Here is a 70,819-nt window from a genome sequence, read left to right on the forward strand (position 1 = left end):
TCTGACTATAGAACACAAGCAATGGAGACTTTGTACCAGTTCAGATCTATATCAGGACCTACATCCCTCCCTGCCCACGGCACCCCACAGACACTTCGCACACAGTCAGACCCACACCCATAGATCACACACACATTCATCTCATAATGCATCACACAGACACACAATCGACAACCCATGCATGACACTACTCACATCACACTACACACGCACAGCTAGCTACACCCGTACATCCACTTGCACAGATACGCATGCATTCCTATCAGCTCACACTGCAATTCACATCAAACACACTCACAACACAATCACATACACTAGCCTCAGGCCCCTACTCACATGGCTGAATGCACACACGCACAAAGGCACAAACATGTATAACGCCAACAGACCCCAGTCCACGGGCAGGATCGAACCAGGGACCTCTGGAGCTTAGTGCATGAGCCTCTACAGCAGGGGTGGGCAAACTTTTTGGCCTGAGAACCACATCGGGGTGGGAAAATTGCATGCAGGGTCATGAACATAGGGCTGGGGCAGGGGGTTGGGATGCAGGAGGGGTGCAGGGTGCAACAGGAGGCTCAGGGCAGGGTGTTGGGGTGCAGGACAGCTGCAGGGTGTACAAAGAAGCCCAGGGTAGGGGGTTGGGGTGCAGGCAGGGGGCTGGGGTGCAGGCAGGGGGCTCAGGGCAGGGAGTTGGGGTGTAAGGTGCAGGAGGGGTTCGGGCTCCGGCCCAGCACCGCTTACCTAGATAATCTCCGGGGCGTCAGCGGCATGCACCAGGACCCTGGCCCTGGCCCTGCTGGTTCCCCATTCCCGGCCAATGGGAACTTCGGAGGAGGTACCCACAGGCAAGATCAGCATGCGGAGCCCTCTGCCCCCGCTCCCCCAGGGGCCGCAGGGACATGGTGCCGGCCACTTCCCAGAGCGGCGCTGGGCTCGTGGCACCATGGGGGTGGCAGTCCTGTGGGCCAGATCCAAAGCCCTGAGGGGCTGGATCCAGCCCGTGGGACATAGTTTGCCCACTCCTGCTCTACAGCATGAGCTAAAAGCCAACTGGCTGGGGTTGGGGCAGAAAAAGCCAAAAGCCAACTGACTGTTAGCTCAGGCTGGAGAGCAGACTCATTTAACTCTCTCTCTCTAAGTGGTCTCAGTGCCACTAGATGGGACAGAGCACCACACCCAGAAAGTGTGTGGGTTACACATGTGCACACACATAGAGCAGGCCCAGCTGGATCACACACACACACACACACGTTCAAGGGCTCAGGAACCACAACTGGGGTCAGATTTCCAAGCCTGCTCAGTTCCCAACAGCCCTGCTGGGGTCATGGCCAGACGGGCTGAAATTTTTGGAAACACAGGCTCATGCTGTCCGGCCACAACCCACAACATTCAATCCACCCACATCCCCTTGTTGAGTCAACACCCCAACTGCCTGTGCCAATGGTGGTTAACCACCATCTGTGTACCTCTACCCCATCCCCAGTGCTGCCCTTGGGGGAGCCGTTCTGTCCTGGGGAGACCAGCCAGGGAAGAGGGGGCTGCAGCAAGAGAGACCTGGGCTCTCCTACTCTCAGTCAGTGGTGAAGGGGGTTAAGGAGCATCAAAGGGTTGAGGCAACGGGAACATGGAAATGACGGTCAGTCCAGTGAGTCAGCCCGTCCATGCCTCTGCTGCCTGAGATAACAATGTAAATATAGAAACTGAATGGAGAGGGCAGGGAGGGGAGCAGAAGGTCTCAGGAGATTTCAAAGCCAGGAAAATTGGGAGGTCTCTGGGGGCATTGGGAGCCCTCTCATGGGGAAATAGAAGATGTGGGGCAATTGGGAGGCCTCTGGGAGGGAGGGGAAGATCCTGGGGAGGGATCAAGGCGGGGAAGCCCTTGCCGGGGGGGATGCAATCTCTCTGGGAGTGGGGAGGGTTTGACACAGAATGGTATCAGGGGATGCTCACTCTTCACTAGGCTCTCCCCTGCCCCCCTGGCTCCCCCAGGCGCTTTGAGTGAATAATCTGTAAAAGCCCTCCTGATTTTCCAACTATGTCCACAGAGTGGGATTCCAAAGCATTTGGCAGAATTCCCCCTGTTCCCCAGCACCTGGAACAGTGCAGCTCGCCCTGTTCTGCTGCGACATGCCCTCGGGAGCACTAGGTCCAGTGTCTGCTCACACTGACACAGCACGCTCAGCAACGCAGCTGGAATCGCAGTCACTGTCCCAACCTGAAACAGACACCTGCTGCCCCTGGAGCCAGAGCCCTTCATGGGGCCCCAATTCTTCACCGCTTTCCTTGGGGAGTTACCTGTGTCCTGAGCCCAGCTGTCAAGGCTGATTCCCCACTCTGGCACCTTGAGTGCAAAAGGTGGGGCCCGTATGGATTCTAAAAATTAATACTGGCCACTCCAGGCTGGTATTAAACTTCCAAGGTTGCAGTTTTTCTCTGACCTTGGATGGGTAGATGCTGCCACCACCCAAGTGCAAAAAATGTCCCCCTGCTTTTGAGAACCCAGGAAGAACACTTGGGAATTCCTTCCTGTGGGGTACCCTCAAGCCCTTTCATCCCCCCTCCAGGGAAGAGCTGAGAAAGAAAACAAAGGAAATCAGCTGTTGCCACCAGCTAACTAAACATGTGTACAAACCTCTTAGGACACACAAAAAAACCCCAATCCTGTTCTTAAAAAAGGTAAATTTTATTAAAAACAAAAAAGAAAATACATCTGGAATTTAGGCTTTTGCTAGATTTTAAAAACCCACTTACAAAAATTAAACATCAAGAATAACCTTCTTGAGGTCCAGCTTAATGGTTACAAGCAAAACAAAAGCATTTGGGGGTTAGCACAGAGGAGTCCACAAGCCAATAAGAAATAAAATAAATAAGCCTAATCGCATCTTCCTAGACATTCCTTGATTTACTTACATATCTGTGGGTTCCAAATAAGTAGTCTCTAGGTATGATCTGAGGGCTTTCATACCTGGCTTAAAGCTTCCTACTAAGCAGAGTTCAGCCCATTCCTGCTCTGTTTCTCCTCTCTCCGGAGATCAACAACAGACAAAGGGGAAGTTTTTTCCCAATTTTAAAAAGTTCTAGCCCTCCCATTGGCTCTTTTGGTCAGGTGCCAACTCCCTTCTTTTTACCTATGGGCTTTTTTTAACCCTTTACAGGTAAAGCAAGTAGAGAACAGCTACTAACAGGGATTTTATAGCTAACTGGCTGGCTGGGTGTCCATAAAAGGGAACTGCCCCCACCCCCTTCATTTATCACACCAGCGAATCGGGTAAGGGGAACAGTGGGAACAAAAGAGAAAAATGGGAGGAGAAGCGACAGTGAGCTAAAAGAGAGAGGGGAGAAGGGGGCACCCCTTAAAGCGAGCACTGTCCTGGGGGCATGCCTGGGATAAAACACACACAGTCCCCTGCAAGTAACAGAACCTGGGACCTTTTCCCCAGCATCGCAGTAACTGTGATGATCTCCCTTGCCCCACAGCCAAAATCAAGGGATGAGTGGTTGGTAAATTGCAGCTCCCCCTTGCAAACCAGTCAGGGTGTGGGGTTTGTTGACTAAAACCACCAAGGCCACATTGCTTAATATTTGGGATGTGAGCTCTCACTTCTGATTGCAAATCCTTTGGGGGCAGGGCCTGTTTCTGTGTTGTGTCTGTACAGCACCTGGCACAATGGGGCCCTGGGCCATGACTGGGCCTTAAAGGTGAAGTGGGATGATGTTTCATAAAAACTAATAGTTTTAAGAACCCAAATCCTACACGCAATGGTAATAGAGATAATGAATGATAACTGGGGTGCAGCTCATTAGCCAGGGGGTTGGTTGGGGTGCTAGGAGCTTTTGGCAGCTCTGATTTTCTCTCTGGAGTTAGGGCTGTGAAAGGGGGTCCATGTAGAACCCCACCCTGCAATCCACTCAAACAGCAGCAGGGCTTCCCTTTGGGGACTCGGGGAGCAGGATGTAACCTTGGAGCTCAGAGCCATGCTCTAACCACTAGGCCACACGCCAGGACATGTCTGGGCTCGTGTGTGACTAAACTGTTGTCCTGATAAGAGCGGGAACACACCCTAAAGGGCAGGCTGGGGCTGGAGCGAGATGGAAACGTTCCCTTTGGAACTGACGAACAAACAGTGGCATCTGCCCCCTGCTTGCTGCCAAGGACATTTCGGCCCAAGAGGCCCGGGGGAGGATGGTTCATGATGGGCTGTTTGTGCTCTCACACCGCCTCTTGAGGCAGCAGGGCCAGCAGCTTCCCTTCAAAGGTAGTGGGAAGGAAAGGCCTGTCTCAGGTGATCAGCAATGGGCTGCAGAGTCCTTTGCTGCAGGTTACAAGTTCAAGCCCAGCCCTGGCTGACACCATCTGCCTGCTGTTGGATGAGAGGAGTTTGGGGGGGAGGGGGAGAGTCTCATGGCAGCCCCTGGTGGAAAGGAATCCATGATGCAGTCAGCCCTTTGTTGTCCAAGAGGCTGAGGACTGAGTGGGGTGGGGAGCTGAGGAAATTCCCCCAGTTGTGGGGGGGATGTTGGCAGGGGACAGTGGGGGGCGGGAGAGAGCTGGGCACTGCACCAATGCTGCACACTATGTGGGATTTCAGTCTCCAGCACTAAATCCCCTTTTACACTAACTAGCACCCAAAGGGACCCCTGTGGCAACCAGAAGAAGGGTACGGCCATGCTCATTATTATTCATATTACCGTAGCGCCCAGGAACCCCCTGCATGGCCTGGCACTCCACTGTGCTAGGCGCTGCACATTGTTGATTGGGCATATTACAGTAGTACCCAGGAGCCCTCATTGAGCCAGGTGCTGCACAGACACAGACCAGAAAGATGGTCCCATTAGCATCATTAATGCCATTTCAGTAGCACTTTTCCTCCAGGAGGATCCCAGAATCACTTACAGATGCTGATACACCAGCCACCTCTGTGCTAAAGCACAGCCACTGCCAGCAGCACTACGCAGCCTTCTAGGACAGGAAGTGCTCCATCTGGCTGAATTTAGGTGACTGGAGGTAATTCCCGGAGCTGGAATTTGGCCAGGATGCTGGGGCTTGAAGATCCCCCAGCCAGAGTACAATGACCAGAGGAGGTGGAACCCTGGCCCCAGGATGACTAGGAGGAATGGGGTGAGATGTGGGGGGTCACTTACTTTGCTGTAAGGACTTTAATCCACGGAGGAAGGTAGCAGCGAAGAGGAAGCAGCAGCCAGCCTGGTCGAAGTGCACCTCCCCGATGATGCTGAAGGAGGCGCCCAAGCAGATGGGCCCCATGGCGACGTACTGCAGCAGGTGGTGGTGCTGGCCCAGCAGCACCTTGGACAGCGTCAGGGTGAAGAGGGGCGTGGTGGTGTACACCATCTGGGCAAAGTCCAGCTGCACGTAGTTGAGGCCCAGGTTCCCGAAGGCCACGCTGGCGCAGAAGGTCAAGCTCAGCAGGTAGACTCTGGCCTTAGTGCTGGTGCCCAGGGCCGCGCCCCCCTCCCCGCGTGCCCGCAGTCTGGCCAGTGGGTAGCCCACCAGCACAGCCGTGAGCATGTGCAGGGATGACAGCAGCACGGGGTACCGGAAATTGTGGATGGCAAAGATCCACTTGTTGAGGCTGGACATGGTGGTGCCAGTGGCCAGCCAGACAAACACGGTGAGCAGGAGTGGCAGAGCATGCACAGGTGGCCCAGGGTCTGGCTTCCAGGGGTGACGTGCCCAGCCTCCATCAGGAGAGTTCAACCCTGCTTCGTCTCTGCGGCAGGAGGACAGACACATTTTGGAGGGCGGCTCAGCTCCTGGCCCAGCATGAGGAGAGGCTGGTCCCTTCCCAACGAGCCTGGGGGCTTGATGCTGGGGGTGCAGAGAAGAGAGGCAAGCTCCTTGGGGTTCTACCCCAGTACCCATGGGTGCAGCAAGATCTTGCCTTTCAGCACTCTCCCACTGTACAGCCCATGATGCTCTACCAAATGCCCCAGCTGGCCGCAGTGAGTGGTAGTTTTGTAGCTACTCCTCCTGTTTCCTGCCTTGGGGTACCAGCCCATTCACTCCCGGTGACTCATCGGTTGGTTGAGTGTCCAGCTCTGCAACCTGAGCATCCCGACGCTGCCCGGAGGATTCCCTGGGGGAGCAGAGCTGGGGTTGGAAGATCGCAGAGAGGCAGAGCTGGAAAAAACCTGATTACTGTTGGAAACAAGCTGCAATGGCAGATCGAGGCTCCACGGTCACGCCCGGCTGCGAGTCATCATCCCTGCCCTGGAGCTGGTTAAGCGAGTAGAGATGCTGCAAGCCCTCTGCAGCAGGAAGCGCCTGCCTTCACTCTCGCCTGCCAGGCTGCGGCTGCAAGGTGCCAAGGCCATGTGCAAACCGATCCCAGCTGGTGCCCAGGAGCAAGCAGAAAGTGTGTGTGGGGGGGGGGGGGGGGAGTTGTGCAATGCTCCTCCCCACCAGGGCCGCGGGGCGGGTTGGGGGGGCTTGCAACAACAACAGTCATCTGTGCGTGCACGCGAGTCGGTAAGGTGAACACGGTCAGACAGCTGGGGCCCTGCCCAGGCCTGCTCAGAGCCAGTCGCCAGCTGCTTCCCACCGCCACAGGGAGGGAGGCGAAGGGGGCACACAGATTGTAACCAAAAAAACAATGTCCTAAACATCAGTGGTCTCCATGGAAACGCAGGAGCTGTTGTGAGTCTGCATCAGGGTCCCAGGCTGAGTCACTGCAGGAAACTGACTCACTGCGCTGGGAGGAGAACCCCGGCTGGCAGCATGAGGGATCGTTAGTCTGAATGCTGGGCCAGGAGCCGGGAACTCCGCATGGAAACAGGCTCAAGGGAAAGCCAGGGGAGCTACCCGGGCAATGAGAAATAGGGGCTGAGAATGGCAGAGCTGGGGGAGAGGGGAATCAGACATTGTCAGAAGCCTTACAGCAGCACAGCCTATTCAGGTAGGGGAAAAGGAACATGCTGGACCAGTGTAAGGCTCCTGGTGTAACTGTGTCCACACTAGCATGCTTGTACTGCTTTCGTTCTACCCCTAGAAAAATCACACCCTATCCAAAATAGCTCTGTGGATACCAGATGTGTGGGGACCAGGCCTTCCCCACCAGGGTCCCAGGCACCAGATCAGAACCACTCCTCAGTTATTCAGTTTCTTTAGGGATGTCTAGTACACTAGGGCCTAGAGGTCCCAGAATAAGCCCCACTGTGCTAGTGCTGTGCAGCCAGAGGGAAGGGGCAGTCCCTGAGGACATCTCCAAGAGCTCCCAATCTCAACAGACAATGGACCCAGGAGGTGGGGGCAGAGCTGGGAATAGAATGCAGGTCTCCTGGCTCCCAGTCCAGTGCACTATCCACTAGGTTTCATTGCTTCATGGAACACAGGGAGTGCCTGACTGGATCAGAGCTAGCACCAGCATCCTGTTGACAGTGGCCAGCATCATGTGCTGCAGAGGAAGGTGTCTGAGCCCCACCGTAGCAGATGGGGGATAATCTGCCAGACTGCCCCCACATTAGGTCTCACCCTGGCGCATGCCCTGAATCAGAAGATTTACTACACCGCCCACAATGTAGCTCAGCAATAATGATGGTAACTCTGGATATTCTTGTTAACCCTATAAATCAGGGATGGGAAACGCAGGGCCACATCCAGCTTGCCAGAACATGTGATTTGATTGGCCTGCCAGAGGAGACAATGCCAGAATGAGGAAGGGGGTGAGCTGAGCAGCTCTTCCAGTGCAGAGCAGAGGATAGCGAAATGGGGTGAGAGGCGGCTCTTCCCACTGCCTGGTGGAGGAGAGGATGTTGCACCCTGGAACCTGCTGGAGCATGGGCAGGACATGGCAGCTCCCTGGTTTCAGCAGGCCCACTCCAGGATGACCCTGGTGGGTTAACAGAGGAAAGCAGGTACTGGGGCAGGGGTGGTGTCTGGGGGTGTAGGCTCATCTCCCTTCTGGGAGATTATGGAGCTGAATGTGGGCAGGCATGGGTGTGAGCCACAGCATGGAATGGAGGTTTCAGGGAAGAACTCGCTGTCCTGGCACATGTTCTTGCAGCACCCCAGGACAGCAAGGGCTGCTTCTTCCTTCACCAAAACAGCCTGCCAGAGGGGTTAGTGGATTTTGTGGCTCTCTACTACCCTAAAGTTGCCCATCCCTGGTAGAAATGCCCAATCCTTTTTCAAAACTTACTAAATTTGTGACCTCACTGATACCATGTGGCAGGGAGTTCCACAATTTAACCACCGATTGTGTGAAAAAAGCATTCCCTTTGAATTTCCTACCTGTGACAGGGTCTTACCTCATCCACTGTTGGACTGACTGCCTCAGTTTCCCCACTCGGGCCAGCTCACTGTCTCACAGTTTGGTGGCCCCCTGGCTCCTGGCCCTTCCATCTCTCTAACTGGAGGTACTGATTCAAGTGCTTCTCAGTGATTCATCCCTCCACCCAAACCACAAAGTCTCAGGTAAACAAAAAGACCAACAAAACAGACATTCAGCAATTGTGTTGGCTCTTCCCTGTTATTGTTATTATGTATTTGTATTGCGGTGGTACCCAGGACCCCTGCTCACAGACCAGGACCCCCTTGTGCTGGGTGCTGTACAGACACAGAGCGAAACGAGGGGCTATGTCCCCAGGAGCTCACAATCACAGTCAATCAGGGCCACCCCATATCCTCCCCCTCCCTGGGCGATAGCTCCTCTTCGAGCCCCCTCCTGGGCACAGTGGCCCATTTGCCCTCATGGCACAAGACAATACAAAGGGGATTTCCTCCCACCCTGGATACAAGTCCCAAGCTTGACCCTTAAGCAAGTGTGCCAGCTCCTGTCCACACCCACTTGCACTGCCCTGTGCAGACTACTTCCTTCTAGCGATACCCTTCCCTAGGGCCTCCAGATCCCCTCAGACACTGCTATGGTCCCTGCCCACCCCACTCATCCCCCAGCTCTTTCCCTCTGAGACGGGGAACTGAGCAGGGGAGCTCCATCAGTCCCACCCCATGCCTCTTTGGAGAGGTCTTCTCCAGGTCCTGGTCTTCCTCTTCTTCACCCCTTCCCTTCCCACTGAGCAGGCTCATTCTTCTAGGAAGCACCTGACCCAACCACTGGCCCAAGCCCAACACCAGGGATGCAGATAACTAGGCTCCCCTTAAAGGGTCAGACCACCCCCTAACACCTCACTGCAGTGTCATTGTTCTGCATAATGAAACAGGAAGAGAAGATCCTGCTCTCCCTGCTCTGTCCTATTTGTTACTGGGGGGACTTACATTCTTCTGGAGGCTTTCACTTGCTTCATAAGAACATAAGAACAGCCATCTAGCCCAGTATCCTGTCTTCCCAAAGTGGCCAATGCCAGGTGCCCCAGAGGGAACGAACAGAACATTCTATCTACCCCTTTCTTAATGATTCCCAGCATTCTGTTTGATTTTTTGACTGCCAGGCCTGATGCTCTTGGTTTGAAATCAGAGTTCCCTCCTCCCAGGCGGGCGACCTGCCCCGGCCGATGAGCTCCACCTGCCCAAGAGAGGTGCAGTGAATTACCCTAAGCACTCTGCAGGACAGTAACAGAATGCAGGTCTCCTGAGTCCCACCCCAGGCCTCGCCACTATGCCACGCCACCTCCCCTCCAATGGAGTCATTTCCAGGGCCAGACTAAAGCAGGATTTGGCTTACAGGGCATTTCAGCATCTGGGGGAGGAAAACGCCTAGAGGAGACCAGCTGGGGGGTTGCATTTGTCCCACTCATGGCTCCTTGAGGTACAAAGAAGCTGTCACAAATCCAAAGCCTGAGGGTCCAGTTTGTGCCCAGCCCTGCAATGGTGCTCTGCTGAGTACTTACAATACAGACCCAGGCAGAACAGGAATCCCAGGCTTTGTCTCTAGCCCATTGCTGACAAACCCACAGACGAAGGGAGCTTTTAATTGGATTCGGAGCAACAAAATCTTCTCCCTCAGAGACAAGACCCCAGCGTGTCCTGCCAGACACCATGCGTTGCCATCTCACACAAGGGGAGCAGTGACTCATTCGCTACAGCCCACCCCATGCAGTCTGTGACCAGAGCCCTGGAAGAGAAGCAGCTGAGTGCTTTGATGGTGCCTCATGTCCAGGGATTAGAGTATCCCAGCAATTCATATGTAAGCCGCAGGGCCAGCAGGACACACTGAACCCAGACCCTGGTGCTCCCACTGGCACCTGACAGAAGGGTCACATAAAAGCGAGGCCTGGACCCAGTTGGTGGTAAAAGGTGGGACCAGCGCCCCAGGCATCAAATCCAGCATTATGATGTCCAAAGTGCTGACTCCCGGCTCCCTGCCAAGGACTCAGTACTGACCAAGATACTGTGCTCCACTCAGGTTTGCTGCCACCGCACCTGGTAGGGCCAAGGTCTGGAAATGTGACAACTGCATGCAAATGAGTCAATGCCCTGGTCTGCATATTGCAGAATATGCATTCTCTTGTTGGCACCCAGCTGCATATCTGTGATACAAAGGCACGATCCTACCTATCAGTGCCATGGAGCAGGTGAGAGTGGGCCGCACCAAGAGAAATGGGGCTAACTCTGTGTGCTAACCGAACAATGCACATGGAGCACGGAGGTCTGGGGAAGAAGACACAGGCAATTTCAAACAACATACCAGGCTGTCGGGAGCATGTGCAGTGGGGAGAGGCATTGGCCCCAGAGCCTGCAGGGATCGGCTTTGCCCTCAGCCCTGGTAACCGCATTCCCCAGGCAAATGCCCAGGGCCAGAGAGTCTCATGGGGACACCGACCACTGCAGCATTCTGTGTCTGTACCTCATCTGTTCTCACTGTTCCCCAGCTGTGAACTGCATCCACAAATTCACTAAGCCAGCTGGCCCTCAGCATGGGGCTCCTGGCCCATTAGCGCTGCTCTGCTGGGTGGCACATGCTGTTCCTCAGTGCCAGGGCTGCCTGGCAAGTGGGGCTTTCCCTAGCCTGCTTTTCCTTGGTGCCCTCTTGTGACCAGCTTTCCCTGCAGTGCCAGGCCCCTGCCCCATTTCCACCGGAGTTCACGACCCTCATGCTGTTGTGTTCATTTTCCTCTGGGCAGAAGATATGGCCCTGGGCATGCACCAGCCTTGGAGGGCAACTTTCCCCTGGCACACTTCTGCGGCCAGTGCAGGGGCCTGTGCGTGGAGTTGTTCAAGGTAACAATAGTCCAGCTCAGCCTGTCAGATAAAATTACTTAGGGAAGCCAGTACAAGCTGAAGACAAATAGACTGATACAAACTGGATTTGTTTAGGTTTAAGAGTTGTGATAAGGGGCTTCAAGGCTGCTGGAAAGGGCATGGGCTGGCATGGCAACAGGCTGAAAGCGCATAGAAACAGGTTACAGTTGAAATCAGTGAAACGTGTTCTGCTTGATTGTTAATGGAGTGAGGTTGCCCCGCCACTTGGACACTGTTTAATTAGCATGGGGCTGCCCCACCCCTTGGACACTGTTTATTTCGAGGGTCAGAGGGATCCCTAAGGGGGACATGAGGACTGAAAGGAGCGAGTTTCACCATCATGGCTGCCTCCCCACCATCCAGGTAGCCATCATGACACTGTTATGTCATCCTGATCCTGAGACACATCCAGGCCACACTGGGCCAGAGAGAGCAAACCAACAGCATCGCGCTTTCTGCTGCCCAAACAGCACCTGAACTGTGAGACGTGGGTTCCCGCTCTCCCCTGCTTCCCTGGGTGTCCTTTTCCTTCCCTACCTCAATGCTTCCCTCTTTTGCCTCTGCCTAATTAGAATCAGGCATAGCCAGCCAAGACAGCATCTTGTGCAACGCTGCTGTGAGCCCAGACCAGAGAGGCAGCTACAGGCAATTCTCTAAACAGCGAGATGCCAGTTCAAATTGCGGGGTCTCAGTGCCGCTGATCAGACCCCATGCTGGACACGTGTGTCTCCAGCAGTGAGAGTTAGCACCAGTGACAGATGCTGCATTTTCTATCTTCACTGTTCTTTTCTGTCCCCTTTTGCACTTGTGTCATTTCGTCTTCAAGGCAACAGGCTCAGATGCCAATAACAACAGCTCCAGTCCATCTTAACTAACTTTCTCTTCTGCCCCAAAGGATAGTTAACACCATCTAGACTGCAAAAACTCACAACAGCTAAAGGGAAAGAGAGTAACAGCTTTGGTTACAATAAAGGCCTTAATACTTTTCATTTCAAATGCTTGAATTAATTTTCCTTCTTTTTCCTGTCTATCTTCCCTTTTATAGAGCTCTTTCATGGTGGCTTTTACAATTGGAATTGCCAGTGATAACTTGTTACCAAACCGTGGACCACAATGAACTCTTTCATGCCGTAACAATGAACAAGAGTTTTTCTAACATCTTGTCCCTTGCTGGGCCTGAGACCTCCTGTTCTCAGCAAAGAGTGGACTGATAGAGGCTAGAAGAGGGATGGCTAGCACAGCGCATAGCCTCCCTCCAGGGGGAACATGGAAGTCTCCTTGGCCAAGGTGAAACACTGTCTGCTGGGACCCATCCCTATGCTAGTCCCACTGAGTAACCCTGGGGGCGGGGGCACGGCTGGCTTATCCTGCAGTCAGCGCCTCCACCCCCAGGGTTACTCAGGGGGACCAATTTCTAATTAACAGCCACTCTCCCTTCATTTAGGATACATTCCCATGGTAGAAGAACAACTAATAGCAATTAACATCATCAAACCATTGACCGTAAGATGGTGTGATGGGGTGTGCTCCCCACACTCACACTGAAACGTAGGCCAGACTGGCCAATTAACCTATTAGGCTGCAAGCTGGCGGATATTTCGGGGGGACAGCAGAGTCCTAATTCAGAGAAGCTTACATGTGAATGAACAGGCATGGCTTCTATAAAACTGGGGAGCTGGTAGCAGAAGGAGGGCTGCTGGGAAGAAAGCTGCAGTTACTCCTTTGGGACAAGGGAAAGAAAGAGCTTGAGTCCCAAGAGGAAGGATTTGCCTAGCAAACCCAAAGGAAAGGGGTTTGGCTAGAAGGGTGGAGGGTGCGAGCCGGGGATAGGCAAGGTGGGAAGTAGTCCAGGGGAGTGTCAGGAAGGTTTGGAGTTGCCCAGCCCTTCGCTGTTGGAGATAGGGCCCTGACTTTGAAGACTGTCCAGAACCATTCATCCCAGTCACCGAGGCGGTGACTCAGCCAGGACAGAGGACTAGGGTGACCAGATGTCCCATTTTTAAAGGGACAGTCCCATTTTTGGAGACTTTTTCTTATATAGGCGCCTATTACCCCTCACCCCCTGTCCCGTTTTTTCACAGTTGCATCTGGTAACCTTACAGAGGACTTAAGGACTGCCTGGGACGCTGTGGAGACTTTGCTAGAACCTCAGAAGGCATGGACAATTGTGACTTAGGCAGAGGACTAAGCCATGAAGACAAGGTGCTGCAGATCCTGAGGAGCAAGAGACAGGCTGCAGAGTGACGAAGCGAGACCACAGGCCAAGGAACTGCAAAAAGAGGGTGTCAGGCTGAAAGATCTAATCCCCAGATTGGCTTTGAGGACACAGGTGCCAACATTCCAAAGTGCTGGAGAGTGCTCGACCCCCGGCTCTGCCGCAGGCCCCGCCCCCACACCACCCCATTCCCCAAGGCCCCACTCCTGCCCCACTTCTTCCTGCCCCTGCTCCACCCCTCCCCCACCTCTTTCCCCCCAGTTCCACCTCCTCCCCCGAGCATGCCGTGTCCTCACTCCTCCGCCCTCCCTCCCAGCCTCCTGCACGCTGCAAAACAGCTGATTGTGGCAGGGAGGGAGGAGGAAGCGCTGATCTGCAGGGCCTGTGAGGAGGCACTGGGGGGAGCTGATAAGGGGGCTGCCAGTGGGTGCTCAGCACCCACCATTTTTTCCACGTGGGTTCTCTAGCCCCAGAGTACGCACAGAGTCAGTGCCTATGCTTGAGGAGGCGCAATGAGCCCTGTGCCAGGTGGACCAGAACAGTTCTGTCCATTGCTCAGCAGGATACAGTGGTGCAGCTTGTTGAATGGGAGAGGTATCATTTTCACATGTCCGTTCCTTTACCAGATACCCGACTGACTGGAGACAAGGGTCACGTCTCGCACTGGGGAAGGGGAGAAAACAGGATAAAACCAGAGTAGAATCCCATGTCCCTAATCCCTTCGACTTGCTCCTCAAACCCTCCCCTTCCTGCTTCCACTTCTCCCTCTGCACAGGATCTCACCAATGTCTCCCAAGAGCAAACAGACAAAATACACTGTGACCTGCTCCCTGCTCTCCTACAATGCTAGTCTCCTTCTCCCCTCTCATGGACTCAGGAGTTCTTTGTCTGCTCTCCTCATCTAACCCCTCCACTTGCCCCATGACCCCATCGCATCCTCTCCCCTGATCTCCCACATGCCCATTCTCATCCTCTGCTTTACTCGTCTCCGTAACCTCTCACTCTCCTCCCTTATGATACAAACATAACATAACGTCTCCAGGTACTGCCCCATCTCCTTTCATCTCTACACTCATTGAACAGGGTCTGCAATCCCTGGAGTTCCTCTCCTCCAATCTCATCCTAGACCCTCCCCCATCTGGCTTCTGCCCCTTGCACTCCACTGAAACTGCTCTCACCGAAGTTTCTAATGACCTTCCTAGCCAAAGCTCCGACTCAGCCCTCCAGCCTCACCCTTCCTGATCTGTCAACCAGCTTTGACACAGTCAGCCATGCTTTTCCTCTTGAAATAGTGTCCTCCCTGGTTCTCCTCCTGCCTCTCTAATCACTCCTGGAGGATCCTCCTCATCTCCTCTCCAGCTTTCTGTGGTGGTTCCACAGACTCTGTGTCACGGAGTCCCGGGGCGGTGCTCTGGAATTGCTCCCTACGAAGCCAGTCAGGACTCTGGGGAAGTCTCCTTTCTGTGAGCAGACTGTCTGCAGGACACACAGCTCACACAACTTCCACCTTCCTGGGTCTGACCTCGGAGCATTCAGCATCCGCTGCCCCTCTGTGCGCTTCCCACAGCGAGCCCGCCCAGGCGGACTCCTGGGGAAGCCAGAGAGTCCTGCACCCCAATTTCACAGTCAGACGTGATTCTCAGCCAGCCAGTAAAACATAAGTTTTATTAGACAACAGGAACACATGGTCTAAAACAGAGCTTGTAGGTGCAGAGAACCAGGACCCCTCAGCTGGGTCCATTTTGGGGGTGCAGTGAGCCAGACAACCACGTCTGCACTTCACTCCATGTCCCCAGCCAGCCCCAAACTGAAACTCTCTCCAGCCCCTCCTCCTCTGGGCTTTGTCCGTTTCCCGGGCCAGGAGGTCATCTGATTCCTTTGTTCTCCAACTCCTTTAGCTCTCACCTTGCAGTGGGGAAGGGCCAGGCCATCAGTTGCCAGGAAACAGGGTGTTGGCCATTCTCTGTGTCCAGACCCCTGCACACACCTGCCCTCTAGGGCTCTGCAACGATCATACACCCTCATCCCACCACCTAGATACTTAAGAACTGCATAGGGGAAACTGAGGCACCCCCACAATATTCAGAGGAAACATTAAGAACAGTACTGCTTCGTCACACTCTGTCCTTGGCCCCCTTCTCCTCCCCCTCTGCACTGTACCTCTGGGTAATCTCATCACAAACACAAATTCAACAACCGTCCCTATGCTGACCACTTGCAGATCTACCTCTGCTCCAGGCTTGTCTTCTTCTGGCCAAACTAATCTCTCAGCCTCTCTGTGACATCTTATGAATATTTAGCTGTCAGCTCAAGCTCAACATGGCTAAAACAGGGCTCTGAATCTCCCCCAAACCCTCCTTGCCACCTTCTTTCTCCACCACTGGGAACAACACCATCATCCTACCTGTCACTCAGGCCCTGGGCCTCATCAACTCCAACCTCTCTCAAGGGCCTCAGATCCCGGGTAAGTCTAAATCTTCCTGATTTTTTTCTGCAGAGCATCTGAGTTACGGCCTGTCAAGGTTCCCTCCTGTCATAACCATATAGCTAAGGGTAGCCTAGAATTCCTCCTTACCTGTAAGGGGTTAAGAAACTCAAATAACCTGGTTGACACCTGACCAAAAGGACCAATGGGGAAAGAAGATATTTTCAAATCTTGGGTGGAGGGGAAGGCTTTGTTTGTGTGTTCTCTTAGGAAGCAGAGAAGCATCAGGTCAGAAAACTCTTTCTCCTATAACCCATCCTAAAAGTCTCTCCTATTACAAAAATTGTAAGGAAAAGCCAGGTAAGGCATGTTAGATTATCTTTTGTTTTGCTTGTGAATTTTTCCTTTGCTGGAGGGAGGTTTATTCTTGTTTTTTGTAACTTTGAAACTAAGCCTAGAGGAAGTTCTGCTGTATTTTTGAATCTTTTGTTACCCTGTAAAGTTATTTTCCATCCTGATTTTACAGAGGTGATTTTTACCTTTTTAAAATAAAATCCTTCTGACTGGTTTCTCTATTGTCCTAAGACCCAGGGGTTTGGGTCTGTGATCACTTGTAACCAATTGGTTAGGATATCATTCTCAAGCCTTTCCAGGAAAGGGGGTGTAAGGGCTTGGGGGGATATTTTGGGGGAATAGGAACTCCAAGTGGTCCTTTCCCTGATTCTTTGTTAAATCACTTGGTGGTGGCAGCGTACCCTCCAAGGGCAAAGAATTTGTGCCTTGGGGAAGTTTTAACCTAAGCTGGTAGAAATAAGCTTAGGGGGTCTTTCATGCGGGTCCCCACATCTGTACCCTAGAGTTCAGAGTGGGGGAGGGAACCCTGACACCTCCCCACTCTGAACTCTAGGGTACACATGTGGGAACCCACATGAAAGACCCCCTAAGCTTATTTCTACCAGCTTAGGTTAAAAACTTCCCCAAGGTACAAATCCTTCCTTGTCCTTGGATGGGTACTGCTGTGACCACCAAGTGAGTTAGACAAAGATTCAGGAAAAGGACCACTTGGAATTCCTGTTTCCCTAAAATATCCCCCCAAGCACCTTCACCCTCTTTCCTGGGGAGGCTTGAGAATAATCTACCAACCAAATAGGTAAACCAGGTGAGCACAGACCAGTCCCTTGGTTTTTAGGACACTAAAAAACAATCAGATTCTTAAAAAACAGAACTTTATTATAAAGACAAAAAATGTCGAAGAAACACCTCTGTAAAATCAGGATGGAAAGTAATTTTACAGGGTAATAAGATTCAAAACACAGAGGATTCCCCTCTAGGCAAAACTTTAAAGTTACAAAAAACAGAGATAAACCTCCCTCTTAGCACAGGGAAAATTCACAAGCTAAAACAAAAGATACTCTAATGCATTTCCTTGCTATTACTTACTATTTCTGTAAGTTAGATGTATTATTCAGTAAGAGCTAGATTACTTGCTTGGTCTCTCTCTTTGTCTCAGAAAGCGCACACACACAGAGACAAAGCAGAAACCTTTCCCCTCTACAGATTTGAAAGTATCTTCTCCCCTTATTGGTCCTTTCGGTCAGGTGCCAACCAGGTTATCTGAGCTTCTTAACCCTTTAGAGGTCAAAGCAAAAATCTTCCCCTTTATATTTATGACATGGCCTTTCTTCTGTAGTGCCACAGCTAAAAGTCTGATCGAGGGCCTCCTCATCCCGAGCCTCAACAACTGTAACGTCCTCCTCTCTGGCACTGCCAAATGCAATCTTGCCCTGCTTATACCCGTTCAGAATGCAGCTGCAAAGATCATTCTTCTACCTTATTGCTTTGATCATGTCGTTCCTTTCTTTGCATCCCTCCATTGGCTCCCCCTTCTCAAATGCATCAAACACAAGCAGCTTGTCTTCTCTTTCAGTGTCCATCCCACCTATCAACTCTCATTTGCTATGGAACTGTCAACACTCCTCTCCAGTCGGTCTGTGATACCAGCCTCCTTTGCCCACATTAAGTTTCTGAACAAGCATCTACAGGCTTTCTCTCAGGCCACTGTTCATGTGTGGGAAGAGGTCCCCATAAACATCCACAAAACTACTCATTGTCTATCCCTTTCTGAGGTGCAATCCAGACCAGCAAGGGGCTGTGTCATCACCTGCCTTGCAACCTTGGGTGCCTCACAGTGCTTTGCTGCTGTAGATCCCAACCTGGGCCGTTCCCAACCAGCCTACCAGCAAGCAGGCCACACCCTCCGTGTCTGTGCGCTAGACAATCCTGATTCATCAGCTCTGAGCCCTGTAGTCTTTCTACAGCCCCACTCTGGCTTCCACCAGCCTTGGCTAGTACTTGCAGGGTGACCCCAACACCCTCCCAGTCCCAATTTTCCCCAAATCATGTGCTCTGAAATGTCCAGCCCTCCCCTGGACAGTTCAGAGAAATAATATGGTTTATGTCTTCCTTTAAGACACAAAACTCATTGCACCTGATTAACTTAATGGGGTAAATACACCCTTCCCTCTAAACACTGCACTGAGTTGGTTTATAGTAAAATAAGTCTGTTGACAACAGGACATAGGGTAAGCAATGCCAAGTAACAGGAATAAAGTTAGGCAGGTTATAAGCAAATACAAGTGAAAACATGCATCTAAAATACTAAAACTTACTCTAGCAAGATACAGACATTGCTCAAGACTGTTTTTCTCACCCATCATTCTTCTTCCCAGCCATGGCTGACATTCTCTCAGTCAGGCCCTTCCACAAACGCACATGGTGCTGGCTTCCCTTGTCTTCCTTGGTGAAAGATCTTTTCCTGAGCAGGTTTCTCACCTATAGTCAGTTCCAGAGACTTCAGCCCCCACCTCTTGGTTGAAGGACCCATCTTCCCCAGCTTGCAAGCGCTCTGCTCCCTTGGCTCTGGTGATACCAAAGGTGGCTTCTTTCCTTGCCTAGATCTTCCAAAGCTCAATGACCTTGGTTCAAGAGGCAGGATGACCTCATGCTGTTCTTCCATTCCTGTGGGCTTCCCATCTCCCAGTGTGATTTCTAGGTAAATGGGGCTTCCATTGTTTTGATTCTATCAGGCTTAATTTATATAGGTGACAGATAAATAGCTCGCCCACCTCCTGTCCGGTATGGAACTGTACCTTCCTTTGTTTGCCCTCATACTTTAAAACAAATAAATGAATATCCATAATTCCTCCTAGTGTTAATACAGACCGTTCACAGTTATATTAATCACCATTATCTCAGAGGCTTTCAGCAAAGACCCCACTCTGTACACTCGTATAATACTGTACAGTCATAGTGTCCAATCAGCTGGTTCAGTTGCTTATCACTTGAGGCTCAGCCCCTCTGTATAGCCCAGTGAACCTTTGCAGTGGATTCTTCTGAAAAGTAAATCCCAGACCAAGCTTCTCTCTTGCCAGATGTAGTGGGCATGCTGTCTTCCTCCTCCCCCCTCAGCTTGTTAGTGTGACTTTGTTTCACCCCTTATTAGCTTGATGAGTCTGTTTACTACTTATATGTAAATTGAGGTAAACATATTTCTTTCTTTAGGCTAAACCTGCTTAACAACTCGCCCTGACCCATCTAGTTCACACACACTTTAGTTATAACTCCAGCATATATTCGTGTCTTAATACCCATCGTGTACGTACACCATGCAAGAATATTAATGATCAGTGAATTATTAGTTTTCAAATGATAACTCACAAGGCATATTTTGTACAAGATTACTAGCATAGTAGTGCAAGCTGTGAAGACGTGTGCTTAGTGTCACACTGTCCTCCCTCCAGTCCTGCCTCAAAACTCTCCTTTGCTGTAATGTGTATACAAATCTGGACACTAGTTAGGCTGCTGGTGTGCAGAGACCATGCCCATCACCACCAGTATTGTCTTTGTTTCTTTGTACTCCCCTGTCTCTCTCCATCTGGTGTCTCTTGTCTTATTTCTAGATTGTAAGCTCTCTGGGGCGGGACAGAGATGGTGTATTTTTGTTCTGCGTCCATATTGCACCTAGCACAATGAACATAAGAACGGCCATACTGTGTCAGACCAATGGTCCAGCTAGCCCAGTATCCTGTCTTCTGACAGTGGCCAATGCCAAGTGCTCCAGAAGGAATGAACAGAACAGGTAATCAAGTGATCCATCCACTGTCACCCATTCCCAGCTTCTGGCAAACAGAATAGGGTCCTGGTCCATGACTGGGGGACCTAGGTACTACAACCATACAAATAATAGGTAAAAATCAAACTCGTGATTAGTCACACAGGAGAACAGAATTGTCCATTGTTTGTTGGAAATGATGCAAACCCCTAGGACAATGCCCAGACACTGAAGGCAGCTCCGTGCTGAGGGCCCAGGCCTGGCTCAGAGACCCGGGTGCTCTGGGTAAGGGCCAAATGACAGACTGGAAGGCCAGGTTTGCAATCAAAGCTTTAATCATTTCAGATCCAAATGTCAGACTGAGGTAGAGTGGCTGCTTGGGGGCACCATCTCCCCTTGGCACAGGGCCTGGGTTCCCACCCACTGCTCTCCAGAAAGCAAAGATATCAGCCACATCCTCTCCTCATAGTAGCAGTTCTGTCGCTTCAGGAATTGGGGTGGGAGCAGGGAGGGGAGCCCTGGCCTGCGAGCTGGGCAGTGACTGCTATACAGAGGGATGCAGTCTAGAGAATCTCCAGGACCCCAGTCATACCAGGGCACTGGTACAGTGTGTGGGGAATGGGGGATGGGGGGGGCAAAGTGTGTCCAGCAGGAGGATGCAGGCACCTCCTCCCACGTACTCATTGGGTGGCAGTTTAGACAGCCACAGCATAGCAAGGGTTAAAGCTGCATTAGAAAATCAGAATTATGATGCGCTGAGTTGTCATATTGGAGGTTTTTCATTCAAACCAAATCTGCTGCTCCCCACCCCCTGGCATGGTGAGTTTCCATCGACTGGATGGTTGTGGGTGATCCACAGCAGAACAGGTTACCAGGGCAGGTGGGAATTTGCCCCTTTTGACAGATAGACACACGCACACACATCCTGCCAGAAGGGCCAGGGACTTGCATTATGGACTTCAGTCTGTGGGGAGGAAGATACCGCTCTGTGGGCACAGGACTCACTGGTTGACAGATGCATGCTGTCCTTGCCAACTGAGACATCCTGCTTCTGGGGCAGAGAGAGATGCACACAGAGAGTTCACCATGGATCGAGGTGGGGCAGGGAGCTGGAAGCAGACAGCAGGCGATCTACCACGGGCTAAACTTCAGGATGATGGACTCTCCATCCTGAGGCTGGTAATCAGAGATACCTACAAAAAAAGATAGCAGAGCACAAGTCAGAAGGAGCAGCCTGGGCACAGATTAAGGAACTCATGCAGCACAGCTGAATTAGGAGCAAGAGGCACTACCCCAGAGACAGTCGCTTCCTCGGGGTTTGGTACCACTCCTCAGGCAGGAGGCACTGAGAATGATTTCCTGGGTGTTGGCTCATGTACTCGGAGGACCTGCCTAAGGTGCTTATCCACCCCATCACTGTAGTGTCTGAAATGTCACAATCTCTAAAGTATTTATGCTCACATCACCCTGCAAGGCAGAGCTGTGCTATTATCCCCATTGTACAGGTGAGGAACTGAGGCACAGAGCAAATGAGTGACCAGCCCAAGAGAACTGAACCCTGGTCTCCTGAGTCCTAGCCTAGTGCTCTAACCATTGAACCATCCTTCTTGATGAGATGGAGCACAGGGTAGTAGCTGAGCCCCAAAGGGGCGACATCATGGAGTCACCATGGAAAAGAGGAGGGCCAACTCTGGGGGCATTGCCTCTACCATGGGAAGCAAGAGTTTGGCTGGCCAGCAGGGGTAAGATGGAAAGAGACTGTGCAGGGGAAACCCGAATAGCTTGGCAGACAGTAGCCCAGGCGTGTCAGTCCGCACAACTTCTGCCACCCAGGAGAGGAAGCTCAAGGAGTTCCACAGGTTGACTGTGCATTGTGTGAAAAAATGCTTCCTTTTGTTTGTTTTAAACCTGCCTATTAATTTCATTTGGTGACCCCAATGCTTGAGTTATGAGAAGGAGTAAATAACACTTCCTTATTTACTTTCTCCACACCAATCATGAATTTATAGACCTCTATCATATCGCCCCCTTAGTCATCTCTTTTCCAAGCTGAAAAATCCCTGTTTTATTAATCTCTTCTCATATAGCAGCCATTCCATACCCTTAATCATTTTTGTTCCCTTTTCTGAACATTTTAAAATATATCTTTTTTGAGATGGGGCAACCACATCTGCACTCAGTATTCAAGATGTGGGCGTACCATGGATTTATATAGAGGCAATATGATATTTTCTATCTTATTATCTATCCCTTTCTTAATGATTCCCAACATTCTGTTGGCTTTTTTGACTACCGCTGCACATTGAGTGAATGTTTTCAGAGAAAAGAAGAAAAGGAGTACTTGTGGCACCTTAGAGACTAACCAATTTATTTGAGCATGAGCTTTCGTGAGCTACAGCTCACTTCATCGGATGCATACCGTGGAAGGGTATGCATCCGATGAAGTGAGCTGTAGCTCACGAAAGCTCATGCTCAAATAAATTGGTTAGTCTCTAAGGTGCCACAAGTCCTCCTTTTCTTTTTGCGAATACAGACTAACACGGCTGTTACTCTGAAACCTGTTTTCAGAGAACTATCCACAATGACTCCAAGATCTCTTTCTTGAGTGGTAACAGCTAATTTAGACCCCATAAGTTTATATGTATAGTTGGGATTATGTTTTCCAATGTGCATTACTTTGCATTTATCAGCATTGAATTTCATCACCTCTTGCATACAGTGATCTTATCCTGCTGTCACTCCTGCTTATCCCTGGGGTGAGAGGGCACCAGGCCCAGTTTCTTTACTTCTTTCTCTGCACTCTGTTGTTGGTCTCATTTAGGTCATGGGCTCAGACATATTAATCAGTCATTTAGTCTTTGATCAGTGGAAGCTTTGGGCTGGTCTTGGCCCTCTTGGCTCCCCAGAGGGGCTGCTATCCATGCCAAAGCGAGAGAAGGGCCCCAGCACCAGGAACCACAAACAAATGTGTCTGCTAATTGGGAATAGAGAAGCCTGTAGCAAGTACAGGCCCAATTCCCCAGGGTCTTTTGGGACAGCACATAGGATCAGTCAATGAGCATCTCCCCAATGCAGCAGAGGTCACCATTTTTTGTTTAAAAAAATATTTCAAAGGAAAAATGGCCTTTTTTCAAAACAAACTTTTTTGTTTATTTTGTTTTTTGGCAAAATGCCCACCCTGAAACCCAGAAACTTGGGGGGGGTTGCTTTTTTATTGGAAAAACTGGAAAATGTCCATGGATTTTTTTTTAACGTTAAAGGTGAGTAATTGCTTATACACACCATTGACCCCACCCTGACTTCTGCAATCAAACAGAGACTCTGCAGGTGCCAGCACATGCTTGTCACTGTGTGTGACCTTCTGAGTGCTAGTTGCACCAAGGCCATCACACTGTGAATGCAAAACAGCCCCAACTCCAGCAGCTGGCAGCATCAGATCATCGCAACCTTACAGCTAGTCATTACCCCCTGACCTTATCATGGCAGTCTGGGAACCTTAAAGGTGTAAAACAGCGGTTCTCAACGTGTGAGTCACAACCCCAAAGTGGGTTGCGATCCCATTTTAATGGGGTTGCCATGGCGGGTGTTAGACTTGCTGGGGCCACAGGCCAAAGCCCAAGCCCAAGCTCAAGTGCCCGGGACCAAAGCCTAAGCATGAGGGCTTCAACCCTTGGTGGTGGGGCTCAGGGTTATAGGCCCCACCCCCTGCCTGAGGCTGAAGCCCTTGGGCTATGGCTTTGGCCCTCCAGCCAGGGGTGGTGGGGCTTGGGGTTTGACTGTGCCCACCTCCCACCCTCCCTGCCCAAGGCAGGCTCAGGCTTCAGTCCCCTCTCTTGGAGTCATGTAGTAATTTTCTGAGGAAGTGAGCTGTAGCTCACGAAAGCTCATGCTCAAATAAATTGGTTAGTCTCTAAGGTGCCACAAGTCCTCCTTTTCTTTTTGCGAATACAGACTAACACGGCTGCTACTCTGAAACCTGTAGTAATTTTTGTTGTCAGAAAGGGGTCGCGATGCAATAATTTTGAGAACCGCTGGTGTGAAACATTTAAACATTTCACTGTGCTAATGACAAATCCCAAACCCGCCGAAGCTGACAGAACCCTTCGGGATGCTGGGTTTATTTTCATAGAAAAACTGTTGTGCAACCTCTTATATCATGTACAACACCAGGAAGTGCGAGTGAAGCCACACAAATTCTCTGGGCTGCGACACAACCTGAACAACACACTTCTGTGGGTCCCGACTCGCCAGGCCCCTGGCTCTGTGTATTCGGAGGGGTGTGACCACACTTAGCCTTACACTTCACACACTCACATTCCCTGTACAGTACCCTCCAGCCTGCTCATATTGCTCCTACCCGGTTCTATTCCCCTTCCAATCGCAACTTGCCCCCCGATCTCTCCCATCACACTACGGATGTGCTGAGCATGGGGGGTGGCGTCCTGGCTAAATTCATTCTGCTTGTTTCCTGAATGGGAAATGTGGACACTGGACGTTTCCCTTGGGATTTCCACAAAGGACCATGCACCAGGCTTAGCCAAATGTGCAGCACTACTGCTCCAGCAAAGACACTGCGAGTGCATTTCCCAGAGTGCCTTAGGGAAGGCCTCTCTTCAGACTGAGGTCTCAGTCAGCAGGCAGGCTTCTCTGGAGCACTTGGCTTCATCTGGGCAGGAGGCAGTGAGCTACTGCTGAGCCCACAGCCATGCTGAAGCTAAAGGCTGGCCAGTCTTGGCAATAGGGTGACTAGACGTCCTGATTTTATCGGGACAGTCCTGATTTTAGGGGACTTGTCCAGCGTCCCGACCTTACATCGATATTGGGATAGCTCCCGGCGCTCGCCCGCCGGCAGGAGCACCACGTGCTGCATGGGCGGGGCTTGCAGGCGCTGGGAGTGGGCAGAAAGCCCTCCGCCCCCACACCCGACCTGACCCGACCCGACCCGCGACCTTAGGAGCCAGAGGGACCTGCCTGCCGGATGCTTCGCGGGATGGGAGCCACCCCAGTTAAGCTCCGCCGGGACTCCCCACCTCACCCCCTGGCAGGTCCCTCTGGCTCTTAGGATGGGGGGGCTCTGCGGGCTGCTCCCGCCTGCAAGCCCCGCTCCGCGGCTCTGGGAGCTCCCATTGGCGCTTTTCCCGGGCAATGGGAGCCACGGAGCTCGCGCTTGTGGCGGGCGCAGCACGTGGTGAGTCTGGAGACCCCCCCTCTCCGCTCTCACCCTAGGAGCCAGAGACCACCAAGCAGGGCTGGTGAGTGCAGCCAGGGAAGGGGGCAGGGTGTGATGGTGAGTGTCTGGGAGGTGTGTGTGGGGGGGATGCTGGGCTGTGAGGGTGTGAAGGGCGCTGGGCAGTGGGGGAGGTTTGTGTATTTTGGGGTGCTAGACAGTGGGGGCCTACTGGTGGGTGCTGGGAAGTGGGGGAGATCTGTGTGTGTCAGGGCACTGGGCAGAGGGGGTCTGTGTGGGGCATTGTGTATTTGTGGTGGTGGGGCTGTGGGGAAGGGCAATGGGAGGGAGGAAGGGATGGAGGGGAAATCTGTGTGCATTGGGAAACTAGCGAGTGGGGGGTTCTGTGTGGGGTGCTGGGCAGCAGTGGTGGGGCCGTGGGCAGGGGAGCACTGGGTGGGGCGTGTGTGCGCACAGCACTCTGCGTTTGTGGTGGAAGGGTTGTAGCTGGGCTCTGGGCATAGTGGATCCAGGGGGACTAGGCAGGGGAGCTGTGTGGCGGAGCGAGGGCCCATCCCCAACAGGAAGGGGCACGCTGGTAGCACAGGGCCAGGCGGACCAGTGTGCCTCTGGCTCTGGTCGGGGCTGTGCACCTGTGTCTGCCTCTTCCCACCCACACCCTCACTCACCCAGTGTGTCCTGATATTTCTCTCTTGCGATCCGGTTACCCTACTAGGCAATGAGGCTAGCTGAGGTCTAGGATTGGCAAGTGGGACCCATGCCAATTAGGACCTTAGTCCCCCAGTTACAGGGACTGTGGGCAGCAGCTGCCTCCCTCTTCCCACTGTAGGGCAGAGGCCTTATACGATGCTTGCTGGGTGGGAGGCTCTGCAGGGCTTGACCCTATGTCTGCGGGATGGCTGATATCTCCATGCCACTACCCAGCGGCTATGATAGAGCCCTCACAGCAGGCTAGACTGACAGCTTCTTTTCTGGCCTTTGATTGGTCCGGGTCCCCCAGATAAGCCCAGGAGGAGTTCCAGGAAGTGTCATGCAACAAGGTGGGCTCCCCTGCCAGCGGTAGTGACAGACCTGCCCCTTGGCTCTGACTCCTGCTCTGGTTTCTGACACCAGCTCTGACCTTTGGTGCTGTTCCTGGATGCTGACCACCCTGCTCCAACCGCTAGGCCTGACTGCCTGAGCCCTAGTCATGACACCAGGGCCCTCAAGGCCACCATGTGCTCCTTTATCTTCTCCTAGGCCCTTCCTGTGCCACCGGCCTAGAGGGATCTGGCCCACCTTGCTGAGATGCAGTCAGCCTATTTAGGTTCCCTTAAGAAGTATTATTGCGTCTCAAGCCACCTGCATAGCTACCTGCCCCTACACACCCAGTCTGCTTCATGTCTGCCCCTGGGATATAAGTCACTGGTGATGTCAGGCACTATATACGGGATGGGTGGGCTTAAGGAGCCCTCTGAAAAGAGCCAATGGTGTGCTCTGTAACTGTCTTCAGTAGTGCAGCCCAGGGGTCACTGAGGGTGGGATCTGTTGATGATGCATGAGCTAGAATGGAATCCACCTCCCTCCCCAGTGCCAGGTGTGCTGCAGTGCTAACAGCAGTAACAAAGCAACCACATGCATCTCTAAAGTGGGCTGATCTGGCTGGGACACCGGGCAGGTCTAGCTTGCAATCCAAGGTGCGACAGCAGCTCAGGCAGACCTATCCTTCCTAGTTTTACCTGCACTAGCATTGCTACAAACAGTGCAGTGTAGATGCGGTGGCATGGGCTTCAGCACAGACTCTCTAAGCCAGCCTGGACCCCTGGGTACCTGCTCACAGTGCTGCTGCCCATGGCACTGCGTCTACACGGCTCTGTGTAGCAACGCTGCCACGGCTATGTCTACCTGAGCTGCAGACAGCACAGATCTACCTGCACACCAGCTAGATTCCCCATTGCCTGGCACCTCATGTAGCCCTATAACAGCTGTGCACAAAGCCAACGAACCAGATGGCTCAACTTGCCTCCAGCAGCAACTGTGCAGAGGGGTAGGTGACAGCACAAGGTGCTGGACAGTGAGATATCAGACCCACAGGTAGCAGCTCTGCCAGGCAAGAGTGTACCACTTTAAAGCCACATTTTAGGCACTTTATCACTGCGATCCCTTTGGCAGCTGCACATAATCCCTCCACAGGATTTATTCACCATCTGGAGATATGGGACTAAATCCAGCCCTGGGGGATGCAGCTCTCACTGAAGTAATGGGAATTGCACCCACTTACACCAGCCTGAATTTGGCCCCTAGGGTTTGGGTGATGCATGGAAAAGCCTTTCTTGAAGCAGGTCTATCCCTGGAAGAATGCTGAGGCCTGGGAAGAGGGGTGGAACCAGGCCAGCAGGTCCATTTCTTACAACACTCTCCCTTTCCATGCCCAAAGCTTTACCCCTCTGCCAGGAATTCATTGCCCTTCATAGCCATGTGAGCAAACAGCCCCTGCCTGTGTTCTTTAGAGCAGCTTTTGGTGCATCGCGGAAGCAGCAGCTAGACAGAATATTCCAGGCGTGCCGGGGGGGGGGGCTGCAAAGGGTACTGAGGGGGCCCCAAGCACACACTGACCACATGAGGTGCCAGGCTGCACTGTTTCCCACATGCTATTTCCCTCACCTTTCTGAAGACTGGTGTCTGGGGCCTGGAGAAGCTGCCAGTATCTCCGCTCTCCATTGCTGGCTTTCACCCCCATCACTGCAGTTAACAATGGCCCATGCAGGGTGTTCTGGGTTTCAAACCTAGAGTTGGAGGGGAAGGAGAAGAGGGGACGTGACCTCCAGGCAGAGCAGAGAACAGGTTGTTTCCACTTTGGTTCCACTCAGGCAGCAGCAGAAGCGTGTCCCCACATCAGGGCCCTTGCTCAAGGACTGATGGGCTAGGAGCACAGTCCTGACCACACATAGCTGCACCTGGAGCCAAACCTCCTGTCACAGGGAAGTGCTGGGTGTAGCCCCCACCTATACTAACTAGCTGCCTTCCCACTGGTGGGATAAAAGACCAACAAGCAGCGCTGCAGACAGGCTCCTGCAGGAGATCCTGGGCCAGAGAATGGAGCTGGAAGGGAACTTGACACACCAGCCAGGGGAGAGACCTGTTGGGGATCCCTGGGGTGCTGGCAGCAGCAGAAGCCTTGGAGGCAGAGGCCTTAGGAGGCATCAGATAGAATCATAGAATCATAAAATATCAGGGTTGGAAGGGACCTCAGGAGGTCATCTACTCCAACCCCCTGCTCAAAGCAGGACCAATCCTCAACTAAATCATCCCTGCCAGGGCTTTGTCAAGCCTGACCTTAAAAACTTCTAAGGGAGGAGATTCCACCACCTCCCTAGGTAACCCATTCCAGTGCTTCACCACCCTCCTAGTGAAAAAGTTTTTCCTAATATCCAACCTAAACCTCCCCCACTGCAACTTGAGACCATTACTGCTTGTTCTGTCATCTGCTACCACTGAGAACAGTCTAGATCCATCCTCTTTGGAACCCCCTCTCAGGTAGTTGAAAGCAGCTATCAAATCCCCCCTCATTCTTCTCTTCCACAGACTAAACAATCCCAGTTCCCTCAGCCTCTCCTCATAAGTCATGTGTTCCAGTTCCCTAATCATTTTTGTTGACCTCCGCTGGACGTTTTCCAATTTTTTCACATCCTTCTTGTAGTGTGGGGCCCAAAACTGGACACAGTACTCCAGATGAGGCCTCACCAATGCCGAATAGAGGGGAACGATCACGTCCCTCGATCTGCTGGCAATGCCCCTACTTATACAGCCCAAAATGCCATTGGCCTTCTTCGCAACAAGGGCACACTGTTGACTCATATCCAGCTTCTCGTCCACTGTAACCCCTAGGTCCTTTTCTGCACAACTGCTGCCTAGCCATTCGGTCCCTAGTCTGTAGAGGTGCATGGGATTCTTCCATCCTAAGTGCAGGACTCTGCACTTGGCCTTGTTGAACCTCATCAGATTTCTTTTGGCCCAATCCTCCAATTTGTCTAGGGCCCTCTGTATCCTATCCCTATCCTCCAGTGTATCTACCTCTCCTCCCAGTTTAGTGTCATCTGCAAACTTGCTGAGGGTGCAATCCACGCCATCCTCCAGATCATTAATTAAGATATTGAATAAAACCGGCCCAAGGACGGACCCTTGGGGCACTCCACTTGATCCTGGCTGCCAGCTAGACATGGAGCCATTGATCACTACCCGTTGAGCCTGACAATCTAGCCAGCTTTCTCTCCACCTTATAGTCTATTTATCCATCCCATACTTCTTTAACTTGCTGGCAAGAATACTGTGGGAGACCGTGTCAAAAGCTTTGCTAAAGTCAAGGAATAACACGTCCACTGCTTTCCCCTCATCCACAGAGCCAGCAATTGGATTAGTCAGGCATAACTTGCCCTTGGTGAATCCATGCTGACTGTTCCTGATCACTTTCCTCTCCTCTAAGTGCTTCAGAATTGATTCCTTGAGGACCTGCTCCATGACTTTTCCAGGGACTGAGGTGAGGCTGACTGGCCTGTAGTTCCCCAGATCCTCCTTCTTCCCTTTTTTAAAGATGGGCACTACATTAGCCTTTTTCCAGTCGTCCGGGACTTCCCCCGCTCACCATGAGTTTTCAAAGATAATGGCCAATGGCTCTGCAATCACATCCGCCAACTCCTTTAGTACCCTTGGATGCAGTGCATCCAGCCCCATGGACTTGTGCACGTCCAGCTTTTCTAAATAATCCTGAACCAGTTCTTTCTCCACAGAGGGCTGGTCAGCTCCTCCCCATGCTGTGCTGCCCAGTGCAGTAATCTGGGAGCTGACCTTGTTTGTGAAGACAGAGGCAAAAAAATCATTGAGTACATTAGCTTTTTCCACATCCTCTGTCACTAGGTTGCCTCCCTCATTCAGTAAAGGGCCCACATTTTCCTTGACTTTCTTCTTGTTCCTAACATACCTGAAGAAACCCTTCTTGTTACTCTTAACATCTCTTGCTAGCTGCAACTCCAAGTGTGATTTGGCCTTCCTGATTTCACTCCTGCATGCCTGAGCAATATTTTTATACTCTTCCCTGGTCATTTGTCCAATCTTCCACTTCTTGTAAGCTTCTTACAAGATGGCAGGGCCTGATTCACCCATCTGGACTGATGTTGCACTGAGTTTATGTGAACAATAAATCCCCCCCTTGGAGAAGGGATTGAAACGCTGACACTGGAGGAAGCTTCCCCAATGTGCTGGCTTGTGAGCTGGGCTGCTGGCTAGCACAAGAGTGGGGAAACTGAGGCAGATGCCAGGTTTGGGGAGACCCTGTTAATCTCCCTTTAGGATCATCCCACTTGTACAGACCTTCCCCACATACCCAGTAGATCCCTGCAGAAACTACAGCCTATTCGAACACAGAGGGGTTGTTTCATAGTGACGGATGTCCCAGAACTGTCATAAGAATCTGACACCTGGTAACTGTCTGGAATCCCTGAGGGAGCCTGGAAAACCCAGACCAGGTCCAGGAGGAGGATGGGACACTCGTGTTGTTACTGAACTAACGGCATGTTGCACCGAAAGGTCTCAGAGCACTTCACGGCAGGTTGGTGGGTGTGATCATCCCCATGTTACGAGGTGGGGCGGGGAGAACTGAGGCACAGAGAGGGGCAGCAACTTATCCAAGGACATGCAGTGAATGAGTGTCAGAGCCAGGAACAGAACCTAGGAGCTCTGCCTTACAGGCCTGGGCCCTGGGCCACTCTTCCTAGCATTAGTCCTGGGGTTGTGCAGGCAGATTCCCTGCTAGCATTGTGGGTGGGCATGCCCTGGACTGCCTCCCCCGCAGTTTAGGAGGCAGCACGCTCCTCTTTCCAGGCCTGCCCTGCAGCCAGGCCTCCCCATCAGTCTGTTCCCAGCACAAGCAGGAAGCTCTCACGTGAACTGCCCAGGGCCCTGCTCTGCAGCAGTTCTCAGCAAGTCCAGGAGGGAGGACTCAAAGGGCATCTGGATGGAGTGGTTGTACAGTGTCTCAGGGCTCGGAGGGTGCTCCACAGCCAGGTGAACGGTGATCATCTTGGTCCCCAGAATTACTGTCCTGGATCCCGGGCACCTGGTGTCTCGCTCCAAAGTGTCTGAGAAAGAGGGAGAGGCTGTCAGAACCACCAATAGTCATGCAGACCCCTGTGGGGAGCCCTAGCATGAAACTTGCTGTCCTAGTCCTCCCTCCTTCTCGGGGCATGTTTGCTGGGCTCCTGGGATTTTTCCACCCTAGCCTTTCCTCAAAGGCCCCCATTGCAGTGACTGTAACTCCAGGCTCCCCCCTTCCCTTCCTCTTTGTGGGATCTGCCACTAGGCATGGGACCCAGGGCCCCCAAACCCTGCCCCTCACTCTAGCATCCCTGTCTTTCCTGTTACCTTGCTCTGCCCGGCACTCCATGGTGGCGATGTCCAGGTAGCTCTTGCCATCCAGCACGGGCAGCAGCTGGGACATGATCATGGGGTTCTGGAAGTGACCCTGTTCCAGGCTCCCCAGCAGGGCATCCATGCCTTTGGGACACTCTGGCTTCTTGCTCATCCCGGTGGCAATCAAGAGCTAACATGAAGGGTTCAAAGGAAGGGAGAGAAGCCTTATTTCAAACATCTGACCCCCCTGCTTCAAAGCCAATTGCAGGGGAAAGTGAACCATCTGGTGTGCAGGATGAGGTCCAGCTGCCACAGAGCCCCTCCCTCTGCACTCTTTATTCAACCCTGGCACAGGACTCGGTGCTGAAGGAGAAACAGTCCCACACACGGCACCCCCTGCAAGGCAGCTACTTTCCTTCATGCAAGTTGGGTGGGCCGACACCTGCTCAGTTTGCTCCCACCCAGGGCAGAATGTGGGGCCAGGATAAAATGGAGCATACTGCTGTAAGAAGAAGGGAAGGGTAGTAACACCTGCAGGGGTGAAGTGTCAGCAGCCTGACACAGCTTAACATGTGGGGGCAGATAGTCGGGGGCCTGGGGTGGTGTTGTCCCTGGGGTCAGTGACTGGCCCACGTGCGCCAAACACGCTTACAGCTAAATAACACTGCTGATCATTAAGTTTATGATTTAGTCAAGGGTATTTTTAGTAAAAGTCATGGACAGGTCACGGGCAATAAACAAAAATTCACAGCCCATGACCTCTCCATGACTTGTGCTATAAATACCCCTGACTAAATCTTAGCTGGCGGCCAGCTGCGGGGGAGGGGGGCAGGCACTGCTCTGGATGGGGAAGCTGGGGGACCACTGCTGGGTGGGGGACTCAGGGGTCAGAGGCACCAGCACCAGCTGCAGCTGCTCCCACAGCCCCTGGGATCACTGTTCAGGCGGTCCCCAGGGCCAGCTGCACTGGCTGCTGCTCAGGTGGTCCCTGGGGCCAGCTGCTTGGGCAGCCCTGGATTCTGCCACACCAGCCACTGCAGAAGTCACAGAGGTTGCAGAAAGTCATGGAATCCATGATTTCTGCAACCTCTGTGAAAGACACAGAGCCCTAATCATCATCATGCTGAGGAGTGCTTTCCATTAAAGAAGCAATGCCAAATAATTTTGGCCTGGCACTCAGAAAAGATTCAGATAAATCAGGTTTTCAATTTCACCCCTTCTCACCCTATGTTAGAAACTCAGAGAGGCTGGCCATGCGCTAGTGCAGGAGAACCAGGAACCACAACCGATCAACTACATTTGGAAGATATTTTTGTTCAATATCTTCATAAATGATCTGGAGGATGGTGTGGATTGCACTCTCAGCAAATTTGCGGATGATACTAAACTGGGAGGAGAGGTAGATACGCTGGAGGGCAGGGATAGGATACAGAGGGCCCTAGACAAATTGGAGGATTGGGCCAAAAGAAATCTGATGAGGTTCAATAAGGATAAGTGCAGGGTCCTGCACTTAGGACGGAAGAACCCAATGCACAGCTACAGACTAGGGACCGAATGGCTAGGCAGCAGTTCTGCGGAAAAGGACCTAGGGGTGACAGTGGACGAGAAGCTGGATATGAGTCAACAGTGTGCCCTTGTTGCCAAGAAGGCCAATGGCATTTTGGGATGTATAAGTAGGGGCATAGCCAGCAGATCGAGGGACGTGATCGTCCCCCTCTATTCGACATTGGTGAGGTCTCATCTGGAGTACTGTGTCCAGTTTTGGGCCCCCCACTACAAGAAGGATGTGGATAAATTGGAGAGAGTCCAGCGAAGGGCAACAAAAATGATTAGGGGTCTGGAACACATGACTTATGAGGAGAGGCTGAGGGAACTGGGATTGTTTAGTCTGCAGAAGAGAAGAATGAGGGGGGATTTGATAGCTGCTTTCAACTACCTGAGAGGTAGTTCCAGAGAGGATGGTTCTAGACTATTCTCAGTGGTAGAAGAGGACAGGACAAGGAGTAATGGTCTCAAGTTGCAGTGGGGGAGGTTTAGGTTGGATAGTAGGAAAAACTTCTTCACTAGGAGGGTGGTGAAACACTGGAATGCATTACCTAGGGAGGTGGTAGAATCTCCTTCCTTAGAAGTTTTTAAGGTCAGGCTTGACAAAGCTCTGGCTGGGATAATTTAATTGGGGATTGGTCCTGCTTTGAGCAGGGGGTTGGACTAGATGACCTCCTGAGGACCCTTCCAACCCTGATATTCTATGATTCTATGAACTAGTTTTTCTATCTGAGCTGAGCCAAGTACAAAAAGCAAATGAATGGATGAGACATAAAACCAAGGCCCTTTCTGCTTGTGGCCCTCATGCATTGACTGGCACTTTTTCTCAGAGTGGAAGCTGTTAACTCCAGTGTCTTCAAATTCCAACATGGGATCATTCTTCCCCCTCCAGGATCAGCTGAAATTGTTCTTAATTTCCTATCCTAAGTGACTGTGCAGTGATGATGGACATTGCTAAAGCGCAGCTCCCTTCCACCCCAGAGGTGGCTGCCTTCCAGCAAGGAGTGAGGCTAAGAGATCTCAGAAACCTAGCTAGCCTGGTGATAAAGACTGGATTTGATTTGCTGACCTCTGTCAGTTTTATGGTACTAAATCAGGCAAGGACATTGGGAAAAAAACCTACCTCAGCCAGATGCTAATGTAGATCAGGCATAACTCCACTGAAGCAGAACATCAGTGTGAAATCTGACCCAGACCCTATGTTTTTAAATGGACAATGTCCCTTTAAGCCAGATTGTACTCTGTACGGTAAGAAGATAGGGGCAGGGCAGAGGTCATGCTGATGGACAAGCATGTGACCTGGAGTATGTCTACACTGCACACTAAGCCCAGCTCTGACTCAGGTTTGAGCCCAAGCCCCCCCTTCATCCACACACAAATCAGTCTGACTTTGGTCAGCAAGTGCTCAGGGCCCAGGTCAGCACCCGAGGTCAGCACTGGGTCAGCACCCAAGTCCTGCTGCAACTTGGGTCCAACCCCTGTCACTTTGCAGTGTGGATGGAGCTCAAGCCATAGACACCAGTCAGAAGGTCCGTGTAGTGCAGCATGGACGTATTAGCACAGCTGAGATCCAAGTCCAGCAACAGTAAACCCAAGTTCACAAAGCCGTGTGGACGTTCAAGCATGGACTTGGAAACACTGAGGGTACAGCTACACAGCCTGCCTCAGAGCCTGGGTCAGCTGACTTGGGCTTGCAGGATTTGCGCTACAGGGCTGACAATAGCTGTGTAGACGTGCAGCTCAGGCTGGAGCCCGGGCTCTCAGACCCAACCCCCTTACCAGGTTTCAGAGTTCGGGTTCCAGTGCAACCAAATGTCCATGCTGCCTGCAGGGTGAGCCAAGTCAGCTGACCCAGGCTCTGAGACTCGGTGCCACAGTCCTTCTTTGCAGTGTGGATGACCCACAGGCTTCGTGTGCAGTGCAGACGTATCCTCAGAGGGCTCCCCCAGAAGAAGGGGCTACGCTACGGTGGCATCTCCCCTCCATGCCACCCTGGGAAGCTGGCAATGCTGGGATCCTGCAAACCATGCAGGAGGAGGACGTGCTCCAGAGACCCGCTCTGCCCACCTGCATGGCCAGTGGGCTACTGAAGATGTTGCCAAAGGTGCCCTTGGTGGTCTGAGCCTGGAGAATACTGCCCGTCACTCTCTGGATAGCCAGGTTGATTGCTGCCACTAGCTTGGGCTCGTAGAGGTTGGCCTGCTCCAGGCAGGTGAAGGCCAAGCCTGCCATGGCCTTCGTGTCTGTGTGAGGAAGAGCAGGAGAAGGGGTTACAAGGAGAAACACCCCTGCCCAAGTTACTTCAGTGGAGCCATGGCCCTGTGTGGCTGGAGTGCAGAGCTGAGAATGGGAGAACTCAAACCCCTCTCAGGGGGAGCTGACTTTCATGTGCCTCCCAAGGGAGATGCAAAGGCTGTGCTGTCTCCAGCCATGGCAGGAAGGCCAGCAAGCCTGGGGAGCTGGCACAGAGGACCATTCTGACAAGTACGTACCCATGGAGAGCTTGACGCCGTGCGTGAACTTGTGCTTCTCAGCACTGAGGAGCTTCTGGATCACATGGGTGTCAATCTTCTTGCCATGGACACACAGGGCCAAGACCCCCAGGCTGTACTGGTAGTAACTGGTGATGGGACGGCCATTCCCTTTGAAAGCTGTGAGCAGGAGAAAGGAATCAGGAGGAAGAAAGCAGCTTGTGCTCCCCTCCCCCCAGCACGAGCCATCCTTCCCCCTCCATGCCCCAGGACTCTGCACCAGGGACTCTCCTCATCGCACCCCATTGGATGGAACCAACACAGCAAGCTTGTAATCCAAGCCACTGCCCCCCTTCAACTCCCCACTCAGTGCATACAGAGTTGAGGGTGGGGGTGAGAATTGGATGGACAGATGCTTCCTGGTGTTCTCAGCGTGACTCTCTGTTGTGAATGGCCCAGGAGGGGTATTGCTGCTGGGTCTGAGCTGTGAGCAGAGAATGAGGGTTCCACTGACAGCCATTCTCTGGCAGGGACACTGAGCTAGGAAGTGGCCCAGAGATGCTGCACGCCACCCCAGGCAGCTTCCTGCCATGCTCTGCAGTAACCCTCGGTGCTAGCCCCGAGCAGCACCCTCTTACCTATCTGCTCCTTCTCCTTGTGCAGATGGTACTTCAGCTGGGTCACCAGCTGCCTCCCGAGGAGCGTGTCCATGTCCTGGCAGGCAGCCCGCAGTGCTAGGAGGTACAGAGCCAGGCGGCCTGTGTTGGGCTGCTTCTGCTGGCCACCTGCTACAGAGCTGAGGTGACAACACAAGCCAAATACTCACCACATGGCTCCTCCTTCCCACATGTCCCCCCCCCCCCCGATCCTCCCCCACCGGCTGAGGGGAACTGCGTTCCCAGGGGCAGCAAACACCAGCTCTAGGACAGCTCTGAAGATCCTTAGCAGAGTTTGGGGCCTGATTGACCATAACCTTGTGCTTTTGTGTACCTGACAGGAGCCTGTAAATGCATCCAGCCCCACGCCAGCTGTAAATCAGCAGAGAGCTATGCCTACCCTCATACTGTCCGGGTACCTCCCCTGGCACATCAATGCAGCCGGGGCACTGGATCCTGGGGCAAGCCTACGAGGTCAACACACACAAGTGAGCAGAAAGCCAGCCCCTTTGAGAGGAGTCCATGACAGGAAGAAGATGGGCTTTGTGGAGGGCAGGGGAAAAGCTTGTTCATCTGGGATGCCTTTGCCCCAGGGTGCTCCTGCAAGTGGCAAGATACAGAGGGGCCCTGCTCCTTGCGCCACTCCTGATGGCTCCATTGGCCGTACCTGCTGGTGCTGGGCTGGAAGACATCCTTCAGCCTCTGGAGGTACTGGGCTTCTTTCTTCAGGCTGTGGTCAGCAGAAAGACGAAGGGCCACATACACACTGGGGTTCAGCTCCTCTGATAGATCCTGGCTGAGTCTCAAGAGCTCCATGTTCAGGCATTTGATCAGAGCAGAATTTCCCCTGGGGATTTCTTGGATAAAAACAAAGGAAGGAAGAATGGAAGGAGAGAATGAATGCCATGGCACAGAGAGTAAAAGGTAGGCAGCTGTGTGAGAAAAACAGCAAGTCTGTAACACTCAGAGAGTATCATCCGTAGATCTCAAATTGCTTCACAAAGCAAAGTCCCCCTTTAGGAAACTGAGGCACAGAGAAGGGGAAATGACTTGTCTGAAGTCCCACAACAAATCATGCAGAGCCAGGAAGAATCATAGAATCATAGAATATCAGGGTTGGAAGGGACCTCAGGAGGTCATCTAGTCCAACCCCCTGCTCAAAGCAGGACCAATCCCCAACTAAATCATCCCAGCCAGGGCTTTGTCAAGCCTGACCTTAAAGAGAACTGAGGTCTCCCAGCAAGGAGACCAGTGCCTGTCCATTGCTTCCCATATACCATGATTAATAAAAACAGCCTTATAGGAGATGAGATGTTGCTATATTTTCCATTAGATGCAATTTGGATAATGTGACACAAGGCCAGAAAGGGTTAAGCAGCTCATAGGCTAAATGATCCTAATTTAACCTTTAGAGACATGTTTAAAAAGTATGTAAATGGTATGTAGGGCCATTTCATGTTAAATAGACTAGCGCTTTGAAATGCAAACCTGTATGGTTAGAGAATTAGAGGTAATACTAATTGTATGTGTTTACTTATATCTTGTTAGATGTTAACCATGTAAACAGATGGTTCAGGTCTGTTACTATATCTATTGATTCAGAGATCAAAAGGGAATATTAGCATTTAGATGAAACCTGAATGTAATAATTTCATTGTCTATATTTCTCTTTGAAGTTTGTAGTAAACTGTCTATGCACGGCTTAATGGATAATTACCTTATGCTGATGAATGCAACTAGTTACCTGTGTATACATAGGAAATAGGTAATTCTATTTCTAAGCAACTATTCTTCACCCAAGGAATATCTGCAGTCAAGAGACTATCATAGTCTGCCAGTGGTCTATAAAAGAATGCTTGGGCCCTGATCCTGTTACCTCAGATCTACTTAAGTTTCATCAGGGGAAGTTTGAGTCATAAGTCTGTGGTCTTCAGTTCCATTCTGGATTGCCCTAATGTTGGATATTGGACATTGGACTATAACCTGATGAACTGATTCTGGAACAAACTCTCTGCAACTCGAAAACTCACCCTCTCTACTATAAAACTGACCTATGAACTTTATTCATATCTGTATGTGTAATGATCTTTTAACCTATATTCTCTCTCTCTCTCTCTCTCTCTTCTTTTTTAATAAATTTTAGTTTAGTTAAGAAGAACTGGCTGTAAGCGTATATTTGAGTATCTCACTCCAGAGATTCACTGGGTGAGAGCTCAAGGCTGGGTTGCTTTAAGAGAACTGTGTTTTGGAAATCTAAATCTCGTGTCCTTGCGCCGCAGGGTGGGGGCGAGCTCATCACACAGTCCCATGAAAGTGGCTTTCCTCATCGGAAAGTTTTGCAGCCACTGCTCATCATCCCAGACGTGCCTGACGATGTGATCCCACCACCCAGTGCTTGTTTCCCGAGCCCAAAACCGGAGTTCCACGGTGGTGAGCATGTCCGTGAATGCCACAAGCAAACTCAAAAAGAAAAGGAGGACTTGTGGCACCTTAGAGACTAACCAATTTATTTGAGCATGAGCTTTCGTGAGCTACAGCTCACTTCATCGGCAAACTCATCAAGCAAACTCGTGTCATATGTGTTACTCGAGTTGATATCATCGGCGGAGTCCTCACTGTCAGTTTGGATCTTAAGGAGTAACTCAACTGACAAACATGACGTGCTGGCGAGACTCGTCAGCATATTCTTCAGCAGTTCGGGCTCCATTCCCGCAGACCAAAAGGGAAGACAGAGCGCGCAGTACAGAAAATGTTGAAAGATGGCGCCAAGTGTGGACGGAAGCACAGGGATTGCTGGGATACAAACCGATGCATCACAGGGCGTTGGGACAGGACCCAGAATGCCCTGCACCCCCTCCCCTTCCCCCAAGCCACAGCGCCAGAATGGGAAGAGGTGCTCTGTGGGATAGCTGCCCATAACGCACTGCTCCCAATGCCGCTGCAAGTGCTGCAAATGTGGCCACGCCCGTGCGCTTGTTGCTGTCAGTGTGGACAGACTGCAGCGCTCTCCGAAGGCTGGTTTAACTCAAAGCGCTCTACATCTGCAAGTGTAGCCATGCCCTAAGATCGCTCGTGTAGCTGCTCTATGCCGATGGGAGAGAACGCTGCCACTGACATTACAAAACCACCTAAACGAGTGGTGGTAGCAGGACCATCCTTAGGATTTATGGGGCCCTACATAGTATTATTAAACTGGTGCCCGTATGCCCAAAGGCAGCCCGGGCTTGCAGCCTTGCGGGGGGGAAGCGGGGAGGGATGAGGCAGCAAAGGGTACCGAGCCTCATGGCGGCGGAGAGTCACAGTTCCCTGCAGAGACTCCCGTACCCTCTCCCTCAGGCAGAATGCGCAGCTCTGGCGCATTTGGCTCTGTGAATACGGCCCCTGCCTAAGGGGTCTGCAGCGCGCACTGGCTGTGCGGGAGCCGACCCGCTCTTACCTGCTGTCATGGGCAGTGGCTGAAGCTCCCCAGCCCACCTCTTCGGCCTGTAGCCCCACCTATACTCCACTCCTGCTCTGCCCCAGGCCCTGCCCCACTCTGCCCAGGCCCTGCCCTCTCCCCACTGTCTCCTGCTTCTCTTCCCTCCCTGTCAAGGCTGAATCCCCATTCTGTCACTCCAAGTGCAGAAGTAGGGGCCCGCAAGGATTTTAAAAATTAATATTTGCCACTCCAGGTTTGTATTAAACTCCCAAGGTTACAGCTTCTTTCTGACCTTGGCTTGGTAAACGCTGCCACCACCCAAATGCAAAAAAACCCCTTTGAACCCAGGAAGGCACACTTGGGAATTCCTCCCTGTGGGGTACCCTCAAGCCCTTTCACTCCCCCCTCCGGGGAAGAGCTGAAAAAGAAAACAAAGGAAATTTGCTGTGGCTATCAGCTAATCAAACAACATGCACAAACCTCTTAGGACACCAAAAATCCAATCCTGTTCTTAAGAAAGGTAAATTTTATTAGAAACAAAAAGGGAAAAAATACATCTGGAACTTAGGCTTTTTGCTAGATCTTAAAAGAAACAATTACAAAAATTAGGCACCCAAAACAGCTTTCTTGGGGGTTCAGCTTAAAGCAAACAAAAGCATTAGGGGTTAGTCAGGAGGAGATCCAAAAGCCTTAAAAAATAACAGAAATAAACCTGATCGCGTCTAGCTAAACATTCTGATCTACTTACACATTGGAGTTCAGATAAGTAGTTCTAGGCATGATCTGATGATTTATGATCATACCTGGCTTAAGCTGTTTACAGCATTGCAGCTCTGACCCTCCAGCCCAGAGAGGACAGACGAAGGGAAAGTTTCTTTCCCCATTTTAAAAAGTTCTAGCCTTCCCATTGCCTCTTTTGGTCAGGTGCCCACTTTTTTTTTCTTTACCTGGGGGACTTTTTAACCCTTGTTAGGTAAAGCAAGTAAAGAACAGCTACCAAGAGGGACTTTATAGCTAACTGACTGTCTGGGTGTCCATAAAAGGAAGCTACCCATGCCTTTATTTATCACACTTTATCACAGGGGGGAGGGATAGCTCAGTGGTTTGAGCATTGACCTGCTAAACTCAGCGTTGTGAGTTCAGCCCTTAAGGGGGCCATTTAGGGGATCCAGAGCAAAAATTGGGGATTGGTCCTGCTTTGAGCAGGGGGTTGGACTAGATGACCTCCTGAGGTTCCTTCCAGACCTGATATTCTATGATTCACTCCCCCTTCTAGCCAAGTCCCTGAACCCAAATGAAGCAAATGACATTTGAAAAAAACACTCTTCTGCAATTTCTTTCTAAAGAAAATGGAGCATGTTTTCTACAGCATGCCAGATGGTGAAGACTGGACATGCAGAAGATACCCAATTAAAAGCACTAAACTTGGGAATAAAAAATATCAGTCACAGGTTTTTTGATATGCCCTGAAGTTTGTCCGAGATTTATTTGCAAAAACTTTGTAGTAAGGGCAAGTCAGCTGTCCTGCTGAATATAACATTAAATATTATGGAATACATGATGCAGCTCTTCTCTCTTTTACATTTTCTTAATCAGTATTTCTAAGCTGATTTTATGTTTTAAATGTACTCTTAAACCTTCATAGAATCATAGAATCATAGAATATCAGGGTTGGAAGGGACCTCAGGAGGTCATCTAGTCCAACCCCCTGCTCAAAGCAGGACCAATCCCCAACTAAATCATCCCAGCCAGGGCTTTGTCAAGCCTGACCTTAAAAACTTCAAAGGAAGGAGATTCCACCACCTCCCTAGGTAACCCATTCCAGTGTTTCACCACCCTCCTAGTGAAAAAGTTTTTCCTAATATCTAACCTAAACCTCCCCCACTGCAACTGGAGACCATTACTCCTCGTTCTGTCATCTTCTACCACTGAGAACAGTCTAGATCCATCCTCTTTGGAACCCCCTCAGGTAGTTGAAAGCAGCTATCAAATCCCTCCCCCCTCATTCTTCTCTTCTGCAGACTAAACAATCCCAGTTCCCTCAGCATCTCCTCATAAGTCATGTGCTCCAGCCCCCTAATCATTTTTGTTACCCTCCGCTGGACGTTTTCCAATTTTTTCACATCCTTCTTGTAGTGTGGGGCCCAAAACTGGACACAGTACTCACCAATGTCGAATAGAGGGGAATGATCATGTCCCTCAATCTGCTGGCAATGCCCCTACTTATACAGCCCAAAATGCCATTGGCCTTCTTGGCAACAAGGGCACACTGTTGACTTATATCCAGCTTCTCGTCCACTGTAACCCCTAGGTCCTTTTCTGCAGAACTGCTGCTGAGCCATTCGGTCCCTAGCCTGTAGCAGTGCATGGGATTCCTCCATCCTAAGTACAGGACTCTGCACTTGTCCTTGTTGAACCTCATCAGATTTCTTTTGGCTCAATCCTCTAATTTGTCTAGGGCCCTCTGTATCCTATCCCTACCCTCCAGCGTATAGAATCATTGAATATCAGGGTTGGAAGAGACCTCAGGAGGTCACCTAGTCCAACCCCCTGCTTAAAGCAGGACCAATCCCCAATTTTTGCTCCAGATCCCTAAATGGCCCCCGTCAAGGATTGAACTCACAACCCTGGGTTTAGCAGGCCAATGCTCAAACCGCTATCCCTCTCCTCCCAGTTTAACGTCATCTGCAAACTTGCTGAGGGTGCAATCCGCGCCATCCTCCAGATCATTAATGAAGATATTGAACAAAACCGGCCCAAGGACCGACCCTTGGGGCACTCCACTTGATACCTGCTGCTAACTAGACATGGAGCCATTGATCACTACCCACTGAGCCTGACAATCTAGCCAGCTTTCTATCCACCTTATAGTCCATTCATCCAGCCCACACTTCTTTAACTTGCTGGCAAGAATACTGTGGGAGATCGTGTGAAAAGCTTTGCTAAAGTCAAGGAACAACACGTCCATTGCTTTCCACTCATCCACAGAGCCAGTTATCTCGTCATAGAAGGAATTAGATTACTCAGGCATGACTTGCCCTTGGTGAATACATGCTGACTGTTCCTGATCACTTTCCTCTCCTCTAAGTGCTTCAGAATTGATTCAGAAAGTAATCATTCCAGATTGCTACCTATTTAACTCACTTGTAACAAAGATATTATTTTAAATTAATCAGTCACAGAGGTTTAGTGTGTTCATAACAATGTTCATTGCTTTTAGAAAAAGGGAACACTAATTTACTTTGTGTGATCTCCATAACAATAGATGTGTTTATGAAATTTCACCAACTTTAAAAAATATGTTTCCAAAGATTTTAGGCATAACAAAGGATTTTACCTCTTACTATGGTACTGATTTTGCTGGAGAGTTCTCTTGAAACTAATTCATCAAATAGTCAGAAGTAAAGAAAGGGAAACTCATTTGTCCAGCTATCTGGAAGGAAAGGGGTGTTGTCCCTCTAGGGCAGAGGTGGGTAAACTATGGCCTGTGGGCCACATCCGGCCAACGGGACCCTCCCGCCCGGCCCCTGAGCTCCTGGCTCAGGAGGCTCGCCCCCCCCCGGCCCCTCCCCCGCTGTTCCCCCGCAGCTTCAGCTCACCATGCTGCTGGCGCAATGCTCTGGGTGGCAGGGGGGGTGAGCTCTTGGGGCAGCGCAGCTGCAGAGCTCAGCCTGACCCGGTCTCTGGGCTGCACTGTGCGTGGCTGGCTCCAGCCACTGGTGCTCCAGGCAGTGCGGTAAGGGGACAGGGAGTGGGGGGTTGCATAGAGGGCAGGGGAGTTTGGGGTGGTGGTCATGGGGTGGGGGTGTGGATAGAGGTCGGTGCGGTCAGAGGGCGGGGAACATGGGGGTTGAATGGGGGCAGCGGTCCTGGGGGGGCAGTCAGGAAGGAGTGGGGTTTGGATGGGGCAGCGGGGGGCAGTCAGGGGCAGGAGCTCTGGGGGAAGTCAGGGAGAAGGGGTTGTTGGATGGGGCAGAGGTCCCAGGGGGGCAATCAGGAATGAGAGGAGGGGTTGGACGGGGCAGCGGGGGGCAGTCAGGGGCTGGAGTTCCGGGGGCGGTGAGGGGACAGGGAGCAGGGGAGGTGGATGGGACAGGGGTCCCAGGGAGGCCGTCAGAGGGCCAGAAGCGGGGGGAGGTGGATAGGGGATGGGGGCTGGGCCACGCTCCCTCCCCCTAACCGGCCCTCCATACAATTTCCAAAACCCGATGTGGCCCTCAGGCCAAAAAGTTTGCCCGCCCCTGCTATAAGGGCTCTCTTCAACAGGGAGGTGAAGGGAGAAAGGGATGGATGGAAAGGACAGGAAGAATTTGGAAGCAAGTTTTTTGTACCACAGTAATTAAAATTAAAATGTGTATTTTTGATAAGGGTGGTCTTTTGAAGGATTTATTTAAAAAACTATATATCTGAATATCTAAGCATTTAAGGCTAAAGATGAATACTCAGATTGTGCAGCTAAAAATCTATGTAAGGACTTTTTAGAGATGTGGTTTTATAATCTTCAGCGACACTAATGAAATATTTTTAAAGCAAATTTTAAACTAAGGTCCTGAAGACTAACATGTTCTGAGTAAATATTACAGTAATGCACAACTGTTTTTGTCAGTAAATTCAGAAACGGACAGTATATACCTGGTTTCAGAGTAACAGCCGTGTTAGTCTGTATTCGCAAAAAGAAAAGGAGTACTTGTGGCATCTTAGAGACTAACCAATTTATTTGAGCATGAGCTTTCGTGAGCATCTGATGAAGTGAGCTGTAGCTCACGAAAGCTCATGCTCAAATAAATTGGTTAGTCTCTAAGGTGCCACAAGTACTCCTTTTCTTTTTGAGTATATACCTGGGGGTTGGCAAATGCCTGTAAAATGGCTTCATTACCACTTGAATGGCTCTTTAACAGTTTCAGTGTTGTGTTAATAGGTCTGGCAGGCTGGAGGCTTTTTCACTTTTAAGTTAATAGATCCCCTCCGGAGGATCCCCTCCGGAGGAAGACTCACCAGGCTGCAGCAGCCAGCAGTGGGAGCCTGCCTGTGGGAGCCTGCAGGAAGGATCATAATAGTAATAGTAATAGTAATACAGGTAGTAAGAGGCAGAAGGGTGGACACTACACTACAAAATGAGGTCAAATTTATAGAAGTCAAAATTGATTTTATACAGTCAATTGTGTGTGTCCTCCCCACTTAAGACCATTAAGTCATAGAAAAATAGAATATCAGGGTTGGAAGGGATCTCAAGAGGTCATCTAGTCCAACCCCCTGCTCAAAGCAGGACCAATCCCCAATTAAATCATCCCAGCCAGGGCTTTGTCAAGCCTGACCTTAAAAACTTCTAAGGAAGGAGATTCTACCACCTCCCTAGGTAACGCATTCCAGTGTTTCACCACCCTCCTAGTGAAAAAGTTTTTCCTAATATCCAACCTAAACCTCCCCCACTGCAACTTGAGACCATTACTCCTTGTCCTGTCATCTTCTACCACTGAGAATAGTCTAGATCCATCCTCTTTGGAACCACCTCTCAGGTACTTGAAAGCAGCTATCAAATCCCGCCTCATTCTTCTCTTCTGCAGGCTAAACAATCCCAGTTCCCTCAGCCTCTCCTCATAAGTCATGTGTTCCAGACCCCTAATCATTTTTGATGACCTTCTGGGGTCCCTTCCAACCCTGATATTCTATGATTCTATGATTCTATGATTAGATTAGTCAGGCATGACCTTTCCTTGCTGAATCCATGCTGACTGTTCCTGATCACTTTCCTCTCATGTAAGTGCTTCAGGATTGATTCCTTGAGGACCTGCTCCATGCTCCAAGTCGGTGGAGTGTGTCCACAGTACTGAGGCTAGTGTCAACTTCGAGAGCATGGCACTGTGGGTAGCTATCTCAGAGTTCCAGCAGTCTCTGCTGCCCATTGGAATTCTGAGTTGAGATCCCAATGCCTGATGGGGCAAAAAACATTGTCATGGGTGGTTCTGGGTACACGTCATCAGGCCCCCCCCCCCTCCGTGAAAGCAACGGCAGACAATCATTTCACGCCTTTTTTCCTGGGTTACCTGTGCAGACGCCATACCATGGCAAGCATGGAGCCCGCTCAGCTCACCGTCACCGTACGTCTCCTAAGTGCTGGCAGACGCGGGACTGCATTTCTACAGAGCAGCAGCTCATTGCCTTGTGGCAGCAGATGGTGCATTACGACTGGTAGCCATCCTCATTGTCTCCTGGGTACTCTTGGCCGGCTTTGGTGAGGTCTGTCAGGGGTGCCTGGACATAAATGGGAGTGACTCAGGTCATTCTCTTCTTTAAGTTTTGTCTAATGGAGATTCAGTCCTGCCTGGAACATTGGTAGAGGGATAGCTCAGTGGTTTGAGCATTGGCCTGCTAAACCCAGGGTTGTGAGTTCAATCCTTAAGTGAGCCATTCTGCCTCAGGCTGCTCTCCCAGACAGCAGCACTATGAGCACCCAGGAGATGACAATGCCTACCAGTCATATTGCACTGTCTGTTGCCAGCCTACCCCTTGCTTCCCCCCTCCCTCCATGCAAGCAAAAGCTGACAATTGTTTTGTGTCTTTTTTCAAGCGGGTGCCATACTGCTGTCAGCATCATCATCCACCCGCCGCTTCTGCTGCCACTCTGCTCTCCTGCAGACGCCATACCACGGCAAGCATGGAGCCCACTCAGATCACCGCAGCAGTTATGATCATTCTAAACATCATGCACATTATCCAGCACTATATGCAGAACCAGAACCAGAACGAGAACCTGCAAAAGCAGGCGAGTATGCGACGGCAGCACGGTGAGGAGAGTGATGAGGACACGGACACAGACTTCTCTTAAAGTACAGGCCCCGGCAATGTGGACATCATGGTGGTAATGGGGCAGGTTCATGTTGAGGAACACCGATTCTGGGCCTGAGAAACAAGCACAGACTGGTGGAACCGCATAGTATTGCAGGTCTGGGATGATTCCCAATGGCTGCGAAACTTTCGCATGCATAAGGGCACTTTCTTGGAACTTTGTAACTTGCTTTCCCCTGCCCTGAAGCACCAGAATACCAAGATGAGAGCAGCCCTCACAGTTCACGAGTGGCGATGGCCACTGTGGAAGCTTGCAATGCCAGACAACTACCAGTCAGTCGGGAATCAATTTGGAGCGGGCAAATCTACTGTGGGGGCTGCTGTGATCCAAGTAGCCAACGCAATCACTGAGTTGCTGCTACCAAGGGTAGTGACTCTGGGAAATGTGCAGGTCATAGTGGATGGCTTTGCTGCAATAGGATTCCCTAACTGTGGTGGGGCAATAGACGGAACCCATATCCCTATTTTGGCACCGGAGCACGAAGCCGGTGAGTATATAAACCGCAAGGGGTACTTTTCAATGGTGCTGCAAGCACTGGTGGATCACAAGGGACGTTTCACCAACATCAACGGGGGATGTCCGGGAAAGGTACATGATGCTCACATCTTCAGGAACTCTGGTCTGTTTCAACAGCTGCAGCAAGGGACTTTCTTCCTAGACCAGAAAATAACCGTTGGGGATGTTGAAATGCCTACAGTTATCCTTGGGGGCCCAGCCTACCCCTTAATGTCATGGCTCATGAAGCCATACACAGGCAGCCTGGGCAGTAGTCAGGAGCTGTTCAACTATAGGCTGAATGGTGCAGAATGGTAGCAGAATGTGCCTTTGGACGTTTAAAAGTGTGCTGGTGCAGTTTACTGACTCGGTTAGACCTCAGCGAAACTAATATTCCCATTGTTATTACTGCTTGCTGTGTGCTCCACAATATCTGAGAGAGTAAGGGGGAGACGTTTATGGCGGGGTAGGAGGTTGAGGCAAATCGCCTGGCTGCTGATTACGTGCAGGCAGACACCAGGGTGATTAGAAGAGCACAGGAGGGCACGGTGCGCATCAGAGAAGCTTTGAAAACCAGTTTCATGACTGGCCAGGCTATGGTGTGAAAGTTCTGTTTGTTTCTCCTTGATGAAAACCCACCCCCTGCCCCCCCCTTGGTTCACTCTACTTCTGTGTAAGCTAACCACCCTCCCCTCCCCCCTTCGATCACCGCTTGCAGAGACAATAAAGTCATTGTTGCTTCAAATTCATGCATTCTTTTTTAATTCATCACACAAATAGGGGGATAACTGCCAAGGTAGCCCGGGAGGGGTGGGGGAGGAGGGAAGGAGAAGGCCACACTGCACTTTAAAACTTATTGAATGCCAGCTTTCTGTTGCTTGGGCAGTCCTCTGGCATGGAGTGGTTGGGTGCCCGGAGGCCCTCCCACCGTGTTCTTGGGCATCTGGGTGAGGAGGCTATGGAACTTGGGGAGGAGGGCGGTTGGTTACACAGGGGCTATAGCGGCAGTCTGTGCTCATGCTGCCTTTCCTGCACCTCAACCATGCGCCAGAGCATATCAGTTTGATCCTCCAGTAGCCTCAGCATTGACTCCTGCCTTCTGTCAGCAAGCAGGCGCCACCTATCATCTTCAACCCGCCACTTATTATCTTCAACCCACCACCTGTCCTCGTGTTCATATTGCGCTTTCCTGGACTCTAACATTGTCTGCCTCCATGCATTCTGCTGGGCTCTTTCAGTGTGGGAGGACTGCATGAGCTCAGAGAACATTTCATCGCAAGTGCATTTTTTTCGCCTTCTAATCTTCGCTAGCCTCTGGGAAGGAAATGATAGGGGGAGCGTTGAAACATTTGCCGCTGCAGGAGGAAAAAAAGGGAGAGGTAGTAGTTAAAAAGACACATTTTAGAGAACAATGGATAGACTCTTTCAGGGTGAACCTTGCTGTTAACATTACATAGCACATGTGCATTCGGTAAAGGTCACATTTTGCCTCTTACATTGGGGGTCTGCCAGTTTGGTGTGAGATATCACACACGCAGGGCCAGCGGGCAACAGAATTCGGCTTGCATACAGCCATGGTAAGTCACAGTCTTTTGGCTTCTTTAACCTTCATAACATGTGGGAATGGTTTCAAGCAGCAGCACCCCCATTTCCCATACCAAACAGCCATTGGATTAGCCATTTAAAATGGGCTGGCAATTTAAAAGGCGGGGCTGCGATTTTCGAGTTAACATGCAGCACAAACCCAATTAAACCCCCCACACACAACCAATTCTCTGGGATGATCGCTTCACCCCTCCCCAGATCGCATGGCTAACAGCGGAGAAGATTTCTGTTTAGCCACAGACAAACAACCCAGCAGGAATGACCACCTCTGAATATCCCCTTAATAAAATTACTCTATTTCAACCAGGTGACCATGAATGATATCACTCTCCTGAGGATAACACAGAGAGATAAAGAACGGATGTTGCCTGAATGCCAGAAAACACTACCATGCTTTGTTATGCAATGACTCCAGACTACATGCTACTGGCCTGGTGTGGTAAAGTGTCCTACCATGGAGGACGGAATAAGGCTGCCCTCCCCAGAAACCTTTTGCAAAGGCTTTGGGAGTACATCCAGGAGAGCTTTATGAAGATGTCCCTGGAGGATTTCCACTACATCCCCAGACACGTTAACAGACTTTTCCAGTAGCTGTGCTGACTGCAAATTAATCATTGAACACACTTGCTTTTAAACCATGTATTATATTTACAAAGGTACACTCACCAGAGGTCCCTTCTATGCCTGGTGGGTCCAGGAGCCCACCTTAGGTGGGTTTGGGGGGTACTGGTTTCAGGTCCAGGGTGAGAAACAGTTCCTGGCTCTCAGGGAAAATGGTTTCTCCGCTTGCTTGCTATGCACTATCTTCAACCTCCTCCTCCTTCTCCTCCTCCTCCTCCTTATCTTCCTCGTCCCCGAAATGTGCATCCCTGTTGCGTGATAATCCATTGACGGAGTCAAGGCACAGGGGTGGGATAGTGGTGGCTGCACCCCCTAGAATGCAATGCAGCTCATCAGAGAAGCGGCATGTCTGGGGCTCTGACCCCGAGCGGCCATTTGTCTCTCTGTTTTTTTGGTAGGCTTGCCTGAGTTCCTTAAGTTTCATGCGGCACTGTTGTGGGTCTCTGTTATAGTCTCTGTCCTTCATGTCCTTGGAGTTTTTTTCAAATGCTTGTGCATTTCATCTTTTGGAATGGAGTTTTGATAGCATGGATTCATCTCCCCATACAGCGGTCAGATCCTGTACCTCCCATTCGGTCCATCCTGGAGCTCTTTTGCGATTCTGGGACTCCATCATAGTCACCTCTGCCGATGAGATCTGCACTCATCTGCAGCTTGCCACGCTGGCCAAACAGGAAATGAGATTCAAAAGTTCGCAGGCCTTTTCCTGTCTACCTGGCCAGTGCATCTGAGCTGAGAGTGCTGTCCAGAGCGGTCACAATGAAGCACTCTGGGATAGCTCCCAGAGGTCAATACTGTCAAATTGTGATCACACTGCCCCAAATTCGATCCAGCAAGGTCAATTTCAGTGCTAATCCCCTTGTTGGGGGAGGAGTACAGAAATTGTTTTTAAGAACCCTTTAAGTTGAAGGAAATGGATTCATTGTGTGGACGGGTGCAGGGTTAAATCGCTCTAATGCTGCTAAATTTGACCTAAACTCGTAGTGTAGACCAGGGCTAAGACCCAGGAGTACCCCAAATTTTCGTGCCCTATGCAGCTTCGTATGCCGTGTATGCTTAAGGACGGCCCTGGGTGGTAGCTGTGTCATCGGGAGAAGCCCTCTTGTCAGCATAGCGCTGCCTACACCAGGAGTTAGGTCAGTGCACCTGTGTCGCTCAAGGTGTGGATTTTCTTAATTATACCAACACTAGTTTTCAGCATAGACCAGGGCTAAGCTTTCATGTAAATGTAACCCAGGCTCATACAATAGGGCTCTCTCTAGTGGCTGAGCCACAGAGAGATTTAAGAGCCTGTGACAGCATTCACACTCACAGATCTGGGTTTAGCACAGGCAAGATGCATTCATGCCTCTAGCTCTGGAGGGTGCTGGTTCAGTCCCTGCTAACACTAACCCCCTAAGAGTTGTGGTTTTTTACTTACAAATATTAAGAGCTTAGTCCTTAGGCTGGAATCCAACATTCTGGGTTCAAATTTTTCAAATTCAGAATTGTGCCCTTACCTTAAATTTGAGGCCAAACCCATGGATGGCCTAGAAGGGATGGAGTACAGATGCATGGTGCTTTATACAGTCTATGTTAAATCTCATTTAGTAAGCCAGCCTCGCTAACAGCCCATCTCCTGCAGGTGCTGGAGGCTGTTAACATGAGAGGGAAGGAAACAATAGCTTACTGACCGGGCAACTGTATCCAAACTGGTGGTCTGGGTTGGGAAGGTCAGTTGCTTTGGTTTCAGCGGGGCTGGAAGGTGCTTTGGGGGAGAACAAGAAGATAGGTTCCCTCATAAAGAGATGCAGCAGCAGCTCTGGCTGCACATGGGGTTTTCCTGGGACACACAGAGCTGAGATGGACGACTTAGCCATGGCTGAATCTGATCAGCGCTTTCTGTGCTATGTCACATTCTTCAGGGATCTCCAGCAAAGTCTTGGAACTAAAGCCTTGGGTCTATTTGACACAGATCCCCGCAATACCCATCTAGGGGAGCCTTATTTCTCTAGCGCCTCTCTCCAGTAGCTGGTGAGAGAGCAGTCTTATTTTAGACAGCCTGATTTGAGCCTTGGAAAGCAGGAATTGGGGTTCCTCCCAGAGAGACTCTGACCTTGGGGCAGCAGGGAGAGAAGCCAGCAGGCCCATGCACAATTAAAAGAATAACTGAAGGGCTGAATGTACCTAAGGAATGTGCCTGCTATGTGACCTCATGGGTTTGAAACTAGCATGTTACTAATCTAGAGGACCGTATGGCTGAGGGGACTGGGAAGGAGAGTCTTTCGACTCTAAGCCACCCCTTGGAATCTGGTCCCAAGTGAGCAATAACAAAGTTGGTTCCATCTGGCTGGTGGTCTGCATGAAATACATTGGGAGTCTTGGACAACTCTGTAGGGGACAGGTGTCCTCACCCCCAGGGGGGTATCGTAACCAGCACTACTAGGCACCTTGGCTGGCACTCTCAGCAGAGGGGCCAAGGATCAAGAAGACATCGAAACCAAAGGTGAAACCCTGGCCCCTGTTCAGTAACAAAACCCACAATGACTTCTGTGGGGCCAGGCTTTCACCCTACATTCCACTAGAGGAAGGAGGTCCCTCCAGATCAGGATTTAGGCACTCGGAAGGGGGAGACATCCATCGCCAGTGCCCATGCTGCATCTGCTCTGGGCACAGATAGAGATGGATGGTCTCCAGGAACCTCAGAGCATTAAATTAACTTTAAAAAACGTAGGGTGTGGGAAGCGGGAGAGCAGTTCACTGGGATGCCGGCTCTCTCCCAATTCAACAGAAGCTGTTTGTTCACACCAAGAGCAGAGCTTGCTCCCACAGGTGGCCTTAACATTAGCTATAAAATGCCCTGCACTCCAATGAAAAAGAAATGCAACACTGAGCTTATCGTCTGCACCTTTTCTATCCAGGGCCGTAAACAGTGCCCATTGCCATGGTGTCTGAAGGCCTTTCACCTCTTACAGCTCAGAGGAAAACCATCAACACTCCAAGAAATGGAGAGGAAATAAAAACCAAGCGAGCCAGACACAAGCTGAAACAAGTATAACAAGTATAACTTTCCTTTCATATGCAATACTCCCCCAGGCCTGCAAGACATGCAGGAACCTTGGGCTGCTCACAGGCAGACCTGGGCTCTCTCAGGGAGTTCAAGCTCGTTCTTAGCCAAGAGAAAAACACCTAGCATTTATACAATGCTTTCCAACCTGAAGAATCCCAGAAGATGCAAATCATGCCACCCACTAGTGAAAAGCAGCCACCTCTGGAGAGGAAGGCACAAGGCAACATCTATTTCCCAGCATACAGCAAAGCTACACAACAGTTTAAAGCAGGACGTGATGAATCCTGGCTTAAAACCACAAGGGGATTTGGTCAGGAGGATATCAGGGCTAATACCCTCAATCTCAACAAAACCGCCTGGACTCTTTAACGCTCACGAACAGTCGGGAGCTCTGTTATGTCACAGGACTTCCTAGCACCATGCTGGGGCATTGCTTCAGTACTGACTTACAGGGTAGAGCACCCCCTACTGCAGCACCAATACTCAGCAGTGGTTTATTTTTAATGGGAAGAAGAGAAGTGCCTCCATCTACCCTGGTGGGGTCTGCATGTGTTAATCGATGCATGCATGGGAGTGGAAGTGGGGAGAAACAGCGAGGTACCTTTAAAAGTCCCTCATGGTACAGGAAGAATGTGTGTAGAAAGCTTCTGTACTCACCACAGAGCTGGACCGGGAGGGCCAAGACATGGAGGATGAGAAGGAGCTGCAACACCCTGGGCTCCATATCTGCAGTAGCAGGGAAGGGAGTGGGGAGAGATGGTGATCAGAGCCCTGACAGGGAGACCACACACTGATCTGCAGAGCCTGGTGGCTGCCGTGCTGAACCGATTCCTATGAGGTCACTGATTAAACCAGGGAAGTGTCGCAACAGGATCTTCTGCTCCCGTTCAGGGGCTAAGTCAGCAGAAAGAGAAAGGACTTTGTCTGAGTGTGAAACGAAGAGAAACCGAGAGAGCCAAAGCTGCAAGGAGCTAGGAGAAGAGATAAGGAGGCTCAACTGATTTTCTTTCCTGCTTCTTTTTGCGCCCTCCTGGTCATCCGCCCTCAGGGGCAGTCTCCTGTTCTCATACAGATAGTATCTTGGACGTCTTAACCAGGCAGGCTGGGGCTTTCAGCCCCTTCTCCTGAGTAAACAGCAGAACAATGCAGGGTCTATTACCAGCAGGACAGTGGGGTGGGAGGAGGTATTGTTTCATATTCTCTGTGTATATATAAAGTCTGCTGCAGTTTCCACGATATGCATCTGAGGAAGTGAGCTGTAGCTCACGAAAGCTTATGCTCTAATAAATTGGTTAGTCTCTAAGGTGCCACAAGTCCTCCTTTTCTTTTTGCGAATACAGACTAACACGGCTGTTACTCTGAAACAATGCAGGGTCTGACAGCCCTGATAAACGAGTCAGTTTCATGCTGGTGTAATCCACCAACTTCAGGGGAGTTACCCCTGATTTACACAAGTGTGAGGGGAGAGTCTGGCCTACTGAATGCCTGTGACCTGCTAGAGAAGCTCTTGGTGCTGGGTATGAGGGACATGGAGCTGGGGAAAGGGAAAGAGCTACTCAAACCATTTTCATGTCCCAGAGCTAGAAAACTGCTGCATGCCAATGAGGCCCTCCCCGCTCTGAATGGGCTAGGATAGTGACCTGGAAATAGCATCAGCAACAAGCAAAAATGGCTGGATCAGCATGGTCACCAATAGCACTGGGGTTATGCATATGCTAAGGCAAGGGCGGACAAACTTTTTGGCCTGAGGGCCACATCGGGTTTCGGAAATTGTATGGAGAGCTGGTATGGGGAGGCTGTGCCAAGCTGTGCCCCAGCCCCCTATCCGCCCCCCCCTTGCTTCTCGCCCCCTGCCTCCCCCCCCAGACTCCTGCCCCATCCAACCCTCCCTATTCCCTGACAGCTCCCCCAGGACCTCTGCCCCGTCCGCCCCACCCCCCACTCCCTGTCCCCTGACCGCCCCGGAACCCCCGCCCCTGACTGCCTCCCACCGCCCCATCCAACCCCCCTCCTTCCTGACTGCCCCCCCAGGACCCCTGCCCCCATTCAACCCCCCCGTTCCCTGCCCTCGGACCGCCCCGACCCCATCCACACCCCCGCCCCCTGACCACCACCCCAACTCCTCTGCTCCCTATCCAGCCCCCCGCTCCCTGCCCCCTTACCGCGCAGCACAGAGCACCGTCGGCTGGAGTCGCTGCAGCCGCGCCGCCCAAAGCATTGTGCCGGTGTCGTGTGGTAAATTGCTCTCCATAACTGCTACCGTAGCACATTCCCACGCGAAGCCGTTTAATACTCTACACGGGCAGCATGAGGAGGGGGAACGGCGAGGGAGGGGCCGGGGACTAGCCTCCCGGGCCAGGAGCTCAGGGACACACAGGAGGGTCCTGCGGGCAGGATGTGGCCCACGGGCTGTACTTTGCCCACCTCCGTGCTAAGGGAATACGTAGGGACAGCAGGCTGAATCCTGGCCTTAGTTATGGGATAGAACTCCAGTTACCGAAGTCCAGGGAACATCTCCGGGTCAGGTGTAACTAACTGCAGCATTTGGCTCACTATTTGTGGTTATTAACCCAATAAACCCAAAGTTCAGCCCCACTGACTGTGAATCTCTCGGGTAGCATTAAATGCAATCTCTACCCAGATGCACACCCTCCCCGGCCTTCCTGAACAGTAGCCATTCCTCTCACTGGCCTCAGAGCTCACCAGCTCCGGCAGTTGTCATGGACACAGAAGGCTCCTTTTACCATCCTCAGATCTAGACCCCTAAATAAAGCAGCAGACAGATTGTGCAGACACAGCTGATGACTCATGTTCCAGCACTAGAGCTATGGAACTGCAAACACTTGTAACAGTCAGGCCCGGACAGTATTCAGCAAGTGATGACTATTGTTGCATTTTAATTGTTTTTAAGGGATTCACTCTTCTTTGAGGCAATGTCTGCCCTTCTCCAGGCCATGCAAACATTGTGTGGTGGAGGTGATCAAGGGAGGGGGATGGCCAGGAAGAAACAGTGGATTGACAGGTGTCAGCACAAATTCCACTATAGCAGTTATCACTATTGTGTCCTGCTCGGTTCTGTCTGCCCACTAGGAGCTGCTGCATGGGTTTCTTGCCTGCTTTTGCAGCCTGTAACGGCACAATTGCCCATAAAGGGAGGGCTTGGATGTATTCTCAAAGGGCTGACCTGCTGCATGGATTCTCCAGGGCTCCCCCAAACTCACAGGATCTGGGAACACTCTCCTTGTAGGGAAGCCAGGTCTCCTTCCAGTTCTGTGGGCCAGAAAATTCCTGCTCCAGATGCTATGGTGCCACGGAGACTTGGAGATCTTCAACGTCTAGAGCTCCCTACTATTCTCCTGCTGCAGGTTTCCCTACAAGATGGGAAAAGAGGGCCGCAACCACTAGTCCCAATAAGAGAGGTTCCTAGAACCAGCCATACAACGTTTCATCACCTCTGCTGGGTTTCATCCCGCTGGAACAAAACCAGAGACGTGCTAAATGTTTAACAACCGCATGTGCACTGCAAACGCCAGCCCAGAGCAGACCGGTGGCCTTTAGGACCCAGAGAGGGATAGAAATCTGCCTGTCTTGCTACTAAACAAAACGAGCAGGGGACAAAAGCTACACCCGATAATAGGCTCATCCCTGAAAGTCCTGGCTGCCTGGAGCTTCGACTGAAACCTAGGGTCTCTGGCCTGGAACTAGTCTGCTAGCCTGAGTGGCTCTAAAACTAATTGCAATAATACAGCAGTCCCCATTGTGTTTGGGGGTCTTTCTGCTCTGGAATGCTTCAATCTTAGTATTTTGGACAGGGGGACCCCAAACTAGCTATTATAAAAGCAGGCTGGTTTACGGCCTTACCCTGTTGACTTGCTCTGTTGACTGGCTGCAGCACAGAGGGGTCCCGGAGGCAGAACAGAGGCTGGCCAAGGCATTGTTTTTCACTCGTTTTTCTCTGGTGGTCATGTGACCTCTCCTCCCCTAGTTCAACTGCTGAAGTCAGCTGTTTGCTGTCCTTTGCTTCAGAAACAGAAACTCCCCAGCCAGCAGTACCGGCAAGAGACTTTTAGGGGGCACCGGGTACCGGAAAGACTTGGGGCTAGCCCCCGCACCCTTAAAGGAGCAGAACGCGGCTAGGGAGGGCTTTCATTCTTTATTTGGCTTTAACAGCACAATGCGTATACTAACAAACTTAAACAAAGGCTTTGTTTAAGTTTGTTAGCACATGTATTGTGCTGTTAAATTGGTCAGGAGTCCTCAAGAGGGGAGGGGGCGGGATGGAAGGTGTTTAAACAGTGTTTTTGATTCGGTTTCTCCCCATTGGTCTGAATTATACATAACAGTCATATTGCCTCACATCAAGTCCAAATCATTAGAGGAATGCCCCTGCTTGCACTGACCAGCGGATGTTTGGATTCTGATGTCAGCCCAGTTCTGCAGCCTGACAGGTATCAGGTGTTGTCCCCAGTGTACATAGAATTCTTCTTTGCAGCCAAACTAGTCTAACATGCATTTTGCTAACTGGAGCAGCAAAAAAAAAGAAAACAAATGCCTCATTTTCCAGCTTTGTGGGTGAGAGAACTATAAGTGAAGATTATACTGACGACCTTAAACGAGCTGCCTCAGGAATCTGCCAAGAACTTTGCTGAAAATATGTTCCCCATCTTAGCAACAAAGCTAAGACTTATCACACATCTGCCCACCTTTATTCCAGTGAAGCTCCTTCTGATCTGACAGCTCAGGCATTGTCAGTTTTATCAAGAACAATTTACAAACTTGGAATCTAATCCTGTAAACCCTTAATCATTTGATCAATCCCATTGAAGACAATGGGACTATTTGCATGTCTATGGACCACCTTTGTGGTAAGAATTTCAGGAGTCTGTTTTGTTCCTATAAAGGAAGTTGAATCTCCCATTGAAATGCAATGTTTGGATACAATATCATAATGAAGTTTAGTATACAGATCTACTTAAAATTTGTCTTTTAATAAGTCATATGTATGCTGAAATGGCTCCTCACCCAACTCCCATATTCTATATAAACTGACTGAAATACTACATATTTTGGGGGAAGTGAGTAGTTAAGCATGTTGATGTTTGTATATACAAACACTCATTTCATCACTGTACTGGAAAATATATCTGAACATAATTTTCTATGGAATTTGAAGAAAGTTTAACAGCCCCAATTATTTTCTGTGTTAATCACTGTGAACCTGAAAAAATTACATGCCTTCTAAGAGAAAAGAATCAGTCCACACTTACTGAAAAAAATATTCCTTCCAGCTGGTGTTCAGGAGAGTGCTACAAGACACATACATAACCTCATGAGCAGAGGGCAGAGAGGATACCTTCCCACATTATGACCAGCAAAATAATAATAATTAATAATAAAATCTCAAAGAGGCAGAGGTTCACAGAGTTGCAGGCCTAAAAACCTGTGTTATGCTTTAAAGCACCTCAGCACATACCAGGTTTATGAATATTAAAAAGTTAACTGCAAAGGAACACTGAAGCGCATTAACCTGAATGTGTGCCAGCTAGTATGCCCTCACTGACTAAAGGTGCAGTCACACCTGAACAGCTAAAAATTAACCTTGCCCTTTTAAGCTAAATGGAGTCATGTCACTGGCTCCATCTCTGTTGTTACATAACAGATAACAAAACTCCAGTGGGGCATGGTGCTGGCACACAGGGTCTCTGGTACGTGGTGTGATTTTTCAGAATCTCTTTTGGGAATAGTCATGTAAGTGAAATAGCTGGTACTTATGATAATGCTATTTCTATGCATGTATATTCATCTTGGTATCTGAAGTTATGAATATTAGCTATATTTACTACATGTTTGCTCCTGTGGTAATGCCCACAAGGTATTTAGCCAGCACATGACCAGCGAAGGGCAACAAAAATGATTAGGGGGCTGGAGCACATGACTTATGAGGAGAGGCTGAGGCAACTGGGGATATTTACTCTACGGAAGAGAAGAATGAGGGGAGATTTGATAACTGCTTTCAACTACCTGAAAGGGGGTTCCAAAGAGGATGGATCTAGACTGTTCTCAGTGGTAGCAGATGACAAAACAAGCCTCAAGTTGCAGTAGGGGAGGTCTAGGTTGGATATTAGGAAAAACATGTTCACTAGGAGGGTGGTGAAGCACTGGAATGCATTACCTAGGGAGGTGGTGGAATCTCCTTCTGTCATAAATATAAAGGGAAGGGTAACCACCTTTCTGTATACAGTGTTATAAAATCCCTCCTGGCCAGAGGCAAAGTCCTTTTACCTGTAAAGGGTTAAGAAGCTCAGGTAACCTGGCTGGCAGCTGACCCAAAATGATAAATGCGGGGACAAGATACTTTCAAATCTGGAGGGGGGGAAAGGCTTTTGTCTGTCTGTGTGACACCTTTGCCGGAAACAGATCAAGGATGCAAGCCCTCCAACTCCTGTAAAGTTAGTAAGTAATCTAGCTAGAAAATGCATTAGGTTTTCTTTAAAAAGAAAAGGAGTACTAGTGGCACCTTAGAGACTAACCAATTTATTTGAGCATAAGCTTTCGTGAGCTACAGCTCACTTCATCGGATGCAGCTTTCTTTGTTTTGGCTTGTAAAATTCACTGTGCCGGAGGGAATGTGGATTCCTGTTTTTGTGTCTTTTTGTAACTTAAGGTTTTGCCTGGAGGGATTCTCTATGTTTTGAATCCGACGGCCTGTAAGATTATCTTCCATTCTGATTTTACAGAGTTGTTCTCTTATCTTTTTTTTTTTTTGTTCTTCTAATAAAGTTCTGTTTTTTAAGAATCTGATTGGGTTTTTAGAGTCTTAAAAATCCAATGCTTGTTTGTGCTCATCTTGTTTATTCTCAAGCCTCCCCAGAAAAGGGCGTGTAAGGGCTTGGGGGGATATTTTGGGGAAATAGGAACTCCAAGTGGTCCTTTCCCTGATTGTTTGTTAAATCACTTGGTGGTGGCAGCCTTTACCTAATCCAAGGGCAAAAACTTTGTGCCTTGGGGAATTTTTTAACGTTAGCTGGTAAAAATAAGCTTAGGGGGTCTTTCATGTGGGTCCCCACATCTGTACCCTAGAGTTCAGAGTGGGGAAGAAACCCTGACATAGTGGCAGAGGGGTGGGATCATTTTGAACCAGAGATCTTTTTGAACCAGAGATCATTTTGAAACAAAAGCACAGACATGAAGAGGTTGGGTTTTTTAACTGAAAGCAGCTAGAGATTTTTCTGTCTCTTTGCCTGGAGGCAGAGGTGTTAGTTTTTTTTAACAAAAGGATTTTTCTGTAGGCTGGGAACAGCTATCAGAGGCAAAGGTATCAAGTTACAGCACAGTGAATTTAGAATTCACAAGCAGGGTTTTTTTTCTTTCTAACTCTCGGGTATAGCTAGGTTAAAAACAGAGGGGCTAGGATGACAGAAAGCAATGTCCAACAGAAACTGGATTTAGCCAGACTGGAAGCAGAACAGAAAGAAAAGGAACACCAGAGACTGGTCGAATTAAAATGACTCAATATAGAGGCAGCAAAAGAGGCAGAAAAAGCCAGGGCAAAGACAGAGAAGGCTGCCCAAGAGGCTTCCCACAGGAGAGCTATGGAGGCAAAAGAAAAAGAAATGGAGGAGAGGGAAAAAGAGAGGAAGAATGCACTGGAGATAGAGAAGGCAAGGGCTCAGCAGAATATACCGAATAACCCTAACAATCCTTCCCCAACAATCCACAAATGGGAGCGACTATGTCCACAGTATGATGAGTCCAGTGATATTGCTGAATATTTTCTCACCTTTGAGAGACTGTGCACACTCCATAAAATTCCTGATGCTCACAAGATGACCACATTGGTCACAAAATTGAGTGGAAGAGCTCTGGACATATTCAACAAAATGCCTACTGATGAGGCTTCTGACTATGATAAATTCAAGGATTTGGTTTTAAAACAATTTCAAGTTACACCTGATACTTACAGAGTAAAATTTTGAACCCTTAAGAGAGGGACTAGGTAATGTGGCTTATATAAACCAGATAAAGGATCTGTTAGCTAAATGAGTCAAAGGAAGGGGTGTCACTGGCTTTGAAGGAGTGTGTGATTTGATGACTCAGGAACAATTCCTGAATATGTCTGATGATGATATAAAACAGTGTTTATGGGATAAAAAATGGGATTCAGCAGAAAATCTTGCTTCTTATGCTGACCAATAGAAGCAGTCCCAGACCGCCATAGAGGCGGGGCAAACCAGAACAAAACGGGTGGAGGGAGGAGAGAGGAGAGAGGAATAACCCTGGTCACAGTTTGAGCGGATACCAGAAGGGACACCCTCAGACCACACCCTACTACTGGGGGCAGCCCAAGGCCCCAACTTCACCCCAAGGAAAACCCCAGACACCTTATCGTCCCACCACACCATTCTCCAGCAATTCACCTCGCCCCAGTGACCAGTCAACTGGGCGATGTTTTAAATGTAACCAGCCGGGGCATGTAAAGGCAAACTGCCCCAAGAACCTCAACAGATTACAGTTCATTGCACTGGGGTCACACCAAAGGTCCTCAGGCCCAGATGCCTCCCACATACCCTCAGAGCGGAGGGAAACTGTGAGTGTGTGTGGGAAGAAGGTTACAGCGTGGAGGGAAACCGGAGCACAAGTATCGGCTATCCACCAATCCTTAGTGAATCCCAAATTCATCGACCCAGGGGTCCAAGAGACAATTCAACCCTTCAAGTCCAACTCTTTTGACTTCCCTACAGCCAAGTTGCCTGTCCAGTACAAGGGCTGATCAGGAACGTGGACTTTTGCAGTCTATGATGATTATCCCATCCGTATGCTGCTGGGTGAAGACTTGGCCAGTCATGTGAAGCTAGCCAAGAGGTGGGAATGGTCACTTGCAGCCAGGCCAAGCAAGCTGTCACACCTAGCTCTGTTCCAGAGACTTCTACCAGGGCCCAGTCAGAGGTGATGGAACCAGACCCCATGCCAAAGTCTGCAACAGCAGTAGTGGATCCAGTCACAGAGACCCAGACAGAACCAGTCCCAGAACTGGAACCGGTGAAACAACCAGCACCAGAACCATTGCCAGCACTGAATCTAGTGCTTGCATCCCCAATCCCAGGGGGCCCCACCAAACCTGCAATGGCCTCAGCAGATAACCCTACACAAGAGGCTCAGCCAGAGCCTGAACCCCAACATAGTGCACCAGCAGAGAAAGGTTCACAGTCAACAGTCACAGTCACAGGAAACAGCCCCATCACCTGCATCGCTTCCAGATGGACCAAGCCCAGGTCCACAATCCAATGAGGAACTGATGTCTCCAGCATCAAGGGAACAGTTCCAGACCAAACAGGAAGCAGATAAAATCCTCCAGAGAGCTTGGACGGCAGCACGGAGCAACCCACCGCCTCTCAGCTCTTCTAATCGATCCAGGTTTGTTGTAGAAAGAGGACTTCTATACAAGGAAACTCTTTCTGGTGGACACCAGGAAAGCTGACATCCTCAGAGACAGTTGGTAGTTCCAACTAAGTAACAGGTAAAGCTCTTAAGCTTCGCCCACAATCATCCTAATGGCCATGCTGGGGTGAACAGAACCAAAGACCACTTGGGAAAGTTGTTCCACTGGGAGGGAATGGGCAAGGATGTTTCTACCTATGTCCAGTCTTCTGAGGTGTGCCAAAGAATGGGAAAACCCCAAGACCAGGTCAAAGCCCCTCTCCAGCCACTCCCCATCATTGAGGTTCCATTTCAGCAAGTAGCTGTGGATATTCTAGGTCCTTTTTTGAAAAAGACACCCAGAGGAAAGCAGTACAAACTGACTTTCATGAATTTTGCCACCCAATGGCCGGAAGCAGTAGCTCTAAGCAACACCAGGGCTAAAAGTGTGTGCCAGGCACTAACAGAGATTTTTGCCAGGTTAGGTTGGCCCTCCGACATCCTTACAGATGCAGGAACTAATTTCCTGGCAGGAACCATGGAAAGCCGTTGGGAAGCTCATGGGTGAATCACTTGGTTGCCACCCCTTACCACCGTCAAACACATGGCCTGGTGGAGAAGTTTAATGGAACTCTGGGGGACATGATATGTAAATTCGTAAATGAGCACTCCAGTGATTGGGACCTAATGTTGCAGCAGCTGCTCTTTGCCTACAGAGCTGTACCACATCCCAGTTTAGGGTTTTCCCCATTTGAACTTGTATATGGCCGTGAGGTTAAGGGGCCATCACAGTTGGTGAAGCAGCAATGGGAGGGGTTTACACTTTCTCCAGGAACTAACATTCTGGACTTTGTAACCAACCTACAAAACACCCTCTGAACCTCTTTAGCCCTTGCTAAAGAAAACCTACAGGATGCTCAAAAAGAGCAAAAAGCCTGGTATGATAAACATGCCGGAGAGCTTTCCTTCAAAGTAGGGGACCAGGTCATGGTCTTAAAGGTGCTCCAGGCCCATAAAATGGAAGCATCGTGGGAAGGGCCATTCATGGTCCAAGAGCGCCTGGGAGCTGTTAATTATCTCATAGCATTCCCCACCTCCAACCGAAAGCCTAAGGTGTACCATATTAATACTCTAAAGCCCTTTTATTCCAGAGAATTAAAGGTTTGTCAGTTTACAGCCCAGGGACGAGAGGACACTGAGTGGCCTGAAGGTGTCTACTATGAAGGGAAAAGTGCTGGTGGCGTAGAAGAGATGAACCTCCATGACCCTTGGGCGTATGCAGCGACAGCAGATCAAGGAGCTGTGCACTAGCTATGCGCCGATGTTCTCAGCCACCCCAGGACTGACTGAACAGGCATACCACTCCATTGACATAGGTAATGCTCATCCAATTAGAGCCCAACCTTACCTGGTATCTCCTCAAGCTAAAACTGCTATAGAATGGGAGATCCAGGATATGCTACAGATGGGTGTAATCCACCCCTCTGGCAGTGGATGGGCATCTCCAGTGGTTCTAGTTCCCAAACCAGATGGGGAGATACGTTTTTGCATGGCCTACCATAAGCTAAATGCTGTAACTCACCCAGACAACTATCCAATGCCACGCACAGATGAACTATTGGAGAAACTGGGAAGGCCCTAGTTCATCTCTACCTTGGACTTAACCAAGGGGTACTGGCAGGTACCGCTAGATGAATCCGCCAAGGAAAGGTCAGCCTTCATCACCCATGTAGGGCTGTATAAATTTAATGTGCTCCCTTTTGGGGTGCGAAATGCATCCGCCATCTTCCAAAAACTTGTAGATGGTCTCCTAGCAGGACTGGGAGAATATGCAGTCATCTACCTTGACGATGTGGCCATATTTTCAGATTCCTGGGCAGAACACCTGGAACATCTACAAAAAGTCTTTGAGTGAATAAGGGAGGCAGGACTAACTGTTAAGGCTAAGAAGGGTCCAATAGGCCTAAACAGAGTGACTTACCTTGGACACCAGGTGGGTCGAGGAACTATCAACCCCCTACAGGCCAAAGTGGATGCTATCCAAAAGTGGCCTGTCCCAAAGTCAAAGAAACAGGTCTAATCCTTCTTAGGCTTGGCTGGATATTACAGGTGATTTGTACCGCAATACAGCCAAATCGCCACCCCACTGACAGACCTAACCAAAAAGAAACAGCCAAATGCCGTTCAGTGGACCGAAGAGTGTCAGAGGGCCTTAAACCAGTTTAAAGCGACACTCATGTCTGACCCTGTGCTAAGGGCCCCAGACTTTGACAAACTGTTCCTAGTAACCGCAGATGCATCCGAGCGTGGTGTGGGAGCAGTCTTAATGCAGGAATGACCAAATTAAGAATTCCATCCTGTCATGTTTCTCAGCAAGAAGCTGTCTGAGAGCGAAAGCCACTGGTCAATCAGTGAAAAAGAATGTTATTCCATTGTCTACACTCTGGAAAAGCTACGCCCATACGTTTGGGGACGGCATTTCCACCTGCAAACCGACCATGCTGCGCTACAGTGGCTTCATACCGCCAAGGGAAATAACAAAAAATCTTATTCGGTGGAGTTTAGCTCTCCAAGATTTTGATTTTGACATACAACACATTTTAGGAGCTTCTAACAAGGTGGCTGATGCACTCTCCCGTGAAAGTTTCCCAGAATCAACTGGTTAAAATCGTCCTTGAGATGTGGAAAATATTGTTAGTCTTTATACAGTTAGTAGTATATTTAGAGATGCATGTGTCTTATTAACTCTGTTTTCTCCTAGTGCTCCAGGAAGAAATCACAGCCAGTGTTTCACCCTATCTGTGATTTGGGGGGCGTGTCATAAATATAAAGGGAAGGGTAACCACCTTTATGTATACAGTGCTATAAAATCCCTCCTGGCCAGAGGAAAAATCCTTTCACCTGTAAAGGGTTAAGAAGCTAAAGTAACCTCGCTGGCACCTGACCCAAAATGACCAATGAGGTGACAAGATACTTTCCAATCTGGAAGTGAGGGGAAAAGGCTTTTGTCTGTCTGTGTGATACCTTTGTCGGGAACAGATCAAGGATGCAAGCCCTCCAACTCCTGTAAAGTTAGTAAGTAATCTAACTAGAAAATGCATTAGGTTTTCTTTGTTTTGGCTTGTAAATTTGCTGTGCTGGAGGGAATGTGTATTCCTGTTTTTGTGTCTTTTTGTAATTTAAGATTTTGTCTAATTTTCTATGTTTTGAATCTGACTGCCTGTGAGATTATCTTCCATTCTGATCTTACAGAGTTGTTCTCTTATCTTTTTTTTCGTTCTTCTAATAAAGTTCTGTTTTTTAAGAATCTGATTGGGTTCTTAGGGTCTTAAAAATCCAAGGCTGGTTTGTGCTCATCTTGTTTATTCTCAAGCCTCCCCAGAAAAGGGGGTGTAAGGGCTTGGGGAGATATTTTGGGGGAAGACGTCTCCAAGTGGACTCTTCCTGGATTCTTTGTTAAATCGCTTGGGTCTTTCATGCGGGTCCCCACATCTGTACCCCAAAATTCAGAGTGGGGAAGGAACCCTTGACAAAAGCCCATTCAAGGATGTGAGTCCCACTGAGCCACAGAGAGGGGAGCAACTTGCCCAAAGTCCCACAGGTCAATAGGAAAACCAGCAATGGAACCCAGGAGTCCTGACTCCCAATCCCCTGGTCCAGACACTACAGCAGACTCAGAGCACCCTCCCTCTCAAAGGCAGGGGGACTGGACATGAGGGCTTGGTTGTAATTGCTAGCTGTGGGAGGGAGTTGCAGCAGTGGTTAGTGAAGGGGCTTGGAAATAAGGACTGCTGGGTCCCATTCCTGGCTCTGACATGTGGGGTGATCCTGAGCCAGTAGCTTCCCCTCCCAAGGCCTGTTTCCCATCAGTAGGGTTGGGGTCCCAGTCCCCACAGCCCAGGGGGGTGGGAGGCTTCATGCAGGTGTGTAAAGTGGCATGATGGCAAGAGCTGGGAGGCGCTGTCACCCACACTCGAGGGCAGTGTTCTGCACCCCCTGCTGCTGGCTGAGTTTCTCTGTCCCATAGCAATAAGACAGACTCTTGTTTTCACAGCCAGTCGATTGCCCAGTGTCATCACCCTGCCTGCCACCCGGGCAGGGTAACTGCAGTTCACCACCCTCTCCAGCCTGCCTTGGCCTTGCAGATTGAGGAGGAAGGTGAGGGGCAGCTGGTGACAGTGAACATCCACCATCCATTGCTCCATCACCTAGAGCAAGTGAGTGGCATTAGGTTTCCTCTGTGGCTTCCCCTGTCTGTCTGTGGAGAGGCAGAAACAGGGGGAGAGAATCTCTCCCAAAGGAGTTTGGATTTGCAAACAGCCCCCTCACTCTCAGATTGGGCAGGGGCTTCTCCAGAGCCATCTCTAGTGTGTTTGGAAATGTCCCAGTCATGGGGCTCCCAGCCATTTCCTTGTGAGAGACTGTTCTCCAGGCTGACAGTCTCTAAGCTGGGCCAGACCCTGTGAGCTGCTGAGCATGGAAATCAGTGGGAAACAAGGATGCCCTGGGCTTCCTATGCCTTGGAATTTTTTGAGTTTGAGGTGGGGAATGGTTCCCAGGAGAAGTCCGGACTCCTGGGTTCTGTTCCTTCTCTTGCCTGGGCAGGAGTGTGTCCTGGGACGGCATGAGGGGGCTGCTTGTCCAAAGTGATGGATGGTCTTTGTGACTGACGTACTGCTCTAAAAGGAGGAGATTTCCTGGGCATTGCAGCACCAGGGATGATGAGGGGGAACCTTGGGAGCAGATCATGCAATGAACTCCCTGCACCGCTGTGTGGGGAGGAGGAGCTGCTGTGGCTGGGGCAGAGATGGGGAGGGACCAAAAGGGCCCATTAATGAGCGGTTGCCTCGACCCCAGACTCACGTCTGCTCCCCGCTCAGTTCCAGGATGGCCAGACTCCTGAGGGTGTTCAGGAAGAAAACTCTCCAGGTGACCCCAGAGCCTGAGGGAAGCAGCCACCATCTTCCCCAGGAGCAGAGCAGCCCCTCCATCCCTGCTGGCGGGGAAGCAGCTCCCAGCCAAGCCAGGAGGTGGAAGTGCCCAGCCTTCTGGCAAAGGAAACCCACTCCTGGCGCAGGCACCGAGGCGGGAGAGGCACCAGCTAGGCCCAAATAGAGCTGGTCCAGGATGCAGCAGGGCAGGCGGGACCCAGCCCCAGGAGCCCAGCCCTGATTCCCAGCAGGAGGCATCACCCTGCCCAGTTACTGAAGACCTTTCAGCATCCCCAAGCAGGAGGTGGAGGATACCTGTCCCAGCACCAGCAGCTCGGTCCGCTCCCCATGGGACAGCAGCAGCTCCTGGGACTCGGGCAGCAGCGAGGCTGATGGGTGCCGCTACTTTGTTCCAGGTGAGGAGCCAGGCTGGGTTCAGGAAGGGGTGAGGACGGGGCTGTGAACACCCTGGGCCCAGGCACTCTACCAATTCTATGGGGGGGGGGGTCCCCAACCCAGATGTCTGGCCTGAGTCACACGAACCCAACTGTCATCATCAGGAGTCACACAGCTGCCCCTGCAGCAAGGGAACCTGGGGGTGGGGGCAGCAGGAGCTGCTGCCACTTGGGTCCCTGAGACTCTGGGGGGAGGCACCTCCCAGTGAGTCCAGCACAGTGTGGGGGGCTCTCTGCTAGGGGCTCCTGAAGCTGTTGGGGGCTGATGGCACATCACTGAGAGTGGGGAGTGTGGGGCCTGCTCTGCTTTGGGTCCCTGAGGGAGGTAGGGGGGACATTTCCCTGAGTGCCAGCAGGAGGAACCCCAGGGATTCAGAGGATGAGGAGGAGGAATGGGTGGACACTGTCACAGAGGAAGCTGCTCTCAAGGACATCCAAGAGCAGCTGTAGGGCAGAGAAAAGGTACAAACATTCCCCAGCTGTACTGGAACCTAAATTGTCCTGCCCCTTCCCAGCATCCCCACCCCCTGCACAGGGTCTTGTCTCTTGTGATCCACCACCCCTAATAGGGACCTTTCTCCTCCATGATCTGGGACCCCCAAGATGGGGGTGTTTGTCATACACCAGCCTGGGTCTTCTCTCCCCACAGGTACTGTCCCAGTTCCTGACCCTGCTTATGTAGGAGTTGTGGGTGATTTGGATAATGGGAGGGTCCCCACTATCCCCCATTGAGGCTTGAACCCTGGAGCTGGTGTAGGTGGGGAAGGGAGGTCCCTGGCTAACAGGCTCTCTCTCCCCTAACCCCACTCCTGGTGGGTGCAGGATGAGGCCCAGCAGCTCAGGTTCCTGCCCACCATTCACCCTGTGTGTCTCGCTGCACAGCAGAGAGGGCAAGACACACTGGAGCCGCCCTGCTCCAAGGTGGCTGTGGTGGAGAGGACTGTGGTGAGTGAGACACGGCACCTGGTGGCTGGAGGAAGGAGAGAAACATGGGACAGGCAGGGGTCTCCCCAGGCCAAAGGGTGAGGCTGAGTGGGGCTGGAGGTGGCAGCAGAGGGTAGGGATTGCTGGGACTGAGGATTCGGGCGATTGGGAGAAATTCTGAGATTGGTTACTAGTGGGCAGTGAGGGAATCGTGGGGCTGGAGGGGCAGCTGAGGCTGGGGGACAAGGAATCACATGGTCCCAGCTTGGTAGTCGGGATGGGATTGGATGGGGGCAGTTTTGACAGGGAGGAGGGAAGAAGGGGAGTGGGACTGAGCTGGGCAGGAATCCTGGGAGGGAGCCAAGTTTGATGCACAGGAAGGAATCGGAGGAGAAGGAGACAGATGGGGGTATCCTGCTGACCATGTGGGGCACTGGGTGTGTAATCTCTGTACTGGGAAGTGTCGGTTGGGCCTGAATCGCACACACTCCTTTGTCTCCTTCGGGTCTCACAGGAGCTCATTGAGAAGCTGCCTGACAACTCTCCACCCGGCGGTGTCCTCGCCAACTCCCTGATTGCTGTAGGAAACCTCAGGTACCGAGACCCTCCCGCCTGGCTCCCCTAACCCTGGTGCTGCTCAGGCCCAGGGTTGGGAGTCACTGCTCCTCCCACTCCCCAGTCACCTCCCAAGGGTGGTTCCTCTGGCAGAGGTGGCGGGGAAGGTTCACTCTCTCCTGGCTGGGCTGTTTTTTTCACTCCAGTAACATTATGGGGGCCTTGGGGAGAGATTCACTCCCAGGGTCAGATACAGGAGGGGCAGCAGGGTCCAGGGAACAGGCGCTATTCCTGCCCTGCCACTGTCTGTTTGAGAGGCCTTAGCCTTGTCATTCCCTGGCTTGGTGCCTCAGTTTCCATCCTCACCAGCCTGTGCCTATTTCCTGCAGTTTCACGTCCATGTTGATGCCAGTCCCACCCCCACACTGCACAGTCCAATCCCAGCTTCTCTCTCTTGTCAGCACCATGAAACTTGCCCTGGAGCTGGAGACCCACCTCCTGTGAGCTGTCCTGAACTCTGTCTTCACCCTGGGCGCGGAGAAGGACACCACCCAAGGCCAGGTAGATCATCCTCCTACTCCTCCCTGCCAGGAGCAGGAGTGGCCTCTGGTCCCTGCTCCTGTGATTTGCTGGAGCTCCAGATATAGGGCAGAGATAAGGGTGGGCAGAGATGGAACAAGCTTCAGGGTTGGATCTTTTCCTGCAGGGGGGTGATGTAACCCCTTCATGGGGAAAACTTTCCTTCCTTCTTTCCACATGCCATGTTTTGCCCAGCAGCCCGGCTTCCATCCATAGCAGCTTAGCTGTTTCATACTCTGCTGCCTACAAGGCCCTCCGCAGAGACCCCTCTTCCCATCCTGACATGGATCGAAGAGCCTGCTGTCATACTGCCATGAATCCTTGCTAATTGCCTGCAGTAGGATGTGAATGAGAGAGGCCAGGTTATGTGTTTGGAGGTCTCACCAGTGCTTCCCAGAGACCCTTCTTCCCATCCTGTGGCAGGTGTAGCCGCAGTTTCCCTAACTGTGACCCATGGCTCTCCCTTGCCTTGCAGGCTCTGCAGAAGGTCTTGCCAGAACTTCTGGATGCCATGCTGGGGAACCTGCTGGTAGAGTCTCCAGCCACAGACATGCTCCACTACATCTTAGAGGTGAGCCCGAGGAGAAGGGACGGGGGTCAATTTTACCTTAACTCTTAGGAGGACTGGAAAGGAGAGACTGGAAGATCCATTTTCTGGTCTGTCCTCCTAGCTGGGCCCCCAGTGGGCCATCCTTGGTCAGGGCAATTGGTGCAATGCAGTGTCAGGGCCTTCCTCCTTGAAGGACAGAGGAAGGAGCTGGGACTTCAAGCCAGAGCTCTGGCTCTGTTGAGCACTAACCACAGGGCCTCTGGCTGGCTTGGGGAGTGAGAGTCTGAACCCCTCCTGTGAGATCCAGGAGATGGTCCTCTGAGAAGAGGCATAGGCTCCTTCCTAGAGAAACAGGAGGACCCCAGGCAATCAACCCTTCTCTCCTATGTGCCCTGAGATTCCTGGGGGAATTGCACTCACAGTCACTCCCTTCATCCAACCGAAGACTTGAGAGCCAAGGAGGGGTGAGGGGTCTGTCTCCTTCCTGGTGAGCTGTTCAGGAATCAGGAGTTCTGGGATGGGACCAGCCCCGACACCAAACATTGTCCCAATCTAGAGAGACTCTGACAATTTGTGACCTGCAGGATACAAGCATCATCCTGGGTGCAACAATCCCCTTCTAAAGCTCTGTGATCAATGACTCAGATATTCCCTTCTGCGCACAATGTCTCAGCCCCCTGGAAATGGGGAGGGGCTCATTTGCACAGCACATGCACCTGCCCATTGATCCTGACCTGCGCAGCACATCAACTTCTGGATTGTATCCAGGGTGTCCCAGAAGAGAGCCAGGGCCATTAGGAGCATCACAGTCCTGCTCAGATTCACTATCACCCTCTCTGAGTTTGATAAAAGAAAAGGAGGACTTGTGGCACCTTAGAGACTAACCAATTTATTTGAGCATGAGCTTTCGTGAGCTACAGCTCACTTCATCGGATGCATACCGTGGAAACTGCAGCAGATGCTCAAATAAATTGGTTAGTCTCTAAGGTGCCACAAGTCCTCCTTTTCTTTTTACGAATACAGACTAACACGGCTGCTACTCTGAAATCTGAGTTTGATGTAAGTGACCTCTAACCACGCTCCAGCACCAGCTCCAACCAGGTTCGTGTCTGGTCTTGGGTCCCTTCTTAGAATCCTGGAGCAGCTCTAGGCTCCCTTGTCGGCAGAGAAGATGAAGGGTCTAGTTCTAGCTTCTCTCCCCCAGCATCTCCTGCAGAAGGGCT

General features: G+C 50.9%; 2 protein-coding genes across 9 annotated transcripts in view; both read right to left on the bottom strand.

The window, feature by feature from the left end:
• The window catches only part of SLC35E4 (solute carrier family 35 member E4), a 9,772-nt gene extending 3,397 nt beyond the window's left edge, over positions 1–6,375 (bottom strand). The window contains exon 1 of the mRNA XM_084648857.1: positions 5,143–6,375. Within this exon, the coding sequence (XP_084504983.1) occupies positions 5,143–5,881 (739 nt within the window). The 5' untranslated portion in view covers positions 5,882–6,375. The remainder of the gene's footprint in view (positions 1–5,142) is intronic.
• A 13,848-nt stretch (positions 6,376–20,223) lies between these two features.
• On the bottom strand, positions 20,224–56,166 carry TCN2 (transcobalamin 2). 8 transcript variants are annotated; one of them, XM_084648930.1, is made up of 11 exons: positions 56,047–56,166; positions 55,407–55,556; positions 52,843–52,911; positions 36,818–37,007; positions 36,133–36,290; positions 35,516–35,674; positions 35,091–35,266; positions 31,491–31,668; positions 31,012–31,207; positions 27,738–27,859; positions 20,224–21,099 (listed from the first exon to the last, which is right to left on the bottom strand). In XM_084648930.1, exons 3-11 carry the CDS (start codon positions 52,907–52,909, stop codon positions 21,038–21,040), a joined length of 1,308 nt encoding a protein of 435 aa, XP_084505056.1. In that variant the 5' UTR covers positions 52,910–52,911; positions 55,407–55,556; positions 56,047–56,166; the 3' UTR covers positions 20,224–21,037. The 8 variants fall into 8 exon arrangements, with proteins under 8 accessions (XP_084505056.1, XP_084505053.1, XP_084505055.1 ...); XM_084648927.1 differs by having other exon boundaries at positions 52,843–53,079; XM_084648929.1 differs by having other exon boundaries at positions 55,370–55,556.
• Between the last annotated feature and the right edge of the window lie 14,653 nt (positions 56,167–70,819).

The sequence above is a fragment of the Lepidochelys olivacea genome, assembly GCF_965140295.1.
Source record: "Lepidochelys olivacea isolate rLepOli2 genome assembly, chromosome: 15".
Taxonomy (NCBI): Eukaryota; Metazoa; Chordata; order Testudines; family Cheloniidae; genus Lepidochelys; species Lepidochelys olivacea.

What these genes read in the sequence shown, in the direction of transcription:
- TCN2 (XM_084648930.1), bottom strand. Translation starts at nt 52,909, where the DNA reads ATGGAGCCCAGGGTGTTGCAGCTCCTTCTCATCCTCCATGTCTTGGCC. An exon ending in GGAGTGCCGGGCAGAGCAAG is followed by an intron (nt 31,208 to 31,490) that starts GTAACAGGAAAG and finishes CCTCTTTCTCAG; the next exon opens with ACACTTTGGAGCGAGACACC. An exon ending in CAGGGCCCTGGGCAGTTCAC is followed by an intron (nt 27,860 to 31,011) that starts GTGAGAGCTTCC and finishes CTCCAACTCTAG; the next exon opens with GTTTGAAACCCAGAACACCC.